The sequence below is a fragment of the Hibiscus syriacus genome, unplaced genomic scaffold (genome assembly GCF_006381635.1).
Source record: "Hibiscus syriacus cultivar Baekdansim isolate YM2019G1 unplaced genomic scaffold, ASM638163v2 tig00110443_pilon, whole genome shotgun sequence".
Taxonomy (NCBI): Eukaryota; Viridiplantae; Streptophyta; class Magnoliopsida; order Malvales; family Malvaceae; genus Hibiscus; species Hibiscus syriacus.
The window spans coordinates 2,136,435-2,208,523 of NW_024062739.1; the positions used below are offsets into that span (position 1 = coordinate 2,136,435).

At 34.1% G+C, this 72,089-nt stretch overlaps 1 protein-coding gene and 2 pseudogenes across 1 annotated transcript; 1 reads left to right on the forward strand and 2 right to left on the reverse strand.

Moving 5' to 3' along the window:
* Positions 1-13,766: 13,766 nt before the first annotated feature.
* LOC120125761 lies at positions 13,767-17,882 on the reverse strand (annotated as a pseudogene).
* A 1,264-nt stretch (positions 17,883-19,146) lies between these two features.
* Positions 19,147-30,076, forward strand: LOC120125790 (annotated as a pseudogene).
* Positions 30,077-30,236: 160 nt separating this feature from the next.
* On the reverse strand, positions 30,237-32,998 carry LOC120125807 (guanine nucleotide-binding protein subunit gamma 2-like). The gene is made up of 3 exons (XM_039144145.1): positions 32,463-32,998; positions 30,512-30,564; positions 30,237-30,425 (listed from the first exon to the last, which is right to left on the reverse strand). Exons 1-3 carry the CDS (start codon positions 32,604-32,606, stop codon positions 30,296-30,298), a joined length of 327 nt encoding a protein of 108 aa, XP_039000076.1. The 5' UTR covers positions 32,607-32,998; the 3' UTR covers positions 30,237-30,295.
* Positions 32,999-72,089: the final 39,091 nt, after the last annotated feature.

Below are 72,089 nucleotides of genomic sequence, written 5' to 3' on the forward strand. Positions count from 1 at the left end.
TATCTCAACGGGGTTATGTTGAAAAAATGCTAGAAAGACTTGCGATGAGCAGCGCAAAACCAGTTAGCACTCCATTGGCGAACCACTTTAAGCTCTCATCAGAACAGTGCCCTAAGACAGATAAGGAAGCTGAAGATATGGAAAAGGTTCCGTATTCTAATGTTGTTGACTGCTTGATGTATGCAATGGTATGTACTCGTCCTGATTTAGCTCATGCTGTTAGTCAAGTTTGTAAGTACATGTCTAAACCTGGTAAGCAACATTGGGAAGCAGTCAAGTGGATCTTTCGATACTTAAAGGGTACTGTGGGACATGGAATTCTTTTTGGTAGTCAACGAGATAATCATTTGGTTGTAGGATATGTGGATTCAGACTATGCAGGTGACTTGGATAATAGAAGATCTACGACATGGTATGTTTTTACTCTTGGTGGAGGACCTATTTGTTGGAAGTCTACTGTTCAATCTGTAGTGGCACTATCTACAACTGAAGCTGAGTACATGGCATCGGCTGAAGCTGCAAAAGAAGCTTTATGGCTCACTGGTTTAGTGAAGGAGTTGGGTGTTCAGCAAGGTGGAGTTCAGCTACTTTGCGACAATCAAAGTGCTATTCACTTAGCTAAGAATCAGGTATATCGTACTAGAACTAAGCACATTGATGTACGTTTTCACAAGATCATAGAGTTGGTTGCATCTGAAGAGATTTTGTTTCAGAAGGTACACACTGATGAGAATGCCACTGATATGTTCACCAAGCCAGTTACGACAGACAAGTTCAAGCATTGCTTGGACTTGTTGAATGTTTCAAGTTGTTAAAGAACTAAGGTAACCCAACCCACATTGAATGTTTCCTAAGGGGCAGATATTCGCCAAGGTGGAGATTTGTAAGGTATGGCTCATAAATATACCGGTAAAGAGGACAGGGGATGGAGCGGAGTGAGCGAAGCGAACGCAGCGAACATCAACTATCCTTACAAAGAAAGTCTCGTAGAGGGGGTTACGATTATGTGGGTTGGGGATGCGGGGGCTGCACCCCCGCGGTACGGTACAGGGTTAATTTTGTAATTATGTACCAGGGTTTTCTATTATAAATAGAGATGTAACCTAAACCTATGAGAATTGAATAAAATTTTCTAGCGCCGCCTAGGTACCGAGGACGTAAGCACATTGCCGAACCTCGTTAAAATTCTTGTGTTCTTTCGTTTACTTTGCCCGATTTATCAACATTTAGCAGCGTCATTGTCTCATTTGTTCTTTCATTTATGTTTTCATGAGCTATTTGTTTGAATATTTGAGGTGAAAAGTGAAACTGGGTATGTGATTTTCCCCCCAACGATCTAAATTTCATATTTTTACGTAGGGAATGGTCGTATTGTGTATGTGCGCGTGTGTGCATTTCTGTTAACAGTTTCTTAGGATTTGTTTTTTGAAAGTTCAAGTTGTGGACTTGTTTGATATTGTTTTATGTCTTTTTTTTTGGAAATGTCATGTTGCTGCTAGCCCGACCTTTAGATGAGTTTTTAAAGCCATTGTTCAAGAGCATCAGGTTGATGTGGTTGCTTTAGTTAAGACTAGGGCTTCTGGTAGAGTGACCGATAAAACAATCTTAAAGTTTGGGTTTGCGAACACGTTTCATGTGGAAGCTGAGGGCTTCAGTGGGGGTATTTGGTTACTTTGGAGGGACTCAGTATAGTTGGATATCACGTTGCTACTTAATTTATTATTGGTTGTTTAAATTTTGGTGATGGTAGGGGATGGTTCTAGTTCATGGAAATTTATGCGAGCCCCTAAAATTCGAGAAGGAGACGACTATGTTGTAAGTTGGAAATGTTGGCTTTGGATGATGATACACCGTTGCTTCTTGGTGATTTTGGAGGCGAACGAGAGATCTAATGCGATGATGTCAGGGCATACTAGGAGCAGGTTGTTTCTTGATTTCATTCATGATTCAGGATTAATTGATATGGTGTGTGTGTGTGTGTGTGTATTTCTGTTAACAGTTTCTTAGGATTTGTTTTTTGAAAGGTCAAATTTGTAAGCTTTCGTCAATGTGGTTTTGTTCTCACTGTTGTCTTAAGTAAATATATATTTTCTTAGAAAATATCATACGTACTTTAAATATAACATTTTTTCCTAAATGTTTGTGCTTTTAGAAGTTTGTTTTATTTTCAATTTGTTAATGTTAGTCATGTACTGATGTTTGATTTACATTTGTGTTTGTGAATTCAGGATTTAAAGCTTGGAACCAGTGAATACTAGATTTGGGGACCCTTTGTTGGGCACTTGTCTACTATTTTTTTCTTGAAAAGTTGATTCTCATAGAGTTTTAGTGAGCATTACCCAGGTTTGTTTCTTTGAACCTTGTTTGTTATATATAATGCATATATCATATTAACTCAATGTGAAAACATGAGTGCTATCCTTTTATGGTGCTAACTAATTGACATTTTAGATATTATACTAAGTTATAAACTTATTTCGGAAAGAATTTTATTTTTACCAGCTTTGTATGTCAATGGATACGTTTTTCCCTCAATATCATTAATTCTGTAAAAGTTGTTTGGTGGATTAGATGGTCAGCTAAACAAGTAGAAGAATTTGGAGATTATATAAACTTTTATTCTTTAGCTTAAGCAAAGATTGTGTACTAGTTCTGGTGTTTGTGTTTGAATGGTCCTGCAATTTCTCCATGTTCCTTAGTGATTTGTACTGCATGCTTCTGATCTATTTATAGTTTTCCTTAGTGGTACGGGGGCTTGTAAATGTTGCATTATGTTGTATTAGTTAGTTATACTGGCAATATTTCAAGTCAACACATAGTGATTTTTGAAGGGTAAAAAATTTCACCTAGTGATTTTTATTGTCAAATTTGGATTTTAGACCTAACTTGCTGAGAGTCCAATAAGATATTCATAATGAACAGGGTCGGCTGTCACTCATGTATGTTAGGAGGTTTTAGATCCATTTATTATCCACTTTCTTTATTTGTATAAATTTAAGCTGATACATATAGTGTCATCTTCATAAGATTTTTAGATATGTAATATTTTGGCTCTCTTGTGCATAAGTTTAAGATTTAAGTCTAACACAAACCAGAAATTACAATATTCATGTAGTGTGAATTTATTATGATGTCAATTTATATTGAAAAGTTAAAAATAAAATTAAAACTTCTGTTTAGGTTCTATATTTCTCTATAATATTAGCAATAAAATGTGAAATTAAATGTAATGCTTCTATTTAGGTTCTAAATTTATCTATAATATTAGCAATTAACATTTGCAATTGAAATCCAGAAATACGGAATGTATAAGAGTTGGATGGATTTCTCAAGGGTAAGTGTCAAATATCGAAATGGAGTCGAAAACTTTCTAAATTTAGCTTTTTTAAATGTAAGCCAAGAGAATATGATTCTTTGCCCTTATAAGAATTGTGTGAACATTAATTGGCACATTCGTGAAGTTGTGTACGAGCATCTAGTTGTTTTTGGATTTGTTCGGGGTATAGAAAATGGATCTTTCATAGAGAGTTTATATCAGATAGATCTACTTCCACGAGTTATTCGAATTATCCTGCTTCTTCTCACCATCAAACTTTTAGAGAAGATGACATGGAAGGGATGTTACGAGATGCATTTAATATGCACAATCATTAGTAGTATGTTACAGAAAATTATTGTCAGGATGATGTTAATGATATCATTGAGATGGGAAAAATTGGATGTGATGAAGAGCCAAATGGAGAAGCGGTAAAGTTTTACAAGTTACTGAATGAAATGAATGAACAACTTTATAAGGGATCAAAGTTTTCAAATCTTTTTTTTTTGCATTCGTCTTTTTCACTTAAAATGCCTGGAAGGAGATATTGGTAACTCCTTTACGCATTTGTTGGAGTTACTAGGAGAAGTGTTTCATTTTGCAAAAAACACTCAATCATGCAAAGATATGAAGAAAATGATAAAAGATTTGGGTATTGGATATGACAAAATTCATAGTTGTCCGAATGATTGTATGTTGTATTAGGGTGATCGAAAAAATTAGGAGTCTTGTCATGTATGCAAAAAATCTCAATGGATGACTAAGGACGCAGAAAATGTTACTGAGGATGAAGCTCAAGCACGATCAAGAAAGAACCGGTAAAGATTCTGCGATATTTTCCTCTCATTCCTAGGCTACAAAGATTGTTTATGTGCTCCAAGACTGCTGAGTCTATGAGATGGCATCATGATGGCAGAACCGATGATGGATTGTTACAGCATCCTGCGGATTCTTTAGCTTGGAAGTCATTTGACAACAAGTATCAAGTTTTGCGAGAGATCCTTGAAATGTCAGGCTCGGTCTTGCAACTGATGGGTTTAATCCACTCAAAATCATGAGTACTTCTTATATTACTTGGCATGTTGTACTTGTTCCATACAATTTGCCTCGTGGATTTGCATGAAACAATCATCTTTCATTTTATCCATGATAATCCCTGGCTAGAAAGCCCCAAAAATGATATTGATATTTACATGCAGCCGCTAATTGCAGAGTTGAAAAAGTTATGGGAAGGGGTCAAAACATATGATGTGTTTAAGAAGGAGAAATTTAATTTATGCGCGACTTTATTATGGACAATTAATGATTTTCTTGCGTATGCAAATTTATCTGGTTGGAGTACCAATGTTCGTTATGCTTGTCCTTATTGTGTTGTACAAACATGTTCGAAGTGGTTGGTTAATGGAAATAAGTTATCCTATATGGGACATTGTCGGTGGTTACCTGATAATCATAGATTTAGATATCAAAAGAATATGTTTGATGGTGATGAAGAGTTTCGAAATGCTCCTGACAAAACAATCGAGTCTGAAATATTCAGAATGTTGAAAAATATCAATTTTACTTATGGAAAGATGAATCAACCAAGTAGTACATGATCAAAGAAAAAGGCAAAGCAGGTCAATGAAGAGGTTGAAGTTGACCAACAGAGTGATGATGAATCTGATGAAGATGATGATCCAAATGAGGTTGACTTGTGAAAAAATAAAAGAGTATATTCTTCGAGTTGCCTTTTTGGAAGAATCATATTTTGAGACATAATCTTGATGTAATGTATATTGAGAAGAATGTTTGTGAGAATATTATCGGGACCATTCTGAATGATGGCAGAAAATCTAAAGATAATATTAAGAGTTAACTTGACTTAGTCGACATGGGAATTCAACATGATCTCCATCCGCAATTACATCCTAATGGAAAATATTTCTTGCCGCCTTCTATTTTTTCTCTTTCGAAGAAAGAAAAAGAAGTGTTTTACACGGTGTTGAAGGATATAAAGGTCCCAGATGGGTATGCATCCAACATTTCTCGATGTGTCAGTGTTAAAGATCGAAGACTTTATTCTTTAAAGTCACATGATTATCACATATTAATGCAAGATTTGCTGCCAGTAGCTGTACGCGGTTGCATGTCGAGTAAGGTGACGTCTTGTATCATTAAACTTTCTAATATAATGAAATCCATCTATGGGAAAGTTCTGATGGTTGAAGAACTTGATAAACTACAAGATCGAGTCGCCTTGACTTTATGCAACTTGGAGAAGATATTTCCGCCTTCATTCTTCACAATTATGGTCCATCTACTAATTCATCTTCCTAACAAAGCAAGAGTTGGTGAACCAGTTTTTTATCGATGGATGTACCCTATAAAGAGGTGTTAATTGAATTATACGTTTCAAATGACTATTGAATATACCTTTTAATAAAATGTTTACGTAGTATGTTGTTTTGTGTATAGGTTCTTGGGCAAGTTGAAGTCTTACTGTCGTAATAAGCGTTATCCGGAAGGATCAATTACTGAAGGGTATTTGGCAGAGGAATGTAGAACATTTTGCTCTAGATATTTGGCAGAGGAATGTATAACATTTTGTGTATAGGTTCTTGGGCAAGTTGAAGTCTTACTGTCGTAATAAGCGTTATCCGGAAGGATCAATTCCTGAAGGGTATTTGGCAGAGGAATGTATAACATTTTGCTCTAGATATTTGGAAGATGTTGAAACAAGATGGAATAAACCAAATCGAAATGATGTGTTCAGTACTAATGACTTACCTCAACATTATTTGTTTGGAAGTTATGGTAAACCATTAAGGAAAGTTGAAATTGCACCATTAGATGACACGTCTTGGGTACAAGCACACCAATATGTTCTTTTCCATCATGATTCAATAGATCCCTTTCGCACGTAAGTCTTGCAGACCCAATACTAATGAAGTCTCTTATTCTTTTATATTTATCATTTTTAACGACATAATATACTTTATAGTGAGTTTAAAGAAGTCTTGAGATCTCGTGTACGCTCCCGAAGATTAAATCAGCGAGAGATACATAAGTTATTCATAGAAACTTTTCATGAATGGTTAGGCCAGACGGTAAGCAACTAAATCAATCCACATACTTATAAATAATATTTGTCTTGCTTTTTATATCGAAATCAATGTAAATTAATTCACCATTCATGTGTAATAGGTTTGGAGTGGGAGAAAAGTTAGTGAAGATGTTAAATGGCTTTCTCAAGGTCCGAATAGAATAATTAAAAGATATAATGCATTCCTCATAAATGGGTTCAGGTTCCACACGAAATCTCGTGAAAGATTAAGGAGGACACAAAATTGTGGAGTCGTAGTTACTTCGTCAACTACAAGTTATGCTAGTGTCGGGGAAAATAATCCGCATGAGGGAGATGTCGATTATTATGGAATTCTTACGGACATTATTGAGTTAGATTATTATGGAAAATGAAAGGTTGTGATGTTTCGGTGTGACTGGGTTGATGTAAACAGAGGCATAAAAAGAGATAGATTCGGGTTTACAATGGTGAATTTCAATCGATTAATTCACACTGGTCAACGATTGATGGATGAACCATATGTATTTTCTTCTCAACTGAAACAAATATTTTACTGTCATGATCCAATGGATGATGGTTGATATGTTGTGCTCCGTAATACTCCCAGAGACTTGATAGACATCGGGGATGGAAGTAGATATGACATTGAAACAAGATCAGAATGTTTACCTCTACTACCACAAAACTTATATGAAACTATCACTAATACAACACAATTTCAATGGGTTCGGAGGACGTTGATGAAGATATTTATGACAACTAACATTACATAAGAATATCGTAAGATTTTATATCTTAATTTATTATTTATAATGTTATAACTTTTAACATGTTGTCTTTCAATATATTCATTAATTAATTCGTTTTCTTATTACAAATGTTAGTTCATTACAGATATCATGCAGAGGAGAAAAATAAGTGATTTGCGGGTTGTTCGAGCTTCTGAAGACCATGAACAAAGAAATAACGAGAATCAAATGCAGCTGAATCTTCCGAAGTTCCTGAAACTATTGAAGAAGATGAAATTCAAGGTAATCTTCGAAACTTTATTTAATAGTTTGTTCATTTTCAAAACTTACATTTAATAATTTCTTATATAGTTGAATATGCTAGAACGCGCAAGAGTAGAGGACATACAACGTTGAAGGAATTAAACCAACTTCCTCTTGGGCACCGTGTCAAAGTCTCAAGAAACGATGTCGGTTAACCTATTGGCCTAGAAGCACGTCTTCTATCCGGTTACTTAGGCATAATTGGACGTAATGTTAATCTATTACCGATCAATTATGAGTCATGGAGCGAAATGCCTAATAGTAACAAAAATTAGGTGTTGGATTTTGTTAAGATAATAATGTCATTATAATAGACACTCTATAACAATTCAATACTAAGTTATACTTATGTTTAATACTTATTTGCTGTATAGGAGAAATTTTCTTTAGAGGTCTCTGACGATTATGTGAAGCAAGCATTAGGGAAGAGATGGAGAGACCACAGGAGCTCATTAAAGAAGAAATACTTCAAGAATGATCTCAGTCTTGAAGAGAATCTACAACAGTCCCACCTGGAATGTTCATGTACCAATGGGAAGATGCAATCAGATTTTAGAGTTCATAAAAAGGACATGTATGATGTAGTTTTCAAAAATAATTTTAACGAATTATAAATCATCATTAAAAGTGGTTGTTTGACTTTATAGGACCGAGAGCATGTTGGTGTTGCTAGCAGGCAACAACAAAAGTTTACGCACACGGTTGGATCGAAGAGCTTTGCTTGTTACAGAAAACACAACCTCAGAATCTACCATCATAGTCTCATTTATGTTATCAGTAGACTGTTAATGTTACTGAACCGTCTTTAACTGAATTGATATTACGTTAATGAAAACTTTTATTTATTATATTGGATTTGATGTTGCTTGTTATGGATATAGAGTTTGATGTTATTGATGTCATGTTTGTTGGATAATGGAATAGGTTAAAAAACAGATTTGGGGTAATCGAAGAAAATATTTAAATTGTTTTGCGGCGTTTGTATCAAAAAACGCCGCTATATACCAGATGTTTTGCGGCGTTTGTATCTAAAAAACGTCGAGAAATATCTTAACCTTTTGAGGCGTTTATAAAAACTCCGCTATATACATACGCATTTTACGACGTTTTCGGAAAAACACCGCTAAATCTCAACACTTATTGCGATGTTTGTGAGAAAACGTCGCTAAATCTCAACACCTATTACAGCGTTTGTGGGAAAAAAATGCCGCTAAATCTCAACACCTATTGCGGCTTTTGTGGGACAAACGCCGTTAAATCTCAACACCTATTGCGGCATTTGTAGGACAAAATCTGCTATATCTCGTTACCTATTACGGCGTTTTTTATTACCAAACGCTGTGAACTTTAGCGGCGCTATTTTTAGCGGCACTTTTTACGGCGTTTGTCATATCGCCGCAAGTGGTTTTTGCGGTGCTTAAAAACGCCGCTATAGGTAAAAAAAATGTCGTAAATTTACAGTTTTGCTGTAGTGATATTTAAATGATTTAAAAACACAAATCATTCATATATTTGATAATTCTAGTCAAGTTATTTTTCCATATCAAATTAACTCCTGAATTTGGTTAATTTAATCAAATATTTGCATCATGAATTTTGAAAATGTTTACATTATTAATCTGATTTATTTTGATCATTAAGCTGTTAACTCGCGTTCATTTATTAATGTAATAAACTAAAAAATGGTCAATTTTAATTTTAACCCCTAGAGTTAAAAAAATCATCTCCATACAAAAACCTAAAATCTATTTTCTTCCCAAAAAAAAACCTCTTTTCTAACCCTAATACTAACCCTCATCCTCGTTATTGTTGTTGTCGTCGTCAATCATTATTTTATCTTCTTATGAGAAAACACCTCTCACACCCACTTCAACATCCTTAATCGGTTTTCTAATAATATATTTTTGAAGTACGATAAAAGATTTGAATATTAACGTTTGTAAATGAAAAAAATTAAATTAAAAGTATCACTTCATAATAAGCTTTTCAGTGTCAAATCTAATTATACAATCAACACATCAAATACGGATAATTAAAAAAGTTAATTGTATTCAGACTTAAAAAGAAGATGGTAAGAGTAACATATTTTCATCCCCGTAAGCCAGTAGCCCTAACAGGGTCAAGCTGTTTCCATTAAGCATCATCTTCTCCTTCGGATCATCATACTCTTCTTCAGGGACTTGTTTATGTGCAAAACCAATGCACCCAACGCTTCTTCCAGCCATACCTCCAATCATCTGCTCTAGTTTCTTCCTTTCTCCATCACCAAGATCTTTCACAGCTCCCGAGTCATCATAATAACTCGAACACATCGACAGGATCAACTCAGCTTCTCCTTTCCAATGAACATGGACACTGTCATCAATGCTCCTCCAAATCAAAACCCCGCTTCGGTTTTTCCGGGAATTAAAGGGTTCAGCGGCACAGCTCTTCTACGTTTTCTCCACATCCATGGCGGCCCAAGAAAGGATTGCCCTTTCTGCAGAACAACCGGAGAATTCAAACTCTCCAGCGTTGAAAGCGATTCCTTGATGGATCAGTTCAACATGTGGAGGAATTGAAGTCGAAGAAGCGGACTCTTCTGTGTATTGTTGACCTACCCAGAATTCTGTCACTTTCATTCTGTTGAATGTGAACGAACGGACACAAGATTTTACAGTGTAAGTTAAATCAACAATGGCGGATTTTATAGTGTGATTAAAGCAGAAAGGAAAAGTGCAGGCTGTTTCCTCCAGTTAAATCAATGTAGACGCGATTTTGATCAATGAAATCTTGGGAATTAAGACTCCAATTAAAACAACTGTTTTTGCTAATAGAACTTTTTCTTAAGAGAGTAATATTTTTATTAAAATATGACTTTCTAAGGAATAATTAAGGAATTGTTCTGTTAATATAGGAGGAATAATTAAAAGTAAGAGTTATATGCCAAACCACGATCCTTGTTTTAAATTAATCCCTAAACTTAAGAAGGTTCTAATTTCATCCTCAAAAATCTTATTTTAAATTAGTTCTTAAAATTTTGCAACATTCTAATTCATCCCTAAACTATGACCCTCTTTCTAAATTGGTCGTGAAACTTTTGAATGTTCCAATTTAATCCCCAAATTCATCCAGCACCATCCGCAGCTTTCAAAAAGTATGGAATAATTTCATTAAATGTCCTCAAACTATAACACATTCTACATTACTCACACGGAAATCCAACCTAGGCCCGCATCCACATCCCCAGCCACAACTTCGTTGAGCCAATATGATGAGCATCGGATATCATCATCTTGTGTCATAAACAGTAAATGCAGGTGGGAATTGTATGTAGCTGAGACAAGTAGGTGTTGCTGCAGATAGGGTTTATCTTTATATAGGCGGCTTTGACCTTTGCTGGCTGAGACACAGCCATGTGCCTCTAAGGGCGGAAGTCCATGTTTGGTTCAAGTTTTTCAAAGGAATTGGAATCCCTGCTGAAATTCAATTCCATCAAATGAGGAAAAGTTAATTCCATCCAAAAATTGATAGAATTCAATTCCCTTGTTGGAGGGAATTGAAATTTGATCATACTACCCTCATCAATCATTTGGTAACTTATTCATATATTGAATAAAAATAATTTTTTATTATTTCGGGTCGGGTCGGGTTTCTAATTCATATATTCGGGTCGGGACGGGTCGGGTGAAACTTTATTTTGGTCGGTTCAGATCGGGTTTTTTAAGTGTGATATTCGGGTCGGGTTCGGGTTTAGGGTGAAAAAACCGGACCGACCCAAAAATATATATAATTCAGGTCGGGTCGGATTAAGTCACTATTTTTATTAAATAAAAATAATTTTTTATTATTTCGGGTCGGGTCGGGTTGGATTTCTAATTCATATATTCGGGTCGGGTCGGATGAAACTTTATTTTGTTCGGGTCGGGTCGGGTTTTTTAAGTGTGATATTCGGGTCGAGTCGGGTTTTATTAAGTGTGATATTCGGGTCGGGTCGGGTTCGGGTTTAGGGTGAAAAAAACCAAACCGACCCGAAAATATATATATTTCGGGTCGGGTCGGATTAAGTCACTATTTTTATTAAATAAAAATAACTTTTTATTATTTCTGGTCGGGTCGGATTTCTAATTCATATATTTGGGTCGGGTCGGATAAAACTTTATTTTGTTCGGGTCGGGTCGGGTTTTTTAAGTGTGATATTCGGGTCGAGTCGGGTCTGGGTTTTTTAAGTGTTATATTCGGGTCGGGTTCGGGTTTAGGGTTTAGGACCGGACCGAAAAAAATATATAATTTTACCTTATATATTTAGGAATAATTACAATAATACCCCTCTATATATAATTTTTTTTTTCAATTAAGTCAATGTTTTATTAAATAAAAATAATTTTTTTATTATTTTGAGTCGTGTCGGGTCGAGTTTCTAATTCATATATTGAATAAAAATAGTTTTTGATATATTTTTTGGTAACTAATTAACATACTCCGATTGGAATGTATCAAAATATTGCTATATCTTTTGATAACTTATTAACATATTTTGATTGCGATGATTTTAACTTATAATGTTTATTAGCATGATTTTTATAATTTATTGAACTGAATAATCAATCAATAAAATGAAAATGTAACATTTTTTAATTTTTTATAATATATTACTACATGTAAGTTGTAAAATAAACTAAAATAAAGCAAAAAAATAATAAGGGCAATTCTGTCATTTTACATTACTGAAATCAAATTCACCTCACATGTCTGCGACCAAACAGAATATGGAATTTGATTCCAATTCCTGCCGACCAAACAGAATATGGAATTGGATTCCAATTCCTACAGATTCCAATTCCTTCACATATTCCAATTCCCTCATAAACATTCCAGCGAACCAAACGCCACCTATGGGAATAATGGCTAAAATAATGTCTTCAAAAACAAAATTTCTCAAAATAATCCATCTTGAGTATTATTTTACAGACTAAGGCAATTGTTACAGTATCTATAGAAGACTTCAAGATTGCATGGAGTCTTCATGTAATTAGTTTCAACCATAATTGAACTTAAAAAAATTCAACCATATAATAATATAACATGGCCTAATGATTTTATTAAGAAGAGATGTGATTATTATATGCATATAATTTAGGATAAAAATGGAATGTTCAAAAAGTTTAGGGACCAATTTAGATTGAAGGTCATATTTTGGGGTTGAAATTAAAATATTCAAAAGTTTGAGGATTAATTTAGAAACATAGTCATAGTTTTGGATGAAATTGAGATATTTAAAAGTTTAGAGACCAATTTAAAATAAAGGTCATAATTTGAGAACATGTTATGCAATTAACTATAAAAGTAATATTAGAATAATGGAAAATATTCCATATTTATTATTACTTTTAAAAAGTGTTGTGAATTTTTTTAAAGAATAATTAACGGATTATTTTGTGATTATACGGTGAGTAATTAAAAGTACTATTAAAATTATAGAAAGCATTCCATGTTTATTATTGCTTTTGAAAAATATTCTGAATTTAAAAAAAAATTAAATTTGGATTACTTGATTTAAAATTTAAGTATTTAAAATTAAAAGTAATTTTGGAATTATTCTGTTATTATATAAGAAATAATTAATTGTATGTTTTTAAGAAAACATATACAATTTTTAAACCCATAAATTATTTATTAATCATATAGTTATGTATTAATAAAAAAGGTAAATTACATAAATGGTCTCCTGATTATTAGATATTATTTTATTGAGTTTTTCAACTATTAAAAGTTAAAAAATAATCTCTCGACTATAAGGTGTTGCTTTGTTGAGTCTCTCGACTATTACAAGTTATAAAATAGTCACATGACTATTCATTATGTTTCTAACTTATCATTTTTTCATTAAAAAATTAACAATTATCTGAGCTGGACGTTAACTTGCTGATTGAGATATGATTGTCGTTTGAGATTATGAGATCATACTTTATCATATCTCAATCAACAAGTTAACGTCTAACTAAGACAACTGTTAATTTTTTAATGAAAAAAATAATAAGTTTAAAACATAATGAATAGTCATGTGATTATTTTGTAACTTATAATAGTCGATAGACTCAACAAAGTAACGTCTTATAGTCGAAAGATCATTTTGTAACTTTTAATAGTCGAGAGACTCAACAAAATAACTTCTTATAGTCGGAGGACTATTTGTTTATTTACCCTAATAAAAAACTATTGATATCAAACCGGGTTAGCTCCCCTCTGTTTTCCAGTTGTAGTAATTGTCTTTCTCACAGTAATCAAAGCTGAACTGATAGTGAAAGATACAAGAAGCTCAACACATAACCGAGTCTACAAGTAGGGTTCTAAAACCAACATACTTTGCATCATACTGGGTTTTGTTTAAGGAACATTCATGACTTGGATGGACTGCAACATGTCGACCGCGATTACGAGATCCCCCGATTTGATCATTCCTCTAGCCTTGAGTAATGAGAAGGTTTTGTTGAAGTTGTTTTCCATATCATCGGAGAAATCGAGACGGAAGGGAATGAGCCCCCATTGTAGGTTTAGACGTCTCCGGACGGAAGTTGTGGTCGTAAAAGAAAAGACGGGGCAATCTGGTCGACAACGTGAAAGGAGAGATGACATGTGGCATGTCTGTGTAGACAAAAAGGGCATCCACCTCTAAATTGTTAGCTGCAGGTCACATAACCAAACTCATGTCAAGACCGTAATCAATGAAAAACTAACTCAGAATAATATACTAGATATCTGTCAGCTCTAATATATTAGGTAGTGTTTGTTTTTGCGGAGGTAAACGTCTGCAGTCTGCGGACCACATCTGCAGACATCTGCAGCAGAAGAAGTAGACCAAAAGTCTGCAGTCTACAAGAAGAAGACTGTTTGTTTTTTAATGTCTGCAGAATGCTAAAATAAACTGAAATATAAATAAATTGATTTTTTAAACTTAAAAGAGTTTTGCAATACAAAGATTTAAATAATTTTATTTTTACAATACTGAATTTAAATAATTCATACAACTACAATAATAAATTTTTTAGAAAAACAAACACCACCTTATTAATTCTATTATAAGTCTCACATAATCACATGTATTTTTAGTTTTATAAGTTTTATAGAATAAAATTTATAAATGATCATTAAATTATATGATTTTTTTAAAATATGGAATTATGTAATACTTTTAATTTTTTTAAATATATATTCATAATTTATTTTTATAATTATATGATATTTTTAGAAAATATTTTTAATTTATAAAATTATTTTATGATTATTTTTTATTTAATTTTGATTATATTTTAAAATTTTAAAAACATAATTTATATTTTTTTTATATTTTAAAATCTTAATTATCAAACAATAAAATCATTTTTTATTAAGCAATGTGGTTTAAATATTTACATTTTGTATAAAAAGTTTAAATATAATTTAAAAATAACAAATCCAAAAAAAATATTATATTTAAACTTAAATCAAAATAATTAAAATAAATATAAAATTTTAATAATATATAAAATAATTTATATGATATAAAATTATCTATAATATAATATTAAAAAATTAATATTTAATTTATTTAAAAAATTAATATCTATAATATAATATTAAAAAACTAATATTTAATTTATATAAAAAATTAATATTAAAATTAAAATCAAATATTATATAAAATTAAATATAAAACTTCTTTGAAGAGGTTAGAAGACGTCTGCAGACATAAGATCACGTCTGCGTCGCGCAGACGTTAGAAGAGTTTATGTCTTCTAAAAAACAAACAGTCTGCGAAGCCCAACGTCTGCGCGTGATCTGCGCGGCGCAGACATAAGAACTTTGCAGACCTTACACAGTAAAAACAAACACCACCTTAGTCTTATAACCGAGCTCAAAAACGGTATCCGATTGCTCGGCTTTTGGATGACATTGCATCATTCATTCCGTCTACACCAAACATTTCGGACAAATAAAATTGTGAACGGGAAAGAATGAAAACCAGCAACATCAGGCATATATAAATTCATGAATCCAAGCTTGTGCAAACACATAATTAGACATAGATTACGGAACAGAAGATTCTTACCCATTTTGGCCGCAGAAATACAAATCTCTTCTGAGATACTATCTGCAAATGAAACTCCTACATTAGGCAGTACCATAGCCTCATGGCGTTTTTCCTCCCTCCACCATTTCTCTATTCTCACACTAACACTTCTCAGAACAGCTAGTGCCTTGTCAGGGTACTGTCCCATTGCTGATTCACCGGAGAGCATTAAAGCATCAGCTCGCTGCCTTACTGCTTCAGAAACATCAGCAACTTCAGCCCGGGTGGGTGTAGGGTATTCAATCATTGATTCGAGTAGCTGCGAGGCAACAATCACTGGCTTATTTAGTTGCCTGCACACCTGAACAATCCTTTGCTGAGCTGATGGAACCTGTTCCAATGGTATTTGAGCACCCAAGTCTCCTCTTGCAACCATAGCTCCATCTGATGCTAGAATAATTTCTTCTAGGTTCTTTAATGAGTCAATACTCTCTACCTTTGCAATGACAGCTATGTCGCTGTATCATAAGAATGTGATGTCAATTACTAAATAGTATTCAGTTTCAGTCTAGAATTCTAATTTCTCTGTCGAAAGTGAACATGCAACATCTACGTGAAAAGTAGAACCTTAAATATCCTTAAAAAATATCAGAACTAACCACCACCACTCTGATCTTCTAAAAGTGTAAGGCAACAACATAGATGCTTACCTACCACGAGACCTAGCAGCAATATAGCTTTTAAGATGATTAATCACTTCAGCGGATTTGACGAAAGATATTGCAATAAAATCAACACCTTCTGCAATCCCAAAGTCAATGTCTAACCAATCCTGAAATGGAAACAAAGCTTGATCATGCAACTAGGAAGAACGTTTTGGTTTCTCAATAAAAACATGCAGGCAACACAGATAACTAGAAGGTATACAAAGAAGAAACACACCACTACTAAAAGTTTCAAAAAATGATAACCTACAGAGTAAATAGCAAAAATCAGATCCAAAACACCAGTGCCGGGATTGCATGACTGGAGTCGCTCTGCCATCTCATTTCACAAACGGACTTCTACCTATTAATTACGAATTTTAAATATCCCTAGACTTCTTTTAGCAAGTAGCAACATTACATTATCAATTCCTCATTGAATGGAAAGTGCAAATTCAAGTAAGAAAACAAAAATTCAGACAAATGCATGGTTAATTCAAAGAGATGCTAATTTCTTAATTGTGGTAGCTCCTAATGTCCGATTCCATTGTTACTATATGTGATTAAAGTCGAATCATATATACCCTTCGATGAAACTAGCATTCACATTAGCTAAATCATTCCGTACCAATATCTATAATTCAAAGAGCAAAAAAAGAGGAACATGTAACAACCTTGGATGAAATGGTAGGAAGCATAGCGTTAAGCTCTCGAACAACACTCCCGTCCCTCCAGAAAGTCAAATTGGCTCGCGGAAGCAGCAATCCCGGATCAGTGCACCTACACTTAACATCAGGACCAATCTTCTCAATCACCTCAAACCTCACCATTCCACCATCAACCAAAAGTTCATCCCCAACTTTCACATCTGTATAACAAAATCAAACTATCTTATTTAAACCATCAATAAACCAATTTGCTCAACATGATTACTTTTGTTTCTACTGCAAGTACACAAACCTTCAGCAAAACCATCATAATTCACATTAATTGTTCGCTCAGGCCGCGGTGTACCGAAAGCTCTAACACTAAATGTCCAGATTTCTCCATCCTACATTTCAAATTGAATAATCCAGAATTAACTAAATAAACATGTTTTGAACATATATATGTTTTTTCCCCTTTTTAACTTCACCTCAGCTTTGGCAGAGGCAGCGCCAGCGAGATCTCCCATGTGAATCTCGCTACCTTCAGTATCCATCATAATGGCTACAGCGAATCCTTTCTCTTCGTTGAGTCTCCTCACCCGCTCGATCACCATTTTATGCCACTCGCGTGTGCCGTGGCACATGTTGCCGGACCTATCGTGCAGATAAGCTTCGTCCGCCTCGTGCTCCTGAATCCATTCTCCTTCAGCTCCGCCTCCGTCACCGCGTCCACATCGATCCCCGCCGCCGCTCCCGAATCCGACGGTACATGAGAAGGAACCGCCACCACGTTGTCCGCCGACAAACCCCCTGTAGCTCCATTCTGACCGTTACCGGAATCCAACACTTGCGATGATGCCGCATCGAGATCCGAATATAACGATTTGGTGATGGTGAGAGAGTGTCTTTTGCTCGGGAAATTGATTACCGGGAACCGGGTGTAGGAAGTCGCGGGAAGTTTCTGGAGAGTGAGGTAAGGAACACGGGAGGGAGTGAATTGGAGGGAATGCGACATTGTTACCGGTAAAGGCAACGGTTTCAGGTGGCCGGAAATGTATGGGAGCAAGTGAATTTAGTAATTGGTTGGAATCAAGGAGTGGATTATATAAAGTGTAAATTTAATATTTATAGAGTTTTAACAATTCAAATTTAATATTTATTTGTGAAGTAATAAAATAAATAATTGTTTAAATTATAATAAAATATAATTCAAAATAAATATAATGAGTCATTTTTGACAATTTTAATGATTTAGAGAAAATATTCATATGGATGTTGAGAAAATTATTATTGGAACAATATGATTGTTATAGAGTTTACGAGAGATTATGCGAATCACCTATTACTTTAGAAAAAATTCACGAAATATATGATGTTTTGAGGAATACATATGAAAGATATAACGTTTTTCTCAAGCTATACATAATCTAATCATAGAGATTCTTATAACTGAAAATCGTAAAATATTTTCTAGAAATGATCTTATAATCCGACTAAATTTTGAGATACATAATCCATTTTAGTTTAAAAATAGTCCTCCAAAGGCATTAAATGGGAAATTGTTTTTGTAAAGATAGTATCCCAATGATTTTGCCACATAATCAGCACTTGTCGCTTGGATTAGGGCGAGTAGTCAATTTTATCAAATCGATTTTAAAAATTTAAATTAACTAAATTAATGAATCATATTTATAGTTAAAATTGTATTTTAATTTTTAGTCAAATCGGATGATTTAATTTTCTATTTAAACTTAATTATAAATATTTATATTATTATTATACTAATTAATTATAATTTAAATAATTTTTTATAATCATATATGATATATATATTCTTTGATTAATCTAGGTTAAAATAAGATGATACATGTTCAAACATAACTCTCATACATCTGATATTCATGATACTTGAACTTCAGATCTCAAGAAATAACAATAATTTTTTTATCATCAGGGTCACTTGATTTGTACGATATATATATATATATATCTTACAAATCGTGAGATTAGACTCAAACTTAAAAATCAATTTAATTATTATTAAAAATTCTAAGTTATTTAAATCTTATTTTATAACTTAATTTTTATTTTAAAAATTAAATTAAATTAAAATTTTAATAATAGATTAAATCGAAAAATTTAATTTTTTTCTCAACTTATATCATGTCAACCCGTTCAAGCATCGATGCCCCTCCATCTCTCTTACAATTTTTATAACTTGGAAATCTCTTACTTGTGCTAACTTTTTCCTCCATAATAACATTGACCCACTTCCTTCCTTAAATTTTCAAAACCAGATCGTAATTCCCCCCAAAACTTCCAATTTTTACTTATCCGCAATCGCCACCACCCCCTCCATCGCCGTCTTCCACCATCTTCGCCACCGAGCCGCTTAATTCAGGTAAAATAATGGATTGTTTTATTTTATATTCTTTATATTGTTAGATCCGATTCTTTGATCGATTTATTATCAAAAAGAAAAGGGTTTGATTGATTGATTTTTTTTTCAAATTAAGGAAGAAGAAAAAGATGGAGGACTTTCATATCGAAGTTTTGGTTTATGTTATTTCCCGCGAAGGAGTACAAAATTATCGTGGTCGGGTTGGATAATGCCGGCAAAACGACGACGCTTTACAAGCTTCACCTTGGCGAGGTTGTTACCACCCATTCTACAGTTGGGAGCAACGTTGAAGAGCTTATTTATAAAAACATTTGCTTCGAGGTAGAAAAAATTGAGATGTTATTTTTGATTTCTCGATTTTTTAATTTTTGGGTTTTCATTTCTTTAATCTTAAGTAATACAATTTTATCCAAATAGTGTGTTAGTTCAATGTTTTGAAATCTTTTAGATATGCTCATAGTTGTAAAAAACGCGCCTGAGGCTCACTGGACGGGGCTTTTTCAACACTGAAGCGAGGCACGTAGCCTAGGCGCAGCGAGGCTCTGAGGCGCGAGGCTCAGTCGAGGCGCAATTGAGGCGCGATGTAGGCTTAAAACCTTGTAATTATTACTGCAGGGCCTTCTCTTCTATGCATACATGGTCTGCAAAAATGAACGACCATTTTCGTTATGTTGTTTCAAACAAATAAGCTTTGTAATCGGTTTTGGTACTTTCTTCACCTAAGTTTATTTATCTATCAGTATTTGATATTTTCTTTTCCGCTCATCAAAATTTGTGACAGTCTAAAAATTAAGCAAACCTATAATAGGAATGCATTGCGATTAACTGATGAAACTCGGAAAGAAAGGGTACTTCTATGTATTAGCATAGATTAAAAAAAATGTTTAATTAACTTACTGATTAATAACTAAGTGAAGGATATAAATCCATGATTTAAAAAGGCCGTATAGGTGTTGTAAACATGATGAGGAAGTTTACCGGAAAATAGAGTTGGTGAGACCCGCGATAATTAGATTTGCCACCCCTTACATCACTCTTCTTTCAATACAAGTTCAAAAGGCAAACCTTAGAAAGATGTTTACTTCTGATGACTGGAGGAAGAGTAAATACTCAAAAGAGCATGGCAGTAAAAGAGTCGCATCCATTGTTTTGATGCCTACCTTTTGGAGTACAATTGTGTATATCCTTAAGATGACGGGTCCTCTCGTAAAAGTGCTTAGGTTAGTTGATGGTGAAAAAAGGCCGGCCATGGGCTATGTATATGAGGCCATGGATAGGGCAAAAGAAGCAATTGCAAACTCCTTTAATAATGTGGAGGACAAGTACAAAGATGTGTTTGCAATTATTGACAAAAGATGGGAATGTCAACTCCATCAACCATTACACGCGACCGGGTGTTATTTGAATCCTCAGTTATTCTACTCAAATCCCCAAATTCAAGAGGATAAGGAGGTGATGATCGGGTTGCTTAAATGCATTGAGAGATTAGTGTCGAGTGTTGTTGATCAAGGTAATATAGAGGACCAATTGTCACTTTATAAGAATGCCGAAGGTATATTTGGGATGGCAATATGCATACGTTAAAGAGAAGCAAAGTCACCAGGTTACTTTCTTTATACATATATAAAATAATATAAATCAAATTTAATTTTTGCTTGTTCTAAAACTTGTTCTAAAATATATATTTACAGCCGAGTGGTGGGCTTCTTTTGGCAATGATGCACCGAAATTAAAAAAGTTTGCCATCAAAGTCCTCAGCCTTACGTGTAGTGCAAGTGGTTGTGAGCGAAATTAGAGTATTTTTAGCCTCGTAAGTAACTCAGATATCATTTAAGAAACATCATAAGTAATGTTTTTGACTCTTGATTATTCTGTTATAATTTGGCAGCTTCATAACAAAAGAAGAAACCGACTTGCGCAAACTCAGCTCAATAATTTAGTCTATGTGAAATATAATTGAGCGTTAAAGCGGCGTTATAATCATCGTGATGTCATTGATCAAATCTCTTTGGATGACATTGATGAAAGTAATGAATGGTTGCTTGGTAGAATGGATGAGGATGAAGAAGAAAATAAAGATTATGTGTTTGATGATGACGATTTGACATGGAAGGATGTTGGTATAGCTTCCGGAGCTTATGAGCGTGACCATAATACTAGAAGAAATAACGTTGCTAGTTCAAGCTCGAAAGGAAAGGAAAAAGCTAGACCACACCTTGTAGATGAAGATGATGAAGATGATGAAGTTGTTATGCTAGAGGAGTGACACTGAAGAAGAAGACATTGGGGATGGTGAGACGGATGAGGAGGAAGATGATGACATACCACTTGACGATGATGAGGAGGATTAGTTTGATGTTTGATGATGATTATCAGTGACTTTATTTGATGTTTTGTTTTTGCATGTTGAATTTTTTTGTTAAACTTAGTACTTGATTATGCTTGTTGATAACTTTTATGACGTTAGGTTGGTATTTTGAATTTGAGAATAAACTCTATTGAAGCCTAATATTGGGTATTTATGATATTTGAGTTTTATTGCATTAATATATACATGTGTTAAATTTTTTGGATATCATGCACCTCGCCTTCATGAATCCCGCGCCTTTCATGCGCCTCGGGCCTCAAGGCTCCAGGACACTTTGCGCCTCGATGCGCCTTGAGCCTTTGATAACTTTGGATATGCTATTTTAGATTTGGGAAAAGTTTGAGGAGTTGAATCAAATAGGTTTAAAACTTGGAAATCTCTTGATCATGTAGCCTATTAAATGGGATTTTTGCTAATTCTGAATCACGAGGAATATCTCTCGGTTATGATCGTTTATGAGTGTTATGAAATTAGCACGAATATTTGAAGGGATGTTAGTTACTACATAGCCTTTAATACTGGGAAATTGGTTCTTGGAACTTGTTTGATACTTAGAAATTGGTTTTTGGAGCTTGTTCAATATGTGTGAGGACTGAGGAAGCGTCGTAGAATAAAAGCAAAAATAAGAATGATCGAAACGTAGTCAGGATACGACTAAACATGTCTGGACTCATCAAAGGTTTACTTTTTATTATTTTTCTCTCAAATATGGAATCAAAAACTAGCTATTATGTTCTAACTGTATTTTAAGGTTCATTCCTTAAAGACAAGGTTTTTTCGTGTTAATGTTTAATAATGAAAAATTGGTTTGACATTTTTATTGTATCTTGTTATATAGAGATATTTTTATTGTTGTCTCTTACACAATACTCATGTCTCAATTGTTTAGAAGTTTATGTGCCCCTTGTTCGTATTGTGTCATGTATGTATTGAATGTGCATGTTTCCTAGAAGCCAAAGTTATGCTTAACCCATCTCTTCCTGCACTAGTCGTTGACCTGAGTCTCCGAGTCCTCTCACTCCTTGAAGTTTTTGACAAGAAAACTGATAGGGATGCGGTGACGGATTAATGAATGTTGCTCTTGTTGAAGAATCAAACCTATAAAGCTCTAGACTCGATGAAGAACAAAGGGGATGAATAGGGGAAGGTGGCGGTAACAACTATGATTTTTTAGGGTTTCTTTTAGGTGTTGAAATCAAGGCAATAAGATTAGAACAAAATAAACAAAAGATAAAGAAATTAAAATTAAAATAAGATAATAAAGAAATCAAAAGATCTCCCTTATGAAGGTGGACGATAAAGATGATTGATGGTGTGGATGGATTTGTGGAAAATAGATGGATAAGTGTCCTATCGAACCCTCCTAGTTGCAATGAAAAGACAAACTCGATAAATGACTCTAACCAACCCTCCTAGTTGCGATCAAAAGACAAATTGGAGTGTGAAGACTAATCTCCCTCACAAGAACTTGAAATAACTTCAGGAGAAGAAGTTTCGAAGGCACATGGCAATCAACACTTGCAAAACAAACTCTCGTTGTATTATTAATCAAAGAAATCTGATTTACAAAGTTGAGTGAAGCCTCCTTTATATATAAGGGTGAGTTCTAAAGGTCCTAAATAGCTAATGAATAAAATAATGACAAACTAAATATATCTTAACTCTAATTCCTAATAAAATAATAATAACTAAAAATAATGTTTTAACTCAATCTTAATTCCTAATAAAATAATAACTCTAATTCTAAAAGATAATGCATCATCCTATATTAAATTATATTACAAATAATCAATATAAATATTGAAAATTCGTAATATTTACAAAAATTACGTATTAATCTCGTATGATGTCTTCAGTAAAATGAATGTATCTTGAGTTCCCGATATCGAATTGATGTGATTCAAGAACCGTTGTAAAGATAAGAGATAGACGGTTGTATCTCCAGAAGATATGTTGACCAAATAAGATCAAGATCCCATTCAAAAGTCGTCGCAAGTCTATTGTTGTTCTGGTATTCTTTTCCAAGGCTTAGACGAGTGGATCATTTGGAAGAGTTATTACTTATTCCTTTGATGTGAGCCTTGTGATGCATGTATCATCCTCCCTTTCTTCAAAAAGATTCGACCTCGAATCTAAAATTTTAAAGAGAGCAACATTAGAATCGTTTAATGATTCATTCACATTATGCTTACCGAATAGATATGCTTTGAATCTTCGAGACTTTGTTATTCTAATAGGTTCGAGTAGAAACATTAGTCCAAAGAAGCATGTATTATGGAATCTGGTGCATGTATCCCTCCCCCACTCCTCAAAAGGATTCGTTCACGAATCTAAAAATCCAAGAGAAAGAGAATTAGATGTGTTTAAAGGAAAACTTGTGAAACATTTACCAGGATCAATGTGATGTGTCATTATGCGTGTTAGTCGAGGTTTATTCTTTGCATGGACTGATTTCTTATAGTCTTGAAGTCCTCTTTTGCATACAAGTCTTGAAGTCATCTTTTGCATACAAGTCTTGTAATATGATGTTTAAGTTGAAATTCAACATGGCATCGGCTACTGTTGGTTTTCGTTATGATTGCTTTAGATATTCTCTCCATGGCTTGACTCTTGTGTAGCGAGAATGAGTGTTGAAAAACCATTTCAACTGGTTTGTGATAGTAATCTCTTAAGTTCCTAAGTGTGGTTCATGAATTAATAATTCTCGGGAGGAGATTTGTAGACTAAATAACCTTCGTGGTAGTGCATCATCTACTGTGTTTTGCTTACCTTGGTCTTTTATGCAATTAAAGGAGTTGTGTTTAGTATGGATGACAACTTCGAGAATCTTACCTTGTAAAAAGGAGAAGTATGTTACAATATCATTAAAATAGGTAATAAAATACTTACCTTTAGACTCTCGTAAATCGCGACTCTTCATTGATATAACATGTTGATTAGGGCTTTCAGGTGATAACCCGTTAGGAGGGTCACCTAACACCATTCGACAACTGTTGGTGATGGAAGATGGTGCAGATCAGTCTCGTGTTGCTTTTACTTTTTCATCATTTACATGGATGCCCTGTGCACAAACTATAAAGCCTGTGAAGTTGTTCAAATCATATTTTGTCATTAAGATGGCGTCATGACTAAGGCTTTCCTGGATATAACCTTTTTGGAACAAATCTAACTCTTTGGTTTGTTCGAGATTGTATATTTGACGAGGTATGATGGAACCTTGAATTAGATTGGTTTACTGTTATTTTCCTCTTTCCAGTGGTAATCCGTCAGGTGGATCTCCTAACACTTCTCGAAAATCCTGTAACAAAGATTAAAACACACTAGGCAACTCCTTGTTAATGTTAGAAATCGAAACAATTGATTTCCTAAAGTGAACAAGGATGCAAGGTTGTTTGTAAAGAAGGTTCTCTCTCAATTCTTTTGTGTTCACACATAGATTTTGAGTCACTCTTTTCTTCTCACAATTAGGTTCACTCACCTCCCATGTGTCATTATTCTTTTGGCTTTTGTAACTAGTGACATCTTTTTCTTTTACCTATTTCTCATCTTTTTCTTTTTTTGCTTCCCCTACCTCTTCACAAATTCTCATTTGATCTTTAGGGTCTGGAGGTGTGTCATTCTTTGCTGGTCGTTGTTTCTCATTGCCGAATTTGTCATTTCTCAGCTTTTTTTGAGAAGGTGGAGTATAAGATGATGAAGTATTTGAAGGATTACCTTGGTAAGAGAATGAAATACATTGATAATGTTCTCTGAATTGGAATCTCCTTTGGATTTGTGTTTCGATTGTTATTGCCTTCTTTAGTGTATCTTCAAGGTTTTCATACCCATGGAGGTCAAGAAGATCAGTGATGTTTTAGTTCAAGCCGATGACGAATCTTGATACAGTGTCCTTTTCTTTTTCGGTTATGTTAGCCCTATTGAGTAAAGACTGCATCTCTTTGTAGTAGTCTTCAACTGAACTTCTACCTTGTCGAGGTCGTTGTAGTCATAGTTTAACTTCTCGTGTATAATGTGTCGGTAGGAATCGCTTCCTCATAGTTTGTTTGAGGTCAGTCCAAGAAGTGATTGCTTGAATTTGGAAGTTTTCAATCTTTTTCCTTGTTTGCATCCACCAAGTTCGAGCATATCCTTTGAATTGCATGGTGATGAGGGGAACTTGTTTAGCTTGGGGGTAGTCATGGTATGCGAACATGAGATCAACTTTTCCTTCCCAATCGATGTACCTGTCCGGATCGTTGTCTTATTTGAAAGACAATACCGTGGACTTTGGTTTTACAAAGAGTTCGGGTGCTTGGAAATGTGGTTGTTCTCGCCTGGGTACAAAAAATCCAACATTGTTTGCTCTTGGATTCTGGTTTGGTAGATCCAGTTGTGGTTTTTTTCGTTCTCTCATGTATTGTTAAGTTCATCAAATCTTTCAATTTGAGTCGTGAGTCGGGCAAGTGTGGCTAAGATAGCCGTAAGTGTCTTGTTGTTATTGTCGCCCATTCTGAAATCATAACACTCAAAAGAAAATTTTAAAGTAAAATAAAAATAAAAGAAAAAAAATTAAACAAGCAAGAAATCTCACAAGTAACTCCAAGAAAGTAACACAGCGAGAGGCAAATAAGCCTATCTTGTACTCTTTAAAACTCACTTTACCAGGTAGTCTTCCACAGTTCGTATCGGAGTTTGATTAGTAGCAAAGGCGATAAGAAAACCTAAAAGCTCTAAGAGGCCAAACAAGGTTTAGACTCGAAGAGAACGAGAATGCAAGAAAGGAAGAAGTATGTAAACTCTTTAGTCCTACTAACACAAGAAATATAATGTGTTAGATAATGCAAAAGAACAATAAAAAGGAAAAACAAAAGAACCTAAAGCACTAAGAGTCAAAGGAAAAAAGAACCAAACCAGAAATCTAGAAAACGTTGGGTCAACTTGAGCAACGTTTTGAGGGGGTTACCGGTATCAAAAATTTTGGAACAATTCTTGAATGTCTTTTGATATGTCTAGAAACCACCTATAAAATTTCAGAACCGAATACCTTCAGTGGTATCCAGTAGACTGTTGAACGGTGAGTTATCAAACAATCTGTTTTTCGTGATCGTTTTGTTCGAAGGTCTTCTTGATCTAAAATATTATGATTTTTTTAATGATCTTCAATATATACAGTTTCAATCTGGAAATTTTCACCACGAAATTCCTCCTGTAGAATTTTCAAGAAATTCAACAAGATTCTAGACCGAATCTATCGTTGAAACTTGAATGATGTATTTGAAGGCTCAAATGAATTCCGATTGGAGTGAATTTTGGACTGAATATTACTCTTAGGATGAATATGAGATTTGGAGAAAATAAGCCCTAAATTTATTCGTTTGCAATTTTTTTTAAAATTTTGGTTTTTTTTTCTGGCCTTTTTTCTGACCTTTTTTTGTTTTATTTTGTATTTGAAAAAAAGTAAACTAACAAGAAGGATTTTAATCTAAATTAAAATCAAATAAAAAGAACCTGAAACGATGAATCTTTTGTGAACTAGCTCCGTTGGGGTACCTTGATGGTTATGTGTGCAAGAACAAGCAAGATTGCTTGCTTCTTTCTAAGAATCGACCCAAATCTGATACTAATTGATAGGGGAGCGGTGGCGGATTAATGAACGTTACTCTTGTTGAAGAATCAAACCTAGAAAGCTCTAGACTCGAGAAGAACAAAAGGGATGAATAGGGGAAGGTGGCGGCAACAACAACTAGGATTTTTTAGGGTTTCTTTTAGGTGCTTGAATCAAGGCAATAAGATTAGAACAAAATAAACAAAAGATAAAGAAATTGAAAATAAAATAAGATAATAAAGAAATCAAAAGATCTCCCTTATGAAGGTGGACAGTAAAGATGATTGATGGTGCGGATGGATTTGTGGAAAATAGATGGATAAGTGTCCTATCGAACCCTCCTAGTCGCAATGAAAAGGCAAACTCGTTAAATGACTCTAACCAACCCTCCTAGTCGTGATCAAAAGACAAATTGGAGTGTGAAGATTAATCTCTCTCACAAGAACTTGAAAGAACTTCAGGAGAAGAAGTTTCGAAGGCACAAGGTAATCAACAGTTGCAAAAATAATCTCTCGTATTATTAATCAAAGAAATCTGATTTACAAAGTTGAGTGAAGCCTCCTTTATATAAGGGTGAGTTCTAAAGGTCCTAAATAACTAATGAATAAAATAATGACAAACTAAATATATCTTAACTCTAATTCCTAATAAAATAATAATAATTAAAAATAATGTTTTAACTCAACCTTATTCTTAATAAAATAATAATTCTAATCCTCAAAGATAATGCACATCCTATATTAAATTACATTACAAATAATCAATATAAATATTGAAAATTCGTAATATTTACAAAAATCATATATTAATATCGTATATGAATTTCTGCATGCGCACTCTTCAGTAGAGTTCCCGATATCAGATTGATGCGATTCAAGAACCGTTGGAAAGATAAGAGACAGAAGGTTGTATCTCCAGAAGATATGTTGACCAAATAAGATCAAGATCCCATTCAAAAAGTCGTCGCAACTCTATTGCTATTCTGGTCTTCTTTTCCAAGGCTTGGACGAGTGATCATTTGGAAGAGTTATTACTTCTTCCTTTGATGTGAGCCTTGTGATGCATGTATCATCCTCCCTTTCTTCAAAAAGATTCGATCTCGAATCTGAAACATTAAAGGGAGCAACATTAGAATCGTTTAATGATTCATTCACATTATGCTTACCGAATAGATATGCTTTGAATCTTTGGGACTTCGTTCTTCTAATAGGTTCGAGTAGAAACATTAGTCCAAAGAAGCATGTATTATGGAATCTGGTGCATGTATCATGGGATCTGGTGGATGTATCAAAAACCAAAGACCATAAATAGGAAGGTAAATAAGGTAGTTCTTGACAACCTAAACTTAAGTTGCAGATATCATCTTGAGCCACGAGTTTGCAAGTTTTGGCTTGGTTTGTGTTATCTGGTCTCCTGCTCTGGTATCCGGTCCGGTGTCTTTTGATATCCTGTTTTTAGCCCTACTACTTGTCACTGTCTTATTTCACACTCTATCCTTCACCTTGTTGAGAACAAGAATTTTGTAAAGTGTATCAGTCTAATGGAAATACTGAACTGTTATTGCAGTTATTTGCCACAATTGATGGAGTAGTTTTTTTAACAATGCGATTTAGGCTATTAGTGGTGGCGGACGGTGCCTCTACCATGAAATAGCAGCCACAATACCGTTATGCCACCGCTATTTGAAACCCCGGGTTGTACAACTATGAAGCCTCACACATTTGTTTCAATTTCCTATTACCCTTGTCCTGCTCATCCATAAACCAAGGGTTTATCAAAAACTTTGGAGCTGCCTAGTTACAAACCTATAAGCTCATTTTACTGGTAACACTAACAAGCTCTGCAATTCTTTTTGAATGGAAAGTGCATTATGTGGTTTGATAAATATAACATTTTCCCTATATATTGTACTATCCAGTTTTATGTCATAGGTTCTTTTAAGAGACTTCTTGGCAGTAGCTGATTATATTGTAAAGACACGGAGTTGTTTTTCCACGTACGCCACCCGAAATAGGCGAAGGCATGTTACTCCATTCCTTGTGTTCCATTATTTCTAATTTAGTTCAATTGTTGAGTTGCTCTTTTTTTCTGATTCGGTTCTCAAAATTCTATAATGCGAAGTAACTTGATTGTTGATTGCAGTTTAGCTAGCATCGGATTAGATTTTTTACATCAGGTCTCATTGGCCTTGTTCTTGCTATGAATTCAGCTTGTCCTTTATAAAGTTCCAATTTTGAAGCTGCCTTTTTATTTTTGAGTTTCATCTTAAGAACAAAATGGATATGAATTGATATTTTTTTTTATCGTTCATCTTAAGAACAAAATGGATATGAATTGATATTTTTTTATCGTTCTTTACGGAATTGTGTAAATCAGAAGAGAGTCGAGAGACTAATGAGGATACTGAATGTAATGGTCTCATTTAAATTTTATATATCTGATGGGCATCTAATATTTGTATTTTTTTTTGCCTCAGGTATGGGACCTTGGAGGGCAAGATCGACTAAGGACATCATGGGCCACATAGTATCGCGGAACTCATGCCGTTATCATGTTGGTAGACAGTGTGGATAGGGCCAGGATCACCATTATAAAGGAGCTCTTCAGGTTGCTCTCACACGACGACCTACAAAATTCTGTCATACTCATCTTTGCAAATAAACAAGAGGATGCAATGACCTCGGCTGAGATCACGGACGCCCTTTAACTTCACAGCATAAAAACCCACGATTGGCACATCCAGGCCTGCTCTGCATTTACCGGAGTCGGGCTATACGATGGTCTCGGGTGGATCGCCCAGCATGTTACCAGAAAAGCATCAAGTTAAAAAAGGAGGCCGATCACTGAAAGAAAAATTCCATTCATTCTTCATATATTATGGATTCTGATTGAAACAGAGTAAACTTTTTGTATATCTGTGCCTGCTGTATGAACTTTCCTAGACTGTTTTAACATTTTCTGCACAATGAAAGCATTTTCATTTAAAATATGATAATGAAGGTATAAATTACTGTAAATTTGTCATTTTTTCTGCACAATGAAATCTCTCACTCAAACATCAACAACACTGTAAACCAAGGCCTCTCCAAATTAGAGACAAAAACTCTTCCAAATCATCAAAATACAGTCACAGTATCCAACATCTACAGCCTCGAGATTCCTGGGGGCCTTCGAACCATTGATCCCACGAGAGATTTAGAGGGCCACTTGTGATTGGAAGTAATGGATCAGGTGTAGTTTCCACATTACTCAGCAGCCTGCCAATGCCATGGATCAAAAAACAAATTCGAATCAGCTTTTGCCCATAAGATGCCAAATGAATACCATTGATGTTAATGCTTACTCTTTGCATGCAGTTGAGGCCATCTCCATTCTTTCTATCTGCTCCAGCTCTTCCTGTGTGTATGATAAGGTCAATAAACATGGCAATAATGGGCTATGTTACTCAAAATCGATTGTTGATATGTGTCGGATACGAATGCCTCAAGAAAAATGAAGAGTCGGAGCAATGTACTAACATTAAAAGTTCTAACCTTTAAGCATATATCAACATTTTTTAACATGCAAGACTGCAAACAATTGCAGTTATTGCAATTGATTCTCAGCATAGAACACGGAAAAGGAAAATTTAGTGGTTCAAGCTAATTGGTATTTTCAAATATTCTTGTATTAGACAATCGAAACAGAGAGAGAAGGCTTCTTTTATTGGCCAAAGTCGGCCATTTCCGGGTACAAATGGTGGGATATATACGGTTTCCTATGTATGGAACAACAACTCTAACCTGATTAACAAATTAAGTTGTATTCCAACCTATAAAAGAATGAAGAACATAATTTGATAAATCTCGAATTTAGGTAAAGGAAGTTTAGAAATTGTCTCAACAAAAGAGGCATATGGACATCACATGGAAAGATATGCAAGCAAGGAATCTGTATGCAAGTATAAAAGAGGGGAAAGTAGAACTTTCTATATATTTACAAGTAATGCCCTCGGAAAATATCTTACCGCGTAAGTTTCCAGTTTCGGTAAGATATTTTCTGATGGCACTACTTGAAAAATATATAGAAAGTTCTATAACGGGTAAATCTTTAGGTAAGCAAGGAAACTTAAACTAGAGATTATATTAAGTAGCACACTTGAATTACATCCTCATTTCTCAGTAAACAGCATATAAAGCCCCTTTCGACAAATGTCCACGTGGTTGTGAATTCAAGCCCGGTATAAAACAATATACTTCCTCCTTGCTAATGGATATAACTGACTGGTAAAATTTCAAACAGTTGTTCAGGTATCATCCAAGTAACTTTTAGAAAAAGCCTTCCCATCATTTTGGTGAGTAATGGTAAGTTATTCATTCAAGTAGATTCCAAATACGGAATACCATTTGTTTGTTCGCAAGAAGTTTAAAAAGAAACACGGAAACAAAAGTTTCAACAAACCCGATCTAGCAGACGACAGACATCATGCATTAACTAAGAAAGTGAGCATAAACAGGCCAACTTAATTAACCAAAAAAAGGACTCAAGAACAAATTTCCAGACACTGGAGACCTAGCGGCCTAACACGAAGTGCAAGCTCTTAAAGTCATTGTCCAAATGTACAATCATCAGACAGATGAGTTAACATTAGGGCTTCTAGAAGGCTCAAAGATGGTTATGACTTCAGAGCCAAGGACAGTAAAGATGGCAGTTCGAGCAAGAAGCAACTGAATATTCAATTCAAAAAGGCAGTCTACCAATGCAATGCCTGAATGAATTACACGGATGAAGGTTCGGATTAATTGAAGTGAAGAAAGAACCAGTGCAGTGTAAAGAATTTCTTTTTACAGCTGCAAGGCCAAGAGACTACAATGCATCAAAGGTGATCTAAAGCAACACTATGTACTTCCAAGTTTAGGACACTCTATAAGGTTAATTAATATACTATTTATAGCAATAACATTGTACTAAATGGTAATACAGTACCCCAAACTATCTAGCAAAAATAACTGAAAATAATCAAGCCTCAAGGTCTGGCATAAGATAACTTCATTGGCCAGCAAAAAGGATTTGATTCAAGCCAAAGGCTATCATATGCTCTATATATGTTGCGAGTTACATAAAAGATAACGACAAACAAACCATCACACAATAAAATCAAGACAAAAGAAGGAATTGAATTCAATCGGTCTTCAACAGATCAATGAATGAATTCAATCCAAAACAACTATATTAAACACTGCATACAAGTAAACCAACATTTCAGCAGCTAAAGAGAAACCCCAAAAACAGAGATAATAACTTTACTTACTAACCTCTAAGAATCTAGTTTCTTGCTCTAGCCTTTTCAGTTCAGCTCGTATCATATGCTTCCCTCTGGTATCACTATCAGCTGGTTGAAAAACTTGAACCCGCTCGGGAATCGGACCCACCATGGATTGTGATCGACCCGACTGCATCTTCTTCACAGCAATATTCTAAACAATCCCAAAATGCCAAAACTTTGAAAGAAACAAGAGAAGTGGTGTATGAAAAGTTGAAGCTTTGTTTAGCTTATTGCATCAGAACAAAATGAGAAAGAGAGGGGCAAATAAGGGTGCCCCAGAAATCCTTATGGACCCCAGTGAAAAAAAAAGAGAAGCTTGAATTCAGTCAACCAATTACTAAAAACAAAACAAAACTAAAACAACAAAGTAGCCTTGTTTTAGGCAAAGACAAAATGGATCTGTGGTGGGATTTTTATGATGAAAGTGGCGAAACAGAGTTGGGTTTCTTTCTTCCCGTTTTCTTCTTGGCCTTAAGGAAGGTGAAACAAAGAAGAAAAGACGACTTTTTTTAAGTTTAAGATTGAAGGAAAAGGTGGTTTATTTTTCCTATCATTTTCTGTCGTTTTTACTTTAGGCTGTTTGGTAAGGCGTTTGGTATAGTGTGATTATTCAAAATTCATGATTATCTCTCTTAAAAATAGAACTGATTTTTGTTTTCAGAAAGATAAATAAATCTGATTTTCATTAATATAATATATATATATATATATATAAACAAATATGATCATCTTATACAATATAATTTTTTTAATTTTACATATATTTAGAACCGTTTAAAGATTAAAAATAGATAACTGAGATTAATAGTAAGAAATGAGAAAATATTCACTGAAAAAATAAGAATCAATATCAGTAATCTATTTTCACTCATCTAATGATCTTAAATCTGTATAAAAGTAAAGAGTTTTATATTGTGTAAGTGAATCGTATATATACAAATAGGTTTTCATTTGATTTCTCCGATTGTAAATAAAATTTAATTTTTTTAAATTTAAATCATGAGTAAATAAAGGATAAATTATATTGTTAACCACTTAACTTTTCTTCTCACTCTTATTTTAATTATTCAAATTTAAAAAATCTAAATTTAATCATTTAACTTTTGAATTGGTGATATGTCTTATTTTATTAATATTTTTCTATGATATATCATATTTTATTAGATTTTTTTATCATATAAGATCTAAAATAAAAAAAGAAAATTAACGTCTAAAATATAAATCTTAAACTCGAAAAAAAACTAAATTCTTAAAACATTTCGTAGCGTCTAAGTTGATGCCCATCCTCTTAGACAATATTTTGGGAAAATTTACTTAAAAATCACCCTAAAAATAATATATCTTCAATCTAACACCCATTCCCCATTATTTCTCAAACTAATACCTTTTCTGACAGTGTTGAGCGAAGGCACGTTATCAGGGGTGCCTTCATGGGGTTTACTGATGTGGAGTGAAGACATGTTTCAAGGGATTTAGTTGATGTGGCTATGGAAAGCATGTTTCAAGGGTTGTGCCTTTCAAAGGCGTGTTTGGGGGCACACGTTTTTGCCCTAGTTTAAAGTAGTTTTATGTATTTTAGGGTTTAGGGTTTATATATAGTTTAAGGTTTAAAGGGTTTAAGGTTAATGATTTTTAGGGTTTTGGAAATTTATAGTATCAAGGGTTTCGGTTCTGATTTAGGAATGATTTAAGGTATTTTTTTAATGTTATTTAGGTTGGAGTGGTTTAAGGTTTTTTAGGTTAAAGTGATTTAGGTTTTTTAGGTTAAAGTGGTTTTGGGTTTTTAGATTGAAGTGGTTTTGGGTTTTAGGTTAAAATGGTTTAGGTTTAAGGTTAGATTAAAATGAAAATGTTAATCACATGAAGTAAGAGCTAAATGGATTTTTTTAGAAAATACACATACATTGAAAAATATTAGAACATACAATTACATTGAAATATTTGAAAATAAGATTACATTGAAATATTAGAAAAGCACATACATTAAAATAGTAGAAAAACACATACAATATTGAAATATTATAAAAACACAAACATAAAAAATACAATTACATAAGTAAGAGGTAACGATTAAGTGATAATAAAAGAGCTGGGCAATTTTTTCCATTGTGGCCTAGGTTTATGCAATGCCTACATCTTTTATGTTCTCTTGAGCTCCCTCGAATATCCATATCACAAAGAATTCGAGTGGATTTTGGACGACCTAAGTCTCTCAATAGCAACGAATCTGGTACAGTTGTAAGCCAAGTATGAATCTCATTTGGGTCTTTTTCGTTACCTATGGGAGAAACTCAAATTCATATACCTTGAATACTTGTGAAAGTTGGTATACGGGATCAACATAACTTTTGTAGTCCGAATGAGAATGTGAGCAAGTTGTTATGACATGGGAGCACGGATATTTGAGTGCTTGAAAGAAACCACAATCACACTACCTTTCTGACATATTAACTATGAAAGAGTTAACTTCAATCCCTTGAAGAGGACATGGAATTTTTGTAACACAAAATATTTCACGGGTGCGAGAAAAATTCGTTACCAACATCCCATTTGATGCTGCAACTTTTTTATGTAAATCTACTACTAGTCTTGGGTGATAAATATGATCATTTTGCATCCAAGTAAGAGCTTGTCCATGAGCTTTGCAAATAGTTATCCCAAAAGAAAATAAGTTGTTTTGACTAACGTCGTGATTGGTAAATGACGCGCCCCCTTTAAGGTTGAATTGATAGATTCAACCAAGTTGATTGTCATATGACCATATCGATACCCCTATCATAAGCATTTTTCCATATTTTTTATTGATGTACATAATGTACTCTCACCCTTTCTTGTTTTTGCCAAACAATTGTTGTAGCATATACTCAAACCTTTGAGGTAAGAGTTCGTAACCTAAGCCATAAGCCATATGTAATAGTTAGTTTGAAGTAGAAATAAATAAAATGAAAATGATTAATTTTTTTGAATAAAATTAACACACCCATGCGCACGACTAATTGATGTTCATCATTCTTCTTGTATTTTCCTGTGGAAACTAATTTCTGTCCTATTTAATATATTAGTATATTATTTTTTATTATTAGTATGATACATATATTTATTCATTTTATATGTATTTTTTTACAGGTCCAACAGTGTTTACAAACCTGGAGGCCTAACATTACACACTAAACCCGACAGGTAGCCCAAGACCCGTGAACCGGTCTAGACCCGAATCAGCTAGGGTTTGGAACCTAGCTTCTCACTTCTCTCAAAGCGCCACATCCCTCGCCCGAAGACTCCTCAAGCCTCAACCGCTCGGTCAAGCCACCTCCGATTTTCTTGGCATTTCCTTGACATCAACTCAAGCAACACAAATAGAGGTTTAGTTCGAGTAGAACTCTAGGAAAAATGGGAGAATAAAAATAGTAATCTTAGACTATAAATAAGCATGTAAATATTAAGCAAATGACAAGATTACCGAGAGGAAATCATACAAGAAAATACAAAAGAAATCGGAGCAAAGTATTTTGTATCTTTCAAACGAAAAGAGAAATAAAAAAGGTATGCTTTTAAGTCCATTAAAGGTGAGTAATTCGGATCAAACTTTATCTTTCAATTTAAATTACAATTTTCTTAATTAAGACAAATGGAAATTAATTAGTACCGAAAAGGTAGTTCAAGGGTGCTAATCATTCCTTGATTGTAACCGACTCCTAAATCTGACATATTTTTGGTAAGGCACAGATCAGGTAAGATGGTGTCCTATCAGCCTAAATATTATTTTTAAAATGATCGGTGGTGACTCTAATCATTTTATTTAAGTTGAAGCCCAATTCCGGGCCCACCTGAAAGACGGTCGCGACAGCTTGGCTACTCTTCTAGGGACTAAAGGTAAGTGAGTCAAGTTAAGGTTAATTTTCAGTTGTTTTTTTAACGAAAAGGGAAAGTTTAAATTTTAAAGTAACTTTTCGATCCTTATTACTTACTTTTGATTATCTTTTCAAATAAATAGTTGTACTGACGATTTCTTTCAATGGTTTCAGCTTATAAAACTTTTTTTCCCATCTAAGGCTCTATACCCGAGCTCTGAATCCTTTTAAGTGGGGGTGAAAGTGACGCCTTAGTGATAATTTATTCTCCGCATAGGCCTAGCAATTAATCTTCGGGATTCATATACCTTATGTCTTCGTGTGAATTTATTCACCGTGCGGGCATAAGGGAATGTATCCTCTCTGTTGAAAACATTTTTTATGTTTCGATATAATAAACTAACTATAAATGAATTTTAAGATTTTACAAAGAATTTTATAAGTATATTAGATTCAATTAATCAAATATCAAATTATTACTCCAAGTCTTTTAAGATAAATTTCAAACCTTACTAAATATGTAAAATTGTGTTATACTTAATATATTTTTGAAACAATTTTCACAAAGTATTTTGAACCAAAATCAAGCCTAAAATCAATTTTTCAAAGGGACGCACCGATGCACTAATGAATAAATTGAACATCGAATGCAGTTTATGCATTGATGCACTCTCCATGCATAGATGCACTCAGGTTTTAATGAAAACATTGAATGCATTTGATGCATCGATGCACTCAGGATATTTTGAAACATTGAATGCACTTCATGCATCGATGCACTCTTAGTGCACCGATGCACTCTTAGTGCACTGATGCACTCTTAGTGCACCGATGCATTAAGGGTCCAATGGTCAAAATATTTGAATTTTACATTTGATGCACCGATGCACCTTGTGTATGCATCGATGCACTGACGCTCCCAACTGATTTTATTAATTATTTTCACACTTAAACAACTATATTGACTCCACTAATCATCCCCAACGTTCAGAATCAATTGAAGAAGTATTTAAACAAGCTTAGAAGCCATTGATCAACAACAAGAAACAACAAGAATCAAGAATTAAGAGAGAATCAAAGAGAAAGCATCAAACCTCAAGTTTGAGCATTTCAAGCCTATTTTTCATTCAATATTCATTTTGCTTTCAAGAACACTACTTGTACTCAATTGTATTCATTTTTGAGTGTTCTTTTCTTTGTTCTAGAATTGTGCAAACAATCTACCTTGTGAGGATTTCCTTGTAAGTTTGCAAAATTGTAATCTTCTCTTTGAGAAAGAGTGTTCTCAAGATTTGGGGTATATTCTTGAGGGAGTTGTAAGGTTATCTCTTTGGCCTTAAAAGAAAGAACAAATTAGTGAATTTGTTGGAAAATCCTTAGTGTGGATAGCTAAGGTAGTGGACGTAGACTTTGGTTGAGAAAGCCGAACCACTCTAAATCGTTGTGCAAATCTTTTCAATTTTCTGCAAAAGCTTCCACCAAAATTTTAATATCCAATTCACCCCCTCTTGGTCGATTCCATCAATCGATTAAATCAATAATTGGTATCAGAGCCATACTCATTTGAAGGTTTAATCGCCTCTTGAGTCGATTCGGAAAGAGTTACATCGATAATCAAGTCATCAATGGCTTCTACTTCAAACTTCAACTCCGATCTCGATTCGATGCCCGTCAACAAGCCTCCTTTCTTCAATGGTGCTAACTATGCCTATTGGAAGAATAAGATGATGTATTTCATTCAAGAAAGTGACATGGGAGCATGGAATGTTGTAGAATACGATATATCAAGCCTCTCACTCATCCAAGATTGTGGAGTGAAGGAGAGACAAGAATGTTCCAGCTCAACTTCAAAGCCATCCATATCATATTTTGTGCTATTGGACCAGATGAATATGGAAGAGTTTCATCTTGTACAACCGCCAAAGAAATATGGGATAAACTACAAGTCACTCATGAAGGCACCGACGAGGTAAAAGAATCTAAAACTAGTCTTCTAACACATAGCTATGAAAATTTCAGGATGAAACCAAATGAAGATATCAAAGCTATGACGGATAGATTTTCAACGATATTTAATGGTCTCAAATCATATGGAGAGATCATTTCAAACGAAAAGCTTGTAAGGAAGTTAGTTTACTCACTTCCAAAATCGTGGCAATCAAAGAAGACTACAATCATCGAGGCTAAGAACCTAAAGTCCTTAACTCTTGAAGAGCTAATTAGTTCCCTCCTCACTCATGAAATGATGCTTGAAGATGAGGTGGACCTTGATAAGATTGACGAGACACCAAAAGAGAAGGAGAAGAAGAAAAACATTGGAGTTGCTCTCAAATCCACAAAAGATGAGAGTGATTCGGATGACGATGACGAGGAAATGGCATTGTTTGCCAAACGGTTCAAAAAAATAATGAGACCTTATCGAGGAAGAAAATTCAAACGAAATGAAGGCGTCAAAAATGAACCAAAAAAGAAGGACCCGATCATTTGTTATGAATGCAAAAAGCCAGGCATGTCAAATATGATTGCCCACAATTGAAGAGAAATGGTCAATCAAAGAATAAGCACAAGGCTCATTGGCTACATGGAGCGATGAAGAAGGTTCCGATGAAGAGGAACAAGAAGTAGCAAACTTGTGCTTGATGGCATTCGAGGAAGATTCTAAGGTAACCTCTAACTCATTTGATTTAGATGATTTATCTTATGATGAGTTATTAGAGGAATATACTGGGTTGGCTTCGGATTATGGGAAATTATTTTTAAAATATAAACATGATATTTCAAAATTGAAAAATGAAAATAATCTCATATCCAAGACCAACAACGATCTTGAAAGTAAAATAAAAAATGTACAAATCAAAATAGAAGAGTTTGAAAAGAAAAATTATGATTTGCATAATTTACTTTCAAAGGTCAATGATGATCATCAAAAGGAAATTGATGATCTTAAAGCTTCTTTTGATAAAGTTGGATCAAAACGTTTTGAAAAAGGAGAAAATTCAAAAACCAACTTTGTTAGAAAAAGTTTTAGAAACTACAATCATAGAGGTCCCCGAAGAACCTTAATGGAAAAATTGTTAGAAGTATATGGGTTACTAAAGAACTCATTACTACTAAAGATAAGGATATCCTACACAAATGGATACCTAAGGGGACTAGGATTTTGGAAACTAATGAATATGGACCCAAAAGAATTTGGGTACCAAAAATAAAAAATTAATATATGTTTGTAGGAAAAGGAGCATTGCTACAAGGAACGGGAAACAAAGTCATGGTACCTTGATAGTGGATGCTCAAGACACATCACTGGAGACAAAAGCCGATTCATAGAGCTCAACGCCAAAAATGGAGGATATGTGACTTTTGGTGATAACTCAAAAGGTCACATTGAAGGTATAAACACTATAGGTAATACCTATTCCATACAAATTAAGAATGTTTTATATGTCAATGGATTAAAGCATAATCTTTTGAGTATTAGTCAATTTTGTGATAAAAGATTTAATGTCATGTTTGAAACTAATGGTTGTAAAGTTATTGACATTGCATCTAATCGGATTATGCTTGTTGGTCATAGAATAGAAAACATTTACATGGTGCATTTAGATTCTATAGATATGACTAATTTATGCCTAGTTGCTAAGGATGAGCATGATAGTTGGTTATGGCATAGGAGACTAGGACATGCTAGTATGAGTGTTTTGCAACGGCTAATTCAAGGAGATTTAGTAAGAGGGTTGCCTAAACTAAAATTTGATAATAATAAAATCTGTGATGCTTGTGCTAAAGGAAAACAAAAGCGAGTTTCTTTTAAATCCATTAATGATGTATCAATTAGTAGAGTATTACAATTGATCCATATAGATCTTTTTGGGCCAACTAGGACTATTAGCTTGGGTGGAAAACAATATGCATTTGTCTTGGTAGATGACTATTCTAGATATACTTGGGTTCTATTTTTAAGTACTAAAGATGAAGCTTTAGAACATTTTATCACTTTTTTAAAAATAATCCAAAATGAAAAAGGTTACTGTATCACTAGTGTTAGAAGTGATCATGGCACTGAATTTGAAAATCTTGGATTTACTGAATTTTGTAACTCTAATGGTATTAGTCATAATTTTTCAGCACCTAGAACCCCTCAACAAAATGGAGTTGTTGAGAGGAAAAATCGAACTTTACAAGAAATGGCTAGAACCATGCTTTGTGAAAATAATTTGCCAAAATATTTTTGGGTGGAAGCCACAAATACCGCTTGTTATGTTGTAAATCGAGTAATGATTAGGCCAATTTAAAAAAAAACTCCATATGAAATTTTCAATAATAAAAAGCCTAACATTAGCTATTTTCATTCTTTTGGATGTAAATGTTTTGTTTTAAACAACGGTAAAGAAAACCTTGGCAAATTTGATGCTAAAAGTGATGAAGGAATTTTTTGGATTATTCCTTAAATTCTAAAGGTTATCGAGTTTTTAATAAAAGAACTTTAGTTGGAGAAGAGTTTATACATGTTGTTTTCGATGATAATCCCCTTCCGAGGAAGGATTCTTGTTTGAATGATGATGTAGTATTATAAACACAAATGACGTTGGACATGACGTTGGAGAACCATCATCAAAGGAAGAAACGAAAGATAAGGAAACTCATGATCCTCTCGAGAATCCAACCATTGAAGAAAGGGATGTATCTTACCCAAGAGAGTACAAATATGTCAAGGATGGTGAAATAATAGGTGATCCATCCAAAGGGGTAACAACTCGATATTCTCTTAGAAATATTTGCAATTATGTTGCATTTATTTCATTCATAGAGCCTAAGAATATTAAAGAAGCATTAAATGATGAACATTGGATTATGGCTATGCAAGAAGAGTTAAATCAATTTGAGAGAAGTAAAGTATGGACATTAGTTGAAAGGCCTAGTAATAACTCTACTGTAGGTAATAGATGGGTATTTATAAATAAGCTTGATGAGAGTGGTAATATAGTGAGAAACAAGGCTAGACTTGTTGCTCAAGGGTATACTCAAGAAGAGGGCATAAACTATGATGAAATATACGCTCCCGTAACTAGGATGGAAGCAATAAGAATGTTATTAGCATTTGCATGTTTTCATGAATTTAAATTATATCAAATGGATGTTAAAAGTGCATTCTTAAATGGTTTTATAAAAGAAGAAGTGTATGTGGAACAACCTCCAGGTTTTGAAGATTCAAAATTTCTGGATAATGTTCTTAAATTGACAAAAGCGCTTTATGGTTTAAAACAAGGTCCTAGAGCTTGGTATGAAAGATTGTCAAATTTTTTAATTGAAAAAGGTTTTTCCAAAAGGAAGGTTGACACTACATTGTTTTTAAAGCATAAAGGTAAAGATTTATTAGTAGTTCAAATTTATGTTGATGATATAATATTTGGTTTTACTAATGATGTTCTTTGTCAAGAGTTTTCTAAGCTAATGCAAAGTGAATTCGAGATGAACATGATGGGGGAGCTCTCATTTTTCTTGGGACTCCAAATCAAGCAAAGAAAAGATGGCATCTTTATCAATCAAGCTAAGTACGTCAAAGATATGCTCAAGAAGTTTGGACTTGAAAAATGGGAAACCTCATGACACTCCAATGAGCTCATCAACAAAGCTTGACATAGATGAAGGAGGTAAATGTGTGGATGTTAAATTATATAGGTCAATGATTGGATCTTTGCTTTATTTAACTACAAGTAGACCAGACATTATGTTTAGTGTTTTCTTATGTTCTAGATTTCAATCATGTCCTAAAACTCACATTTACTAGCTGTTAAGAGAATCTTTAGATACCTTAAGGACACTCTTAGTTTAGGACTTTGGTATCCTAGAGACTCGAGCTTTAGCTTGCATGCCTTCTCTGATGCTAATTTTGGAGGTTGCAAATTAGATAGGAAAAGCACAACCAATACTTGTCAATTCCTTGGAAATATTATGCTTTCTTGGTTTTTAAAGAAACAAAATTGTGTTACATTATCTACCACTGAAGCATAATATGTTTCAGCTGGTAGTTATTGTTCACAAGTTTTATGGATGAAACAACAACGTTTTGATTATGGAATTGAAGTAGGTACCATTCCTATCAAGTGTGACAATACTAGTGCTATTTGTCTCACTAAAAATCCCATCCAACACTCTAGAACTAAGCACATTGAAATAAGACATCACTTCGTTAGAGACCATGTCGCTAAGGAAGATGTAGTTCTAGAATTTGTTGATACTTTGCATCAATTAGCGGATATCTTTACAAAACCTTTAGACAAAGAAAGATTTTGGACACTTAGGAGAGAATTAGGTTTAACTGAACTATCTTCACTTAGTGTTTAAAATATGTTTAGCACTTTTAAGAATAAATGAAAAATGCTTATAATAATAATTTTTGATTGCATTCTTTGCTATTAGTTAGGGGGAGTTTATGTTCTTTGGTGAAAATTAATTTTATGTTCAAATGTAGTTTAAGGATTAATTTGACTGATTGAACATGATTAATTTTCAATATATGAGTTGCCAATACCACTAGAGCTAATTAATTTAGCATTTTTGAGTGTTTAAAACAAATGCATCGATGCACTTAACAGTGCATCGATGCATCCCTTTGAATGTGCATCGATACACCATCAAGTGCACCGATGCATACCTTGAATGTGCATCGATGAACAAGACCATGCATCGATGCATCTGACAGGTTTTGGGTTTAAAAGGCTTATTTTCTTATTTGTTTCAAACCCTAAAACTAAACCCTCACTACCGTTCGCCTCTCTTCCTCTCTAAATTCTCCTTGTGATCAAAATCAACAAAAAATTGTCAGAATCTTCAAGCTTTTCATCTCTATATCCTACTAACTTCATTAAATCCTGCAACACAACTTCTCATTCTCATCAATCCAAAATTTTCAAGGTATTTTTCTAAAAAATTCTATTTTATCATATTTTGATTTTAGAACTAGTTTAGATTAGTTCTAGGATGAACATAATATCGGGCATTGATTGTTTGGTGATTAGAAACTAGATTTTACAACAAATTTCATCAAAAACACACAATATTTCAAAATTTTCTTTGAAATTCGAAAAAAAATCGAAAATCTTTTGATTTATTTAGATGTTTTTGACTCAATTATGATGTTTTTCATGAAAACTATATGATTTTCAAAAATTATTTTCAAATAGTTTTCAAAACCTTGCCCATTAGGATTTAGTTTAGAGAACCTTGAATTATTGCGGACTTAATTGAGTTTTGAGATTGATTATTGTGCATACATGTGTTTCGAATTGCAGGTTACATTCCTTATTCTGATTCCTTAAACCATGTCAAATCCTAAACACCCTAGGACCTCTTATATTCTACCCGACCTCCTAATCTCGTTCCTCCTCCACCTACAAATCTTATAGGAGCCTATTTTAATATGCCTGAACGTCATAGAAAAGAATTGTACCATAGGTATATAAATTCTTTCCAATCTTATAGAATCCGAGAAGAGCGTATTCCTTCTGTTCAAGCCATGATTGATTTTGACTTCAAATACCTTCCAATTCTCAAAACATGGAAGTTTGATAAATTGTTTTCCTTAAAACCTATCGTCTATCATCAGTTAGTCCGCATTTTCTACTCTAATGCGGTATGTATTCAAAACCATACTCAATGTGGGACTATAGGAATTAGATCCTATCTTTTAGGACAATATATTCATATTGATCCTGAGACTATAGCTTCACAATTTGGGCTAGATGACGATGGTTTATACATTGAAAAAGAAACTATGGAATATCCCTATATTCTTAATGCTAGTGTCAGTACCTTACTTACTTATCACGATCGTTTTCTTCATTTGATGATCTCTTGGTGGTTTAGACCATCTAGAGGTAGGTACTCCACTCTTTGTACTAGGGATTTATGGTGGATGCACTGTATCAAGAATAAGAACAAAATAAATCTGCCACACATTATATTTAGTGAACTAGTGGATACCATAAACATTGTTCCTTCAAAATATGTTGAAACATTAGTTTATAGATGTCTTGTTAGTAACCTTTTTATCAAACTCGGTCTTAACGTCTCTCTCGACAATCCTATCCCTCTCCAAAACCAAATCAATTTCACCTCGTTGAAGAAAGCGAATTGGAAACAGGACGAGGAAACCGGTCTATGGGTCTTTCGACCCAATAAGCCAACTCCGGGAGCTAGTTCTTCACGAGCTGCTCCTAGCTCCTCTCGTGCTCCTCCTGTGGCACCGGCTGCAGATGATGATCCTGAGCTTCAAGGATTATTTCAAGACATTGATGATCCCGACAAAGCATCGGCACCACAAGAGGATCAAGGCCTCCATATTTTCGTTCGTTTTTGGAGACATTTGACCTACGGTTTGCTTCCATCGAATCCCATTTGACTGCTAAAAACGAAGCGATAAATCACCGCTTAGACTCTTTGGAAGCTCAACAAATGGAGTTTCAACAGAAAATGCTTGCACGTATGGATGCTCTCTCTCTTGAGATGCAAGCACGATTTCCTCCTCCTCCCGATCCTTCGATGGATTAGATTTTTCCTTGTTATGCTTTTTTGGATTTAAAACTTGGATTGATTTTGATGTTTCTGGATTGTTTATTTTGATGGTTGAATGTTTGGATTAATGTTTTGGATATTAAATCTTAATACTTATTTTTGCATCATTAGACATATATGACCAATTATCCATTACATGTTTATGAATATTTTTTATGAAAACTAATGTCTAACCTTTCTCTTGATCTTTGATCTTAGAAGCTTAAGCTATATTTATTAATAATCAATTGGCTATGTTTTTCAAAAACCTTGTTTAAAACGTGTTTAAAGTCTTTTTGATTTAACAAAAAGGGGGAGAAGTGTAAAAGTGTGTTAGAGTAAGGGGGAGAGTAATTTCAAACTTGATTTTGATTTCAAAATTTATTTTCAAAGAATCTTAAAATTACACAAATGTTTTGTTATATTAAAAAGGGGAGATTGTTGAAAACATTTTTGATGTTTCGATATAACAAACTAAGTATAAATGAATTTAAGATTTTACAAAGAATTTTATAAGTATATTCGACTCAATTAATCGAATATCAAATTACTACTCCAAGTCTTTCAAGATCAATTTCAAACCTTACTAAATGTGTAAAATTATGTTATACTTAATATATTTTTGAAACAATTTTCACAAAGTATTTTGACCAAAATCAAGCCTAAAATCAATTTTTCAAAGGGATGCACCGATGAACCAATCCATGCATCGATGCACCAATGAATAAATTGAACATCGAATGTAGTTTATGCATCGATGCACTCTCTATGCATCGATGCACTCAGGTTTTAATGAAAACATCGAATGTATTTGATGCATCGATGCACATCCATGCATCGATGCACTCAGGCTATTTTTAAACATCGATGCACTTCATGCATCGATGCACTCTTAGTGCACCGATGCACAAAGGGTCCAACGGTCAAAATATTTGAATTTTACACTTGATGCACCGATGCACCTTGTGTATGCATTGATGCACTAACGCTCCCAACTGATTTTATTAATTCTTTTCACACTTAAACAGCTATATTGACTCCACTAATCATCCCTAACATTCAGAATTAATTGAAGGAGTATTTAAACAAGCTTAGAAGCCATTGATCAACAAAAAGAAACAACAAGAATCAAGAATTAAGAGAGAATCAAAGAGAAAGCTTCAAACCTCAAGTTTGAGCATTTCAAGCCTATTTTTCATTCAATATTCATTTTGCTTTCAAGAACACTACTTGTACTCAATTGTATTCATTTTTAGTGTTTTTTCTTTGTTCTAGAATTGTGTAAACAATTTACCTTGTGAGGATTTCCTTGTAAGTTTACAATTTTGTAATATTCTCTTTGAGAAAGAGTGTTCTCAAGAATTGGGGTATATTCTTGAGGGAGTTGTAAGGTTATCTCTTTGGCCTCAAAAGAAAGAACAAATTAGTGAATTTGTTGGAAAATCCTTAGTGTGGATAGCTAAGGTAGTGGATTTAGACTTTGGTTGAGAAAGTTAAACCACTCTAAATCGCTATGCAAATCTTTTCAATTTTCTGCAAAAGCTTCCACCAAAATTTTAATTGCCAATTCACCCCCTCTTGGCCGATTCCATCAATCGATTAACTTAACACTCTCGAGTTTAACTTAGTCCACATGAGCTTGTAATGGGCTTGGGACTGAGGGTCTGGCAAGCCCAAGGGGGCACCAGCAAGGAAAACCTGGGTACCTTCTTTAGAAACTAAACTGGGAGACTACAGGGAATTAGAGCCCAAACCAAAACCTTATTTCAAACCCTAGGCTGGTTGAGATTATTTCCTGCTTTATTTTTGGTTCAAAGCATGTGAACTAGAAATTTGTGCGGTTAGGACTGGTTTAAAATTAATATGTGGGATAGAGATCATGTCAGGGTAGGAATATAAGCATGTGGGGTAGATATCATGTGGTGTAACATCCCCAACCCTTATCCGACCCGAATACGAGTCCAATATGTCTCATCAACTTTTCAAACCATTTTCTTATATCAAATAGAGAAATATTCAAACTCAGTTTAAAACATACTAAATAATTTACATGGAACTACTCAAAACATTTACAAAACTGTTCAGAGCTTATACAATTTACTCTTTTAAATAAATGCCAACTAGATTTTTATATACTAAAATACATATTATTCATTTCTCTTCTGATATGACCTTTGGTAAGGAAAACTGACATGTCTTGCTTCTCATCAATCCATAAGCTCGTCAAAACCTGCGTGTGAAACACTCACACGCTAAGTCGTTGACTTAGTAAGACGTGTAGATACATAATGTAAACTCTAAATTACAACAACGCATGAACAATTATTATTATCATATCATACACAAGCACATATCATCTCATATAACAAATACACATATGCACTTATATTATTATCCTCATTCGTATTATCGTATGATCATGAACTTATCATTTATACACGTCATATAACACATATACCATTTCACAAAGGAACACACATAATATCATAGCAAGTTATTTATTATCTTTAAAGCCCATGTATACTTTTGAGAACTTAAGGTCTGTGAGTATATAGAGGTTGTGCATATGTTGTAACCATAGCTCGTATAATTCCCACTAAGGGCGCGTAGAATTTGTCCCGAAGGACCAATATGTCCCAAAGGACCACTATGTCCCAAAGGACCATATAGAACACATATGTCCCGAATGACCACGTAGAACCCTCGACTCTTGGCATGCCAATTATACCCCTAACTCTCGTAACACATAGCATGGGAATTATTAATTATATTATTCACACATTCTTATATGCATATAACTCATTATCACATATCATGTAATACTCTTATAGAGTCTCATATTCTCTTATCATGTATTTTATATCACTTGTTCTTGCTTTCATATGGTCATATAGCTCATGTCAATTAATCTCTTATGTTCACATATCACATTCATATCACATGGTCACATTTTATATAACACTTCTTGTATTCATATAAGCATATATTCACATATATTACTTTCACATATCTCTTGTCATATGTCTTATCTTTTATGATCATAGAATCATACAACTTATTATTACATGGCTAATAGTTCCTAAAATATCACACAAACATGCATTCACATTAATCATATATAAAGATGTACTTAACTTCTATATATATATACTCATGTACTCATAAATATCATATCATACCATACTTGTATCCTTACTCATGTAGTCTAATATCAGAATTAGACTCATCGCAAGTCTTAATTGCCTAACATAACATATATTTAATATCATGTACTCACCTTGGTTACTTAATACCAACTCTTGTTCTCTCTCGTGAATCTTACTATGATAGTCTATCCGAACTTTGCTTTCGATCGATATCTACACGAATACAGAATTAATTAATATCGAGATTCAAATTGTTTGATACATTTCATATCAATACAACTCAGTAAAACTCCAATTCAACTTTCCAACTTAAGGGGTATCGGTACTACAAACACAATACCGATACCTCTACTCTAGGGTACCGATACCCTTCGTAGGTATCGATACCAAAATTAGGTTCCAAGTTCCCTGGTATCGATACCCTTCACATAGGTATCGATACCTCTTCCATATGGTATCGATACAGTTCATACAGGTATCGATACCCTATGCATCAATTCCTCATAATTGGCCTTGTAGTATCAGTACCCACTTAACAGGTACCGATACCCTTTACCCATAAAATGCTTCTTAGCCCAAAAATTTCCAACACTTTACCTCAAACTCTAATTATTTACCTATCCTCATGCCCTTAAACTTATCTATATACATGTAAACCCTCTTTAAACACTATAACACTTCATTATCTTCAATATCTTACTATAACTCTTGAATCAAAGAATTTCATCAAACTTTCCATGTGTTCTAAATTCAATTCTAATGCTTTAGACTTCTTAATCCTTCTTACACCCTTAATATAATTTCCTTTCTAATTCTCTCTTCTTAAGGTTTTGAGCTTATATAAGCTTTTCTTAAGCTTATATAACCATCAAAGAATACAACTCAACTTAAAAATTCAAGAATTAACCATCAAAATTAAAACTCACCTTTGAGCTGAAGCTAGCGCGAAGGAGAGAAAGGAGGCAAGATGAGTTTCCAGATAACTCTCCCCCCACGTGTATTACTCTTATTTAAAGGGGAAAAATATCCTTTAAGCTAAAAAATGCCAAATTACCCCTTTAATTCATCCATCTTTGCTATTTAATCCAACATTAAAATTCTTTACTTAAGTCCCTAAACTTTTAACTTATTTCAAAATATAGCACAAAGTTTCCAAAATTTACATTTTAGCACTAGCTCTGATTTTGGGATGTTACATGTGGGGTAGGACTTTTATTTTCATTATTGTTTTGATTATTATCCTTACCTCACTAACTATTTTCATTTTTGTTCTCTTTCATTTTATTTTCATCATTTACATCATTCAAAAGAGGTGTTGATCCACCAAAAACGTGTTCGTTAAATGTAAATAATTTGAATTAATGGCAAAGGGGTTATAATACAAGAGATAAAAAGCTCAGAAGTCCAGCTATGGTCAGAAAAGACTCAGAATGGAACGGGATTTACACTGAGCACACCAAAAGTCAAGTTTTTGAGCTGGCAAAGGTTGCAGGGCAGACGAGAAAAAGGTTACTGACCTGGAAAGTCTCTTCAAAGGCAATAAGAATAAGATGGAAAAGCGATAGCTGAAATAGGAGGACATTATTGACGAATTCAAGAAACGGGTAAATAAACTTCGGACAGTTCCTATCGATGGATGACTCCAATGGTGTTTTCGTTAGGGAACAGACAGTAGAGAATGAAAACCTGAGATGTAGCCATTCGAGACTTCTTGGGACAAGTACAAAAACATCTTAGAGAGGCCGGAGCAGTTTGACAGGGTATTCAATCGGTGACAGAAGAAGGCGGAAGACTAATCAATATGTTAGAAGCTATTCAGGGTCTAGAAGAATATACCTTTAAAATATCTTTTGTCTCTTAAGAAATAACAATTTGTCTCCAATAAGGATTATTTATAATAACAAACACATTTTTGGATCAATGCCTCGAACATTTCATGCATCATGCATTTAGACATATTTTGTAATTTTATTTTCATTTCTTTACATTTGCATTAACTAACAGAGGAATGTCTCATTAAAAAAGGCAAAAAAACTGAATATACCACCTCAAGCATTGTACACACCCCATCCACATAACACCCGCTAAAAAAGAAGAAGATGGAAGTAAGAATCGCTCAACTCGAGGAGAATATGTTGAAATTACAAAAAGAGAGCTGAAAGATAAGATAAACCAGAACAATCAGAATACCCTGGATACGATCACGAAGAGACAATAGTCCTTGGTTGACCAGATCGTGGTCAAGTTATCTAGTTTACAATAAACGAGTTCACCAGGGGCAGGTTCGTCTAAAGGGGTAACTATACCAACGACCCTACAAGTGGTTGTCTCGCTCATAATTTTACCAGAACTTCAAGGGGACTCATCCGCTGCAAAAGTGAAGACCCCATCTGCTGTAAAGATATAAACTACTGTATCTAACCCTTAGAATAATCCGGGTTATTACCATATACCAAATTTAGACTAAGAGGATAAAAATGAAAAGAAGATGGAAGAGAAAATCAAACAATTAGAAGATCAAATGAAGGTAGTTAAAGGAGACCATGACTACTATGGATTCGATGTCGCGGAACTCAGCCTAGTCCCAGACTTGGCTCTTCCTCCGAAATTCAAGTCCCCAGAATTCAAGAAGTTTGAAGGGAACAGTTGCCTGTCCGCTCAGATCACCATGTTCTGCCAAAAGATGACAATATATGTAGGAAACGACCAACTCCTGATCCATTGCTTCCAGGAGAGTATATAGGCTCAGCCATCCGGTGGTACAATCAGCTAAGCCGATCCCATATGAAGACTTGGAAGGATTTAGCCATGTCATTTCTGGAACAATACAAACACGTCAATAACATGAGTCCAGATCGAGTTATGCTACAAAGTATGGAGAAGAAGAATAACAAAAGTTTCAGACAATATGCAAAGAAATGGATGAATTTGGTTGTGCAAGTTCATCCACCCTTGGATGAGAAGGAAACCCAGAAGCTCTTCATGCAAAAACTAAAGGCTCCTTACTTTGGGCACTTGGTTGCAATCTGATACATGCACCATAGTCCATAATACATGCTTCTTTGGACTAATTTTTCTACTCGAACCTATTAGAATAACAAAGTCTCGAAGATTCAAAGAATATCTATTCAGTAAGCATAATGTGAATGAATCATTAAACTATTCTAATGCTTCTCCATTTAATGTTTTAGATTCAAGGTCGAATCTTTTTGAAGAAAGGGAGGATGATACATGCATCACAAGGCTCACATCAAAGGAAGAAGTAATAACTCTTCCAAATGATTCACTCTTCCAAGCTTTGGAAAAGAAGATCAGAATAGAAGCAAACTTTCGATGACTTTTTGAATGGGATCCTGATCTTATTTGGTCAACATATCTTTGGAGATACAACCTTATGTTTCTTATCTTTCCAAAGGTTATTGAATCACATAAATCTGATATTGGGAACTCAAGATACGTTCATTTTAGTGAAGACAGCGCATACAGAAATTCCTATATAAGATTAATACGTGATTTTGTAAATATTACGAATTTTCAATATTTATATTGATTATTTGTAATATAATTTATTATAGGATGATGTATTATTTTTAAGGATTAGATTTCTTATTTTATTAGGAATTAAGGTTGGATTAAAATATTATTTGTAGTTATTATTATTTTATTAGGAATTACAGTTAAGACATGTTTAGTTTATTATTATTTTATTCATTAGTTATTTAGGACCTTTAGAACTCAACCCCTATATAAAGGTGGCATCATTCAACTTTGTAATTTAGATTTCTTTGATTAATAATACAACGAGAGTTCGTTTTTACAAGTGTTGATTGCCTTGTGCCTTCGAAGCTTATTCTCCTGGAGTTATTTGAAGTTCTTGTGAGGGAGATTAATCTTCACACTCTAATTTGCCTTTTCATCGTGACTAGGAGGGTTGGTTAGAGCCATATTATCGTGTTTTCCTTTTCATTGTGACTAGGAGGGCTCGATAGGACACATATCCATCTATTTTCCACAAATCCATCCTCACCATCATCATCTTTACCTTTCACCTTCATAAGGGAGATCTTTTGATTTCTTGGTTATCTTACTTTATTTTTAATTTCTTTATCTTTTGTTTATCTTATTTCTTACCTTATTTCCAGCACCTAAAAGAAACTCTAAGAACCCTACTTGCTGCTGCCACTTTCCCCTATTCATTCTGCAATGTTCTTCATCGAGTCTAGAGCTTTCTAGGTTTGATTCTTCAACAAGAGCAACGTTCATTAACCCGCCACCGCTTTCCTATCAATTGGTATCAAAGTTGGGCCGATTCTTGGAAAGAAGCAAGCAATCTTGCTTGTTCTTGCACACAAAACCATGGTACCCCAACGGAGCTAGTTCACAAAAGATTCATCGTTTTAGGTTCTTTGTATTTAATTTTAATTTATATTCAAATAATTCTTGTTAGTTTTCTATTTTTTTCAAAAAAAGAAGAAGAAAAAGGCCGAAAAAAAGAAAAATAAAAAATCTAGAAAAATTCACAAAAATTAAAAAATTGTAAACAAAGGAATTTAGTGTTGATATTCTCCAGATCTCATATTCATTCTAAGATTAATCTCCAGTCCAAATTTTACCCCAATCGAAGTTCATTATAGCCTTCAAATACATCATTCAAGTTTCATCGGTAGATTCGGTCTAGAATCTTGTCAAATTTCTTGAAAATCCTACAGGAGAAATTTTTTGGTGAAAATTTCCAGATTGAAACTTTGTATATTCATGATCTTTTACACAAACAATCAAAATTTTTTGAGATCAAGAACACCTTCAAACAAAGCGATTACGAAAAACAGATTGTTTGAGGACTCACCGTTCAACAGAGTCTACTGGACACCGATAACCCCCTCAAAAACATTTCTCAAGTTGATCCAACGTTTTCTAGGTTTTCTGGTTTAATTCTTATTTTCTTTGACTCTTAGTGCTTTAGGTTCTTTTGTTTTTCCTTTTTATTGTTCTTTTGCATTATCTAACACATTATCTTCCTTGTGTTAGTAGGACTAAAGAGTTTGCGTACTTGTTCCTTCTTTGCATTCTCGTTCTCTTGGAGTCTAACCTTTGTTTGGCCTCTTAGAGCTTTTAAGTTTTCTTATCACCTTTGCTAGTAATCAAACTCCGATACGAACTGTGGAAGACTACTTGGTAAAGTGATTTTTAAAGAGTACAAGATCGGTTTACTTGCCTCTCATTGTGTTACTTTCTTGGAGTGACTTGTGAGGTTTCTTGCTTTGTTGAATTTTTTTCCTTTTTTATTTAATTTACTTTAAAATTTTCTTTTGAGTGTTATGATTTCAGTATGGGCGATAATAACAACAAGACATTTACGACTATCTTAGCCGCACTTACCCGACTCATGACTCAAGTTGAAAGATTTGATGAAATCGTGAGAGAACGACAAGAACCACACCTGGACCTACCAAACCAAAATCCAAGACCAAACAATGTTGAACTTTTGGTACCCATTCGAGAACAACCACATTTCCAATAACCCGAACTCTTTGCAAAACTAAAGTTCACAATCCCGTCTTTCAAATGAGGCAATGATCCAGACAGGTACATTGATTGAGAAGGAAAAGTTGATCTCATGTTCTCATACCATGACTGCCCCCAAGCTAAACAAGTTCCCCTCATTACCATGTAATTCGAAGGATATGCTCGAACTTGGTGGATGCAAACAAGGAAAAAGATCCAGAACTTCCAAATTCCAACAATCACTTCTTGGACCGACCTCAAAAAACCATGAGAAAGCGATTCCTACCGACACATTATACACAAGAAGTTAAACTACGATTATACTGACTTCGACAAGGTATAAGTTCAGTTAAAGACTACTATAAGGAGATGCAGTCCTTACTCAATAGAGCTAACATAACCAAAAAAACATGTCACCATGTCAAGATTCGCCGTTGGCTTAAACTCAAATATCACTGATCTTTTTTATCTACATGGGTACAAAAACCTTGAAGATACACTAAAGAAAACAATGATAATCAAAGAAAAAATCTAAAGGAGATCCCAATTCAGAGAACATTACCATGGTACTTCATTATATTACCAAGGTAATCCTTCAAATCCTTCCTCATCTTCTACTCCATCTTCACTGAAAAAGCCAAGAGATGACAAACCTGACAAGGAGAAAGAACGACCAACAAAGAATGACACACTTCCAGCCCCTAAAGATCAAATGATAATTCGTGAGGTTATAGGGAAAGCAAAAAAAAAAGTTGAAAAGAGGTAAAAGTAAAAGAGGTCACTTGTTACAAAAGCCAAAAGAATAATAACCCATGGGAGGTGAGTGAACATAAATGTGAGAAGAAATGAGTGACTTAAAATCTATGTGTAAGCACAAAATAATTTTGAGAGAACCTTCTTTACAAATAGCCTTGCATCCTTGTTCATTTTAGGGAATAAATTGTTTCGATTTCTAACATTAACAAGGATTTGCCTAGTGTGTTTTCATCTTTATTACATGATTTTTTAGAAGTGTTAGGTGATCCACCTGACGGATTACCACTGGAAATAGGAAAACAACACCACACCAATCTAATTCAAGGTTCCATCATACCTCGTCAAACATACAATCTCGAAGAAACCAAAGAGTTATATTTGTTACAAAAAGGCAACATCATGACGCCATCTTAATGATGAAACATGACTTGAACAATTCCACATGCTTTATAGTTCGTGCACAGGGAATCCATGTAAAAGATGAGAAAGTAAAAGCAACACGATACTGGCCCATACCATGTTCCATCACCGAGAGTTGTCGAATAGTGCTAGGTGACCCTCCTGACGGGTTACCACCTGAAAGCCTTGATCACTATGACATATCAATGAAGAGTCACGATTTACGAGACACCAAAGACCAAGGTAAACAAAGCATATTATATGATGCACTACCACGAAGGTATACTCTTAAGCATACTATTATTATGAGAATTAAGCATACTATTATTATGAGAATTGAACATATCAAAGATGCATATCACGATAACTTGAATATTTCTGATATTTCTACCCATACTTTTAAAAGTTCTTTTAATGAGTTTTATCTTGTATATGAGTTTCCTTGCCAACTAAATAGGTTCTACAGTCCAAAAATCTCCTCCCGAGAATTCTTAATTAATGAACCACACTTACAAGACTTAAGGGATTATTTTAACACATTTTTTAAACACTCATTCTCGCCACACATGAATAACACCATAGAGAAATTATCTGAAGCAATCATACAGAAAGCCAACAGTGGTCAGCACCATGTTGAATTTTAACCTAAACATCATATTACAAGACTTGTATGCAAAAGAATATTTCAAGACTACAAGAAATCAGTTCCTACAAAGAAGAAACCTCGACTAACACACATAATGACACATCATATTGATCCTGGTAAATGTTTCACAAGTTTTACTTTCAACACATCTAATTCTCCTTCTCTTAGATTTTCAGATTTGAGGACGAATCCTTTTGAGGAGTGGGGGAATGATACATGCACCAGAGTCCATAATACATGCTTATTTGGACTAATGTTTCTACTGGAACCTATTAGAAGAACAAAGTTCAAAGATTCAAAGCATATCTATTTGTTAAACATAATGTGAATGAATCATTAAACTATTCTAATGTTTCTCCTTTTAATGTTTCAGATTCGAGGTCGAATCTTTTTAAAGAAAGGGAGGATGATACATGCATCACAAGACTCACATCAAAGGAAGAAATAATAACTCTTCCAAATGATCCACTCGTCCAAGCTTTGGAAAAGAAGATCATAATAACAACAGATTTGCGAGGACTTTTTGAATGAAATCCTGATCTTATTTAGTCAACATGTCTTCTAGAGATACAACCGTATGTCTCTTATCTTTCCAACGTTCTTGAATCGCATCAATATGATATCTGAAACTCAAGATACGTTCATTTTAGTGAAGACGAAACATGCAAAAATTCTTATACGAGTTTAATACGTGATTTTGTAAATATTACTAATTTTCAATATTTATATTGATTATTTGTAATATAATTTAATATAGGATGATGCATTATCTTTTAAAATTAGATTTATTATTTTATTAAGAATTAGAGTTAAGACATGAGTTTATTATTATTTTATTCATTAGTTATTTACGACCTTTAGAACTCAGCCTCTATATAAAGGAGGCTTCATTCAACTTTGTAATTTAGATTTCTTTGATTAATAATACAACGAGAGTTTGTTTTTGGAAGTGCTGATTGCCTTGTGCCTTCGAAGCTTCTTCTCCTGGAGTTCTTTCAAGTTCTTGTGAGGGAGATTAATCTTCACACTCTAATTTGCCTTTTCATCGCGACTAGGAGGGTTGGTTATAGCCATATTATCGTGTTTGCCTTTTCATTGCAACTAGGAGGGCTCGATAGGACACTTATCCATTTATTTTCCATAAATCCATCCTCACTATCATCATCTTTACCGTTCACCTTCATAAGGGAGATCTTTTGATTTCTTGGTTATCTTACTTTATTTTTAATTTCTTTATCTTTTGTTTATCTTGTTTTAATCTTGTTTCTAGCACCTAAAAGAAACCCTAAGAACCCTACTTGTTGTTTGCCACATTCCCCTATTCATTGCCCATTATTCTTCATCGAGTCTAGAGCTTTCTAGGTTTGATTCTTCAACAAGAGCAACGTTCATTAACCCGCCACTGCTTCCCTATCACAATCACATCCGGTAATTTTTCAGACTTAGTCATGGCTGGGAAATGGTAGAAACGGCCATAAAGTAAGGCAAGATTGAGGAAGGGGAGGCAAGCAAGAAACCTCCTATGAAGAAGAGGGATGGAGAGGTTAACAACGTAAATACCTACAACACTAATAAAAGTGTTACAATCTCTAACCCAAAATCAACTGTAGCTATATCGTCATGTACTTCTATATGAGACTTAAGAGAACCTAGAAGGAAAGGGAACATTTCGATCCTATTCCTATGACATACAAAGAGCTTTACCAATAACATTTTGACACCCACTTAGTGTCACCATATCCGGTGGAACCCATGAAGCCCCATACCCCAAGTGGTATGATGAAAATACTCATTTTGATTATCTTGGCGGTGTCCCAGGGCACACTATTGAGAACTATTACGTATTCAAGAGTATCGTGCAGAAGATGCGTAACAAGAACTAGATCAACTTCAACAACTCGGGGGCATCCAAGTAAGAAGGAAGATCATTTCATCATTTGCAACATTTTGTTTGAATTTGTTTTTCATCTTTTCTCAAGTTTTTTGTAAAGACATTTAAATAAATTTATGTTATTTTAAAGATGACAATGAATTAAATTTGCGGACTTGAAATTCTTTGAATATCATTTGAATTAAAGAACTCTGCAAATGATTGGAGTTGAGATATTTGACAAAGTAACATGATTAAAAGCTGATAAAACAAAGGATTTTGACCTTACCCCAGATGATACGTTCGAACACTAAACCATTCTCTTACAAATAACTGATATAGCTTTCTCCTTTCGTAGGGGAATGAACAAGAGGCTTGGTATTTTGGTATACATAGGAGAAGATAACATGGGGCATCTTTTGCGTATGACATTACTATACTTTTGTTTAAGACGTTCAATGATGATCATGATCTTTACAGATGGAATAATCGAGTAGGTGAATCTAGTTAATGTCAGTTGCTTGGAAATTGAATTATAAAGATGAGATTTCCTGACTTTCAACAACACCTAGACTATAACAGGTTCTTCTTGACAAACTTAAGAAATTGAATCCGTATACCCAGATTATAATATTATATGTATACAATAAAGCTTGAGTTGTCCCTCTAGAGCAATTGGTTAAACACCCCAGCTTTATGGATAAAATTCAGCTAGCATGATAAAGGTGATTATAATACAATAAAGCTTGAGTTGTCCCTCTAAAGCAATTGGTTAAATGCCCGTATAAACTACTTTCGCGTTAAAGTTTAAACCGAGGTCTTTAAGTCAAGAAAAAGACCTGGGTTAGCTGTGCTTTAGTGACAAAAAACCATCTTCTAGCAGCATAGCTTAAGTCGAGAAAAGTTATATATCAACGAAAACTTTTGAGTTCGATTTCGTTTAGCTCGAGGGTCTGTCAACCACATGGTGGAGTCAAGGAACTATTTTCCAGTCGAATTTTCAAACCAAGGTCTTTAAACTGAGAAGAAGACCAAAGTTCACTACAATTTGGTAATGAGAAGCCACATTTCGATTCAAATTTCGAACTACTACTTCAATTTCATATTATTTCAAGATGGACCTGACTTCACGACGAATGAGTCATTTGTCACACAACAATGGAAAATCAGTCTTCAAGTCAAATTTCAGCTTCACGACGAAGTGTATTCGGCTAGAAGATGATCCAATGAAAACTTTTTGACGCTTTGAGTTTGGTTTCAACTACACGTAGAAAGATATCGTGCTCACAATTTTTCAGTACAACTCAACCTCACGGCGGGGGAGTCATTTCGTGATACAATCCAGATTAACAAACCAAGCATAACATCATATTTTAACTCTATGACAAAAGATATTCGATGTTAAACTCAGTGATAGAAGAAAATTATGTCTTGTAATCTTTGCCCTATTACACGTCTATGAGAACAGAGGGGCAGTTGTGGACACTAATTTCTGTCCTATTTAATATATTAGTATTTTATTTTTTATTATTAGTATGATACATATATTTATTCATTTTATGTGTATTTTTTTACATGTCCAAACACTAAACTCGACAAGCAGTCCAGGACCCGCGAACTGATCCAGACCCGAATCAGCTAGGGTTTGGAACCTAGCTTCTCACTTCTCTCCCAAGCACCGCATCCCTCATCCTAAAACTCCTCAAGCCTCAATCGCTCGGTCAAGCCACCTCCGATTTTCCATGCGTTTCCTCGACATCAAGTCAAGCAATACAAATAGTGGTTTAGTCCGAGTAGAACTCTATGAAAAATGGGAGACTAAAAAAAGTAATCTTACACTATAAATAAGCATGTAAATATTAAGCAAAGGACAAGATTACCGAGAGGAAATCACACAAGAAAATACGAAAGAAATCGTAGCAAAGTATTTTGTAACTTTCGAACGAAAAGAGAAATAAAAAAGATATGCTTTTAAATCCATTAAAGGTGAGTAATTCGGATCAAAGTTTATCTTTCAATTTAAATTACAATTTTCTGAATTAAGACAACTGGAAATTAATTAGTACCGAAAGGGTAGTTCAAGGGTGCTAATTCTTCTTGATTGTAACCGACCCCCGAATCTGACATATCTTTGGTAAGGCGCAGATCATATAAGATGGTATTCGAACAGCCTAAATATTATTTTTAAAATGATCGGTGGCGACTCCAATCATTTTATTCAAGTCGAAGCCCAATTATGGGCCCACCCGAAAGACGGTCGTGACATTTCCATAGTTGTTTGCAGCAATATGTCAGACACAATATCGATGTTAAACATGTGGGGGTCTCCACATTGGACCCAAAGAGTTCGTTGTTGTTTTGATCCCATATCTTCGATATGAAATGATGCATATGTGTTCCATTGTAACACGTAAATGTAAATGTTTGAGGAGCACTTGACAAACAACTCAAGTAACAAGTCATTGAAAAATGGTTGCGATTTATACGGAGTTGATGGTTCGGATGAACTATTTAATATATATTCTCTATGTAACATCAAACGTCATTTGTAAGATCCTTGCTTAACCCAACTTGTACTATTTCTTTCATATATCTTATGCGATTAACATATTTTTTTCATTTCAAAGGTATTGTATGAACATGATTTTAAAGGTTCAATGTTGGATATGTGAAGCATGTCTTTCCAAGCTAACTGCAACTCCTTCCACTTCAACTAACTGCAAATCGGGAGATGCATCCATAATATATAAACTGAACAGCAAGAACTTGAACTTTCTACATATAGAAGGAAACAAGAGAAAGAATAAAGGATTGAATAACTTAACTTGACATCTGACGAGTTAACTGACTATGAATAAGGTAATGTTGTGCTGCTAAGGAGTCAAGGTTGGATATGTGATGTAATGTAATGCTTGTAGTAATATTGTGTAGTTTTTGAGGTAATGCTTGTGCTTCATTATATGTTTCTATTCTAATGTAAGGTAATGTACTCTAATGTAAGGTAATGTTTTCTAATGTTCCTAATAATGCTTCTAAGGTAAGATAATGTATTGTAATGTCATGTAATTAACATTTAACAAACACTTAACAAACACAAATACATTTATTTATTGAATAAAAACATTAAACATTTAACAACCATAAAACAAATTAAAAATAATAATAATAAATTATTAAATATTTAACATACATTATATATTTAACAAACAAAAAAAATATTAAAAAAATTACATAAAAATATTAAGTACAAATATTAATATTCCAATGGATCAACGATTTCATTTTCTTGAATGAGTTCCACATGGCGGTGGTTGTCTATTTCGCTGAGGATTTCTTTGTATAACTTTCTCTTCACACTCATCATCTTCACTATCACCATCATTATCAACATTTTCTTGATTTGGAATGGATGACGATGAATGCCTTTTATAAAATAACGACCCAGGAGGAGTATCAGTAACTATCCAATCGCTCAAATAAAATTGAGAAAATTATGAAAACATTGACATCGATGTCTATGATCCATAAGGAGGTGGAGGTGTTTGTGGAAGAGGAACACCACCCACCAGATAAGAAGTATATGAACCATATGTTGGATCAGTAATCATAGCCATATAAAACCTTCATAGGGTGTCATCAAACCCTGCGGGCTCGATATGTACCCTTGTAGGCTCGGTATATATCCCTGTGGTGGTGGTATATGAACTGGTGGACTGGGCATGTACCCCTACGGAAGTGGCATCTGAACTGGTATATCACACCCCAATTGGTGGGGTTAGTTTTTTAGTTGAATATGGGGTTTAAGGGATTCTAGAATTCACATGAATTCTCCATCTTTTTGTCTGATGTGAACTCTATTATTGTATTCAATTATTATTATATGGAAAAAATGGTAAACCACATAATTGAAAGATTTTTTTAGTGTACCAGTATAAGGTTTGGTTTTAAAACAATTGTTGGAGAGATTGACCCAGTAGTATGAACATTTCTTTTCTAACCGATCTAATAACTTAATCCAACATGAATCAGCTTGATGTCGTAAGAGCAGAACCGACCAGCACCGAACTTAACTCATCCACCTAAATTCTCGGTAAACAATTATCACCCATATAGTAGTCTCATATTTGCTTCCCAACGGCAACCAGGATGAATTAAACGAACAAACAAAGATGGTATCAATATTCTTTCCTCTGGTAACAGTGGTAATAGTGCTATAACAACGTCAAACGGCCGACGATGCATATCCACTTTGCACCATATCATTGCATGCAACCAACCAAACACAAAACAATGATTCTATCAAACCCCAAGAGGTTCAAACAAGAGAGAATTCCAATGAAACTTTTGCTTCTCGATTCCAATGAGATGGACCACCATCGAGAAATTACAACGGTGGAGATGTTCCCAACAACAAGGTGACCAACATATCTCGGAAGCAACTCCATCTATCGACAAAAGACGGAGATCGGGGAGGTTGAAGCTCGTGATGACCAAAACTTCTCTTGTATATTTACGACTATCCATGGAGTTTCTTGATGATTAGATTATGTATTCTTGACGAGGAGACTAAGATGCTTAAGTGGTAGAGTTATGGCTTCTACCGATGATCGCTGACGACGACCATCGTGGTGATCAATGATTTTGGCTGTTAGTCGATGAAGCTTTCTTGCTTCACATTTAGAGCACGATAAAGCTTAAAAAAATTTGAAAACAGTAAATGTGTTGAAGTAGAAAAGTAAGCATTGGTACAGAGCACACGTGATTTTGGATTGTGATCAAGACAATTTCAAGGTGAGTCATTCAAGTTTGGTAAAAGATTAACATGGTCTTCTAGTTTCCAAATTGTTATGATTTTGGCATAATAGTTTTAATAACATCGATTTAGTCCCTAATTTTAGTAATTTAAAAATTATTTTGACTCCTAAAGATTTTAGTTTTAACAATTGGGTCTCCAAATTATTAATTAGATTCTAATAAGTTATTTTTATGGCAGGAACTATTTAGTCGTATTGTACGATAGATTGTCCGTGTTCATTAGAAAAATATTGGAAGCTAGAAATCAAGTTGGTGTGCTGGAATTCAAGGGTAATATTTTGGGTTTTGTTGACGGTTTGAGTTCGATTTCGATGTCCCTTTTGCCAAATTTGAAACCGGTAAGTTATTTTTCACTGATTAATCACCCGATTCGATCAATTTTTTTCCAGAATTAAGCTCCATTTTTGATGAAATTTCTGTAGATATGAATCCAAGGAATTATTGGAAGTTGATTTCAAGATCGAGGGTGTTTGAATAAAGTTTAAATGGTCGATCAGTATCGTACGAAAATCGAGGTAATACATTACTACATCATTATGCTTTATGGAATATGTTGATAATTGATAACTGCATGGATGTATATGATTGGACTATTATGCGTGTTTGATTATGGATGGACTCAAATCGAATTCGTTTAAATGATAAATTATGAGAAGACTTCATTAGGTAAAATTACGAAAATGTCCTTGATATGTAAAAATAGTACGAATTGACTTTGAATTAGAGAAGAACCTGGGATTTGTACGTAATTGATAAATTACTGATTTAATTATTGAGATCTTATTTTTGTATGGAAAATTTCAGATAATTCGTTAGTAACATCTGTGAAGGCATTTAACTTGGAAATTACTGAATTGAGTAAGTACATGAAGAATATTTTATAGATGGTACTCTTTGGTCAGAATTATTTGAAAAGATTGAAGTAAATAATAAGTTTGAATTAAATAATAAGACCGGATGGAAGGAAATGATTGAAATACCCTAGATCTATAAAATGACAAAAATACCCTTGTAATGGAAATGAATCAAGAATATCATCAAGCCCAGGAATGAATGGATATCCTCAAGCTTTGAAATGAATGGAAGAGCATTAAGCACCAAAATAACCAAAATGCCCTTTGGCCTGGACTAAGTAAATGTCTTGGGGTTAGTTAACGAATTCAAATAAACGTAAGTGTTGTACTACCCTTAAAAGTAATGGAACACAATTTAAGTGAGTATATCAACTCTAATGTTATGTCAATACTTGATGGCATATATATTCGAATGCGTGTTCGTCTTCTCAAGTTTGGATTGATGATAATTCTAGAAGTACTTGGCTCAACACAACTCTAGATCACATTCGGTACTAAGAAGTGGATATTCATGAGATAAATCAACCATGAATACCAGAATAACTTTATTATATGACTAAATTGAAATGAAAGGAAGTATAATAGGTATTGGTAATTAGAAACGTCTGAATTAATCTGGAAAACTCTGAAGTAACCTGGATAGACTTGCTTGCTAAACGAACTAAGTAACCTCAATGACTGAGGATTAAATAAGTGATGTGATGAGTCTGGAAATACTGTTGAACTTACAGGATGAATTATCCTTATGGGTCATGAACCATGAATTAAGTAAGTCTATATTTCCTGATATCGTCAAAACGTGGAAATGAAATAAAGACCATTGGAAGATCTATTCAGTGATGATTATGAAGATGATTTATGGACAAGAATTGTTAGTATTTAAGAGTGAATACCCTGGAAAGGTAATAAATTAATGGGTCGACATGCATTAGTTCTGAGAGTTGTTCAGTTCAAATTATTCGATAAACCGATTGATCAACGTGGATTGTAAATGTATTAAAGCTCAGTTTATTCTTTCCTAATGCACATGAAATCATAGTGGGATTCTAAAGCATCAACCTTAAATGTCCAATTAGGTCGATTAGTAATTGATTCTCTTCAATAAGACCTTGTTCCTGGAATCCAATCAAATTGCACAAGTTTCATGTTATCCATACAGAAAACTAAAAAATACCTCTGGAAAAGAATACTTGGATTCTCTAGTGTGTTCCATATGTACTACATGATGGCTTTATATGTTTTAAAATAAGTTTTAATGAAAGTATTGATTTACTGGTTTATGAACCATTGTAACATGGTACATGATCTCCGATTATGGTTTTCATTGAAAATATGAATTTTTCCTGATTTATGAAATCATGGAAACTATGGTTTTATGTTTCACTGGCTTTACTTGAACTGTTTTATTCAGATATTATATGGGTAGATTGAAGGTTCAGCTCTGATCAGGCTGGAAATTTCTTACGGACCTAAGGGGATCCTTGGGTACGCTCTCAGGCCCCAAGGTACTTCTTTAGGTTAATCATTTGACTACTTATAGTGTACAGGTGGAAATTTGATATACGATTTATTTCATGATCACATATATGACATATTACTAGATCACGATCCAGGTATTATGATTTACAGCTAAATTGATTTCTACTGGATTTTTATATGGATAGGATTCTGAAGTATGGGTCACACAGCTCTGATCCAGTTGGTAAGACCTTACGGATCTAAGGATACCCTTGGGTAGGCTCATAGGCCCAGGGCATATCCTTAGGTTGGTTCCATTTTGTTTTGTGCTTAGGTAACCTTACGGATCTAAGGATATCCTTAGGTAGGCCCATATGCCTGAAGGTATATCCTTAAGTTGGTTCCCTTATGCTGTGTGCTTAGGGTAACCTTATGGATCTAAGGATATCCTTGGATGGTCCAGAGGCTCCAAGGTATATCCTTATGTTAGCTTCCTTTTTGTTGTGTGCTGAGGGTAAGCCCTACTGATGCAATTTTGGGGAACTGCATAATAGAGTTTGGTTGGGGGTTCAACTATGGTTTTAAAATATTATACCTTTTTACTGGTTTTGATTGGAACACACTAGACATCCTATTCGACCTCATGAAAACGTGATAGTATGAAAGGTTTCCTATGAACTGTGATCTTCATGGTTTCTACTCGATGCACTATTAATGGAACCCTAGATTATTCTGTAAACAGGTATACGTCTGATTCAATAAGGAAATTATATGGCTTTCCATTTATCTGCATGTCATGTAGCATCATCTGGTAGTTCTGTGTTACTGAGCTTTTCGAAGCTCACTTTATTACTCACCATTACAGATTAAAATAATTGTATCAATGTAGTTATTGACATCGATAAGGGAGTTCTTTCGGCGTTGCTTGTAGAGTATGATACATGTGATTAGGGGCATTTAGATTGTATTTTGTTTTATATTTGAGTCTAAAAACCTGTTTTATTTCTGAATATTAATAAATCATTTTATGATTTTACATGTTTTAATAAAAGTTTTTAAAATTTCCGCTATTTTTATGATGGGTAGCTCCGGTGGCCCTAATGTGACACTCCAGATCGAATCGGGTTAGCCGCATCAGTCTGAGTGGTTACATTTAGTTGTATCAGAGCTTAGGTTTGAGTTGAATTTTTCAAGGCCGATCGAATTTTAAAAAGATGTCTGATCAATACATGCCCCTAGACTACAATCGTACTTCTCTGAGCCGGAACTCCAAGGTTGAGTTCCTATCTGTAATGAGCAAACACCTAAGTTTTCATCCGTTAGAACTCTATCGTTTTCTAAAGGAATACCAATAATGTCTGTCTAAATTCTGTAAAGTACCACACAAGCTATGTGAGAGTTACTCATCTGATAATTCTGACCGACTCTGGAAATGAAATTGGGATATGCTACTACTCTATGAGCCTATTCTCGTGCCCAATACTGAATTGATTCCTCAAGGAAATTTTTGTTCGGATTCCTCAAGGAAAAGTTCTAATAAGAATGTATGCTCAACAAGTTAAGGATTAGTGAAGGATCCGTATTTTTATAAAAGCTACTTGAAGATATGAAAGAAATGATGGAAGTTTCATTTATGCAATTATGTGACATGAATGAATTTCGAGGATGAAATTCTTTTAAGGAGTGGAGAATTGTCATACCCCAATTGATGTGGTTAGTTTTTTAGTTGAATATGGAATTTAAGGGATTCTAGAATTCACGTGAATTCTCTATCTTTTTGTCTGATGTGAACTCTATTATTGTATTCAATTATTATTATATGGAAAAATGGTAAACCACATATCTGAAAGATTTTTTTAGTGTAACAGTGTAAGGTTTGGTTTTAAAAGAATTATTGGAGAGATTGACCCAGTAGTATGAACCATTTCTTTTCTAACCGATCTAATAACTTAATCCGACATGAATCAGCTTGATGTCGAAAGAGTAGAACTGACCAGCACCAAACTCAACTCATCCACCTAAACTCTCGGTAAACAATCATCACCCTTATAGCAGTCTCAGATTTGCTTCCTAACGGCAACCATGATGAATCAAACGAACAAACAAAGATGGTAACAATATTCTTCCCTCCGGTAACAGTGGTAATAGCGCTCTAACAACATCAAACGGCTGACGATGCATATCCACTTTGCACCATATCATTTCCTGCAACCAACCAAACACAAAACAATAATTCTATCAAACCCCAAGAGGTTCAAACAAGAGAGAATTCCAACGAAACTTTTGGTTCTTGGTTCCAATGATCTGGACCACCCTCGAGAAATTGCAACAGTGGAGATGTTCCCAACAACAAGGTGACCAACATATCTCGGAAGCAACTCCATCTATCGACAAAAGAAGGAGATCGGGGAGGTTAAAGCTAACGATGGCCGAAACTTCTCTTGTAGATTTAAGACTATCCATGGAGTTTCTCGATGATTGGAGTTCATATTCTTGACGAGGAGACTAAGATGCTTAAGTGGTGGAGTTACGGCTTCGATCGACGTCCAGTGACGACGGCCATCGTGGTGATCAATGCGTTTGGCTGTTAGTCGATGAAGCTTTCTTGCTTCACATTTAGAGCACGATAAAGCTTTAAAAAATTTGAAAATAGTAAATGTGTTGAAGTAGAAAAGTAAGCATTGGTACAGAGCACACGTGATTTTTGATTCTGTGATAAAGTGAGAAGGCAAATTTCAAGGTGAGTCATTCAAGTTTGGTAAAAGATTAACATGGTCTTCTAGTTTCCAAATTGTTATGATTATGGCATAAAAGTTTTATTAACATCGATTTAGTCCCTAATTTTAGTAATTTAAAAATTATTTTGACTCCTAAAGTTTTTAGTTTTAATAATTGGGTCCCCAAATTATTAATTAGATTCTAATAAGTTATTTTTATGGCGAGGAAAATTATTTAAAGTCGTATTTGTACGATAGATTGTCCGTGTTCATTAGAAAAATATTGGAAGCTAGAAATCAAGTTGGTGTGCTGGAATTCAAGGGTAATATTTTGGGTTTTGTTGACAGTTTGAGTCTGATTTCGATGTCCCTTTCACCAAATTTGAAACCGGTAAGCTATTTTTCACTGATTAATCACTCGATTCGATCCATTTTTTCCAGAATTAAGCTACATTTTTATGAAATTTCTGTAGATATATATCTAAGGAATTATTGGAAGTTGATTTCAAGATCGAGGGCGTTTGAATAAAGTTTCAATGGTCGATCAGTATGGCACAAAAATCGAGGTAATACATTACTACCTCTTTATCCTTTATGAAACATATTTATATTTGATAAATGCATGGATGTATATGATTGGACTATTATGCATGTTTGATTATGGATGGACTCAAACCGAATTCGTTTAAATGATAAATTATGAGAAGACTTCGATTAGGTAAAATTACAAAAATGTCTTTGAGAGGTAAAAATAGTACGAGTTGACTCTGAATTAGAGAGTAACCTGGGAATTTGTACTTAATTGATAAATTACTGATTTAATTATTGAGATCTTTTTTTTTGTATGAAATTTTCTGATAATTCGTTAGTAACATCTGTGAAGGCATTTAACCTGGAAATTACCGAATTGAGTAAGTACATGAAGAATATTTTATAGATAGTGCTCTTTTGTCAGAATTATTTGAGAGGACTGAAGTAAATGATAAGTTTGAATTAAATAATAAGACCGGACAGAAAGAAATGATTGAAATACCCTAGATCTGTAAAATAACCAAAATACCCTTGTAATGGAAATGAATCAAGAATATTACCAAGCTAGGAATAAATGTACATCCTCAAGCTTTGAAATGAATGGAAGAGTATTGAGCACTAAAATGACCAAAATGCCCTTATGGCCTAGACTAAGTAAATGTCTTAGGGTTAGTTAAGGAATTCAAATAAACGTAAGTGTTGTACTACCCTTAAAAGTAATAGAACACAATTTAAGTGAGTAGATCAACTCTAATGTTATGTCAATACCTGAATGAAAGATATCATTCGAATGCGTGTTCGTCTTCTCAAGTTTGGATTGATGATAATTCTAGAAGTACTTGGCTCAGCACAACTCTAGATCGCATTCGGTACTAAGAAGTGGATATTCGTGAGATAAATCAACCATGAATACCAGCATGACTTTATTATATGACTAAATTGAAATGAAAGGAAGTATAGTATGTATCAGAAATTCAAAAAAATCTGAATTAATTTGGAAAACTCCGAAGTAACCGGGATAGACTTACTTGCTAAACGAACTAAGTAACCTCAATGACTGAGGATTAAATAAGTGATTCTCAAGTTTGGATTGATGATAATTCTAGAAGTACTTGGCTCAGCACAACTCTAGATCACATTCGGTACTAAGTAGTGGATATTCGTGAGATAAATCAACCATGAATACCAGCATGACTTTATTATATGACTAAATTGAAATGAAATGAAGTATAGTATTTATCAGAAATTCAAAAAAGTCTGAATTAATTTGGAAAACTCTGAAGTAACCGGGATAGACTTACTTGCTAAACGAACTAAGTAACCTCAATGACTGAGGATTAAATAAGTGATGGGATGAGTCTGGAAACACTGTTGAACTTATAGGATGAATTTCCTTATGGGTCATGAAACATGAATCAAGTAAGTCTATATTTCCTGATATCATCGAAACGTGGAAATGAAATAAAGACCATTGGAAGATCTATTCAGCGATGATTACAAAGATGATTTATGAACAAGAATTGTTAGTATTTAAGAGTGAATACCCTGGAAAGGCAATAAATTGATGGGTCGACATGCATTAGTTCTGAGAGTTGTTCAGTTCAAATTGTTTGATAAACCAATCGATCAACATGGATTGTAAATGTCTTGAAGCTTAGTTTCTTATTTATTAGCTCAAATCACTCCGGGCATTCTTGAACATTTTCCTGATGCACATGAAATCATAGTGGGATTCTAAAGTATCAACCTTAAATGTCCGATTAGGTCGGTTAGTAATCGATTCTCTTCAATAGGACATTGTTCCGGGAATCTGATCAAATTGCCCAAGTTTCATGTTATCCATATAGATAACTACAAAATACCTCTGGAAAAGAATACTTGAATTCTCTAGTGTGTTCCATATATAATACATGATGGCTTTATATGTTTTAAAATAAGTTTTAACGAAAGTATTGATTTACTGGTTTGTGAACCATGGTAACATGGTATATGATCTCCGATTATGGTTTTCATTGAAAAATATGAACTTATCCTGATTTATGAAATCATGGAAACTATGATTTTATGTTTCACTGATTTTACTTGAACTGTTTTATTGGGATATTATATGTGTAGATTGGAGGTACAACTCTGATCAGCTGGAAATTTCTTACGAACCTAAGGGGATCCTTGGGTAGGCTCTCAGGCCCCAAGGTACTTCCTTAGTGTTGAGTTAATCGAATGACGGAATCGGCCAAGAGGGGGGTGAATTGGCAATTAAAATTTTTGTGGAAGCTTTTGCAGAAAATTGAAAGTAATTGCACAGCGATTTACAGTGGTTCGACTTTCTCAAACAAAGTCTATGTCCACTACCTTAGCTATCCACACTAAGGATTTTCCAACAAATTCACTAATTTGTTCTTTCTTTTGAGGCCAAAGAGATAACCTTACAATTCCCTCAAGAGTATACCCCAACTCTTGAGAACACTCTTTTCTCAAAGAGAATATTACAAATTTGCAAACTTACAAGAAAACCTCACAAGGTAAGATGTTTGCACAATTCTAGAACAAAGAAAATAACACTCAAAGATGAATACAATTGAGCACAAAAAGTATTCTTGAAAGCAAAATGAATATTGAATGAAAATAGGCTTGAAATGCTCAAACTTGAGGTTTGATGCTTTCTCTTTGATTCTCTCTTGATTCTAGTTGCTTGATGTTTCTTGTTTTTGATCAATGGCTTCTAAGCTTGCTTAAATACACCTTGGATCACTTCTGAATTGGGGATGATTAGAGAAGATATTATAGCCGTTTTAGTGTGAAAACATTTAATAAAACAGCTTGGAGCGTGGGGGGAATCGGTTCCCCCTCATAGGGAATCGATTCCCTAAGTGTAAAATTCAAATATTTCGACCGTTGAACAGGGGGGAATCGGTTCCCTCCGAGCATACTGGAATTCTCGGAACAAAACTGTTTAGGGGGGAATCGGTTCCTCCTATGGGGAATCGGTTCCCTCCGAGCATTCTGGAAATCTCAGAGCCAAACCATTCAGGGGGGAATCGGTTCCCTCTGAGCAATCTGGAATTTTTGGCTTTGAATTGGTTCGAAATACTTTGTAAAATTATTTTGAAATTGTTTTATGATTAAAACTTAATTTTACACTTAAGTAAGGATTAAAAATGATTTTTGAAATATTTGGAGTAATGTTTTGATATTCGAATAGTTATATCGAATATACTTAGAAAATCATTTGGAAAATCTTAAAATCCATTTAACTTAATTTGTTATATCGAAATATCAAAATGTTTCAACAATCTCCCCTTTTTTGATATAACAAAACATTTTAGTAATTTTAAGATTTTTGAAATCAAGTTTTGAAATTACTCCCCCTTACTTTAACACTTCTCCTATTTTAAAACATTTAACACTTACATTAGTTACTTCTCCCCCTTTTTGTTAAATCAAAAAGACAATGGAAAACAAGGTTTTGAAATCATTTAGCCAATTGATTTATTAATTATAAGCTTAAGCTGCTAAGATCACAATCAAAAGAGAGGTTAGCCATTAGTTTCATAAATCAATATTCATAAATAATGTGATATGACAAGATTGGTCATATTGCTAATGATGATGTAAATGATGCAAAAATGAATAAAACACCAAACATATAAGTTCACACCATTCATAAATCCAAAATCCAACAATCCACAAAATCAAACAATCCAAAATATCCAAAATGTTGAAACAATATTCTTTTTGTTCAAAGTCTTAAAACTAAACACATAATCAAACATCCGGATCGGTAGGAGGAAAATGGGCTCGCATAGCAGCCATTTCATGAGTTAGTTCATTAATACGAGCATTGGTTGCTTCATTGTTTGCACGCATCTCCTGAAGAATCTCTAATTGTTGAGCTCCCATTGTGGACAAATGAGACTCTATAGAGGAAAAGCGCGAATCCATTGTAGCATAACGGAAATCAAATGTCTCCATAAAGGATTGAAAATATGGAGGCATTTGAGTTGATTGTTGTGCGTGCTCCTCGGGTTGTTCAGGTTCTTCTTCAGCTTCATCGATATCCCTCATTAATTGTTCAAACTCGGGATCTTCGTCAGCTTCGGGTGGAGCTTGTGAAGAACTAGCTCCCGGAGTGGAAGATCGAACCCATGCACCGGTTTCCTTATTTTGGACCCATCCCGCTCTTGTTAAAGAAAGAAGATTGATTTGTTTCTTAAGAGGAAATGAGGCATCTAGACCAACTCGGAGTTCGGCTTTAGAAAAGAGATTACTAAGGATACAACCGTAAACTAGTGAAGAACAGGTTTCTTATTTAGCACTAAGTTAACGGTTTCAACGATTTCAGCAAAGATAATCTCAGAAAGGTTTATTTTTCTATTGTTTTCAAAACAATGCAACCACCAAAGGTCTAAAGCTCTAAGAGTTGAATAACGACCCCCGGATGGTCGAAACCACCAAGTGATCATAAGATGAAGAAAACGCTCATGGAGATCTAAAACACTTGCACTATTATTCCGT

Bases quoted from the DNA above. Each gene is read 5' to 3' on its own strand.
- LOC120125807 (XM_039144145.1), bottom strand. From the start codon at position 32,606: ATGCAGTCGGGTCGATCACAATCCATGGTGGGTCCGATTCCCGAGCGG. The intron at 30,565-32,462 runs GTTAGTAAGTAA...TCATACACACAG, and splicing joins AAGAAACTAGATTCTTAGAG to GAAGAGCTGGAGCAGATAGA. The intron at 30,426-30,511 runs GTAAGCATTAAC...TGGCATTGGCAG, and splicing joins GCCTCAACTGCATGCAAAGA to GCTGCTGAGTAATGTGGAAA.